Raw genomic sequence first — 72,089 nt, 5'->3', positions numbered from 1 at the left:
CTGAACAAGTAACACATGGAGATTTCCCTCTGTTAGTTCATATTTATGATGTAATGCACTGTATGTAACAAATATGGACATTGACCAGTTGTACTTAACAAAGAAAAGACAAAAATTCATAAGTTAAAACATACTTCAAAAATTTTGCTCTGATACCACTAAAACATGTCACACCTTACCTCTCTGTAAGGCATAACATGATCCCGTAGAATACCTAATGAACTACCGACCTTCACCTACCGATAACTCATTAAGTACCCTACAAGGGATTTTAAAACAATTTTCTTAATTTTGACAGGTGGTGAGCATTTTCTAATAGGTATTTAAAACATTTAATTAAAGTTAAAACTAGTTAATATTTTTGACCCATTTTATTTTTTCGCAAATTTTATAAAAATTTTCACAGAGTTCCGTTTGTATTTTGAGAAAACAGTTCTTCAAATACCTAAAAATAAAGGCACTTTCAATAATTTTTCAACCACTGCTTCAAATTCATACTCAATCTCAATCAATTTCTCAACACATTTATCAACTTTCAAATTTCAAATCCACTATCCAATGATCATCAAAATACTAGCAATCCATTTCATTCAAATTAAATAAAATAGTTCCATTCATATTTCATTAAGGACAAAATAATTTATATACATCATTACAAAATTTACATTAAGAGAAATTCAATTAAAATTTATTACAAACTTTACACAAGCTTTATACAAGCTGCTCAAGACCGAATTTACATATCCATACATTTATGTGCAATACATACATCAAAAGAAATATTTACAGTCAGGATATAAATTATACCCGATAACTTCAAGATGATAGATCCTCACACCTCAGCAACTCAGTCTGCTGCTCCTCTAGTCTTTAAATCTGCGACAGCAATAAAAGCTGTCGCTGAGTATTAGGACTCAGTGGTACACAACACACTAAAAGAATCTTTATGCAGAATTTAAATCATATTAATTCAAAAATTGAACTGAGCATGCGAGTTAAACACAAAACATGAATTATGAGATTTTATTCCAAACAATTTCATTTCGAAGTATCAAACACATTTCATAAAACCCACAGTTAGATCATGCCATTCGAAACAAATATAATCTCAATAGCCAGAGGCTAAGGAGAAGTCACATCACAAGGCTAGCTAGCTCAAATATATGGATATCCATGCAAATCCTCTTCTACTGGCACACCTCGACACTTCTCCAGAGAAGGAATCAAAATTCGAAACTAATTACCCCCACTAGTCATGCTAGTGAGGTGTTCAAATATATGATCATGACACTGTGGTTTCAAAACTTATCTTAACAATTTGATAAATATTGCTATTTCAAATATACACAATAACTTTCACAATTTAAATTAAAACATCATAAATAATGTCACAAATAAACTTTCAACAATTCAAAGCAAAAGTAAAATACATCTTTCATTCATTTTATCAATGAATTTTAAAGCATAGTGATTTTGTACACAAACCTCAAGCGAGTCGCCTCTTGGCCTTGACTCGGTTCCTCGGGTTCTTTTCCGGTATTCTTTTCAACTGAAACGCATAATTTTACAGTGTTTCAGTACCATAACTTAGCATAAATCCAAAAATAAATTTAACTTCACTTTTACCTAGCTCTAACGTGCTAAACTCGACGTTCCTTAAATTTTTGTGTTTCGGTTTACTATTCACTACACTATTCAAGTCAAATTATTGATTTTCTAAGGCTTAATAGGTATGGGAATTCCAACTTCACCCACATACCACATTTTGGTCACTAAATTTGTTGGTTTTGGTTGTTTACTCAAATTCTAAGTCTTTTAGGCAAAATTTGATAATTTTCAGTTTTGGAGTCTAAGGTTGCACTATTCCATTGGTCACTTTTCTGTTAGAATTTGGCAAAACTTCCTTCATAGAAAATGTTGCCTATTGTCTTAAGTTTATTCTCATTTTTGAATCACTCCAATTGGAGTTTTGTAGCTCAAGTTATAGCTATTTGAACCATGGCTGCCAGATTGGATTCAACCCAGTTTTCTGGGCAAATTTTGGCTCTGGCAGTTTTAGGTCACCAAATTGGGGTGGCCAAATGACTATGTTAATGGCATAATTTGGGTTGGTGTTCTTCATGAAAGTTTTAGAAATATACCTCAACTGTCCACTGGTAAAATTTCAAGTCATTTAGACCTGCCTAGCTTGAGTTATAGCCAAATGAACAAACACTGTTCATTTGGTCAGTTTGTACAGGGCAGACTGTGATTTTCCAAGTTTGGTCAATTTGTTCACTAGGTTTTGGTTACTTTTTGAGCATGCTTCCTAAATAAAAATTGTGTCATTTAGTGTCTATTTTCATTCCCAATTGGTCTCATACCAATTGGACTTGTAAAATTTCATTTTTGATCCCTCAAAGGTAACTTGGTCATGCTGCCAGCAGCATGACCACACTCAATCCGAATTGGCTTTTGATTCAAACACTTCTAACACTTTTCATTAGGTCACAAATGACCATTTCTCACTTCACATTAGGTCAAAGAAATTATTTACAAGTTTCTCACATTTTTATCTCTAAACCCTAATGTCCAAAACCCTAATTCACACTAATTGTTGCATTTAACCAATTCAATGCTTTTAACTATAATCATTCAACTAATGGAGGTCCATAAACTCATTCAAATCCATCAAATCATGCAAATATACTCCCATACACCTGCTGGCCGAAATTCAGTTTGGTCCTCCACACATGTTTTTGTTTCATTTCTTTAGTTTCTAAGCTCATTTAAGTAACTAAACATGCATTTAAAGTAGAAAGTTAAAAGTTAGCATACTAACCTTAATAGGTGTCTTTTTCCTCTTCTTATTTCTCCTCCTTTCTTCTTTTTTTTTGTAGACAATAGCTAAATCAAAAGTCTAGGTTAAGATTTACTTAAGGACTTTAGGGGAATTTATGGTTAATTTGGGGTATATGAAGCTTAAATTTGGATCTCTAATGGAGTTTGAGAGAGAGAGCTAAGGGAGAGAGAGAGGCCGGCTTGGAAGGGAAGAAGACAATAAATTTTTTTTTTCTTTTCCTTTCTTTTTTTATGTCTTATTTAAAAGATTTTTAACTTAGACAAATTTGGTAGGAAATGAAATTTTAATTATAACATCATCCTTGATGTCACACATGATGATGTCACTACCTTTTTAACTTTTCTTTTTCTTTTTTTTTTCTTTTTTTTTCTATTAGTTCTTTAATTTAATTTTCTACTCTGAAATTTTCTTTTCTCCGATTTTATTTGACAGTTAGGTCAGGAGTCAGCTCTTGGGGTCAATTGACCAAATTGCCCCTCGTCGGTTCAACCCTGTTTGCAATTAATTCAATATTTCTTCCGGCTCTCTGACCTAATTATTTGACTGGCTTAACAGTTCTTTTTCGTGATTTTATCTTTTCTACTGTCTTCGTAAGGGTCCTAAGGACAGCGGCGTCACATTTTATGGTTCGAAATTTGAGTTTAAATCGACTTCGCAGTCATTCCCGAGAAGGTCACCCATCGCTGTGACTCTCGGCTCATTTAACTTCTTATGTTCTGTTTTTCTTATTTATACTTAACTAATTGACAATTACTAATTATATGTGTTTATGAAATATCTTTTATTCTTAAGTGTGGTTCTAATCTCCTTAATTGTCCGGACCGACACCGGTCACCGAAACAGTGAAATATACCAGGCTATGCAAATAGGGGTATTACAAGAATTTTAGTGATACTTAAATTGAAATATACAAATTTTTATGATATAAATTAAAGTTGAGGAAAGATATTAATATAATTACATAAGTTAAGAGATTATGAGCAAAATTAACCTAGTAAAGTGATATTCCTCTTTCAATAAATGTGTGTGTCACACCTTACCCCTCTGTAAGGCATAACATGATCCCGTAGAATACCTAATGAACTACCGAACTTCACCTACCGATAACTCATTAAGTACCCTACAAGGGATTTTAAAACAATTTTCTTATTTTTGATACGTGGTGAGCATTTCTAATAAGTATTTAAAATATGTAATTAAGTTGAAAGCTAGTTGGAAATTTTGGCCTAATTTATTTTTCAGCAAATTTTATAAAAATTTTGACAGAGTTCTGTCTGTATTTTGAGAAAATAGTTCTTCAAATACCTGTAAAAAGCACTTCTAAAAATTTTTCTCAACCACTACTTCAATTTCACAATCAAACTCTATCAATTTCAACAATTCCACAATCATTTCAATCAATTTCTCAAGTTCAAAATTCAATACTCCTCAAAATACTCGCAATACATTTCATACAATTTAAATAAAATAGTTCCACTCATATTTCATTTGAGATAAAACAATTTATATACATCCTTACAAACTTCACATCAAAAGAAATACAAACTAAACTTTATTATAAACTTCATACAAATTTTGTATAAGCTGCTCAAGACCTATTTACATGTCCATACATTTATATGCAATACATACATCAAAAGAAATATTTACAATTGGGGTATAAATTATACCCAAAGACTTCAAGCTGAATGATCCTCAATCTTTAGCAGCTCAGTCTGCTGCTCCTCTAGTTTCTGTATCTGCGACAGCAATAGAAGCTATCGCTGAGTACTAGGACTCAGTGGTGCACAACATACTAAAATAATCTTTATGCAAAATAAAATCACATTTATTCAAAAATTTGACTAAACATGAGCATTAAACACAAAACATGAATTATGAGATTTTAATGCAAACCACGTTCATTTCGAAGTATCAAAACACATTTCATAAAACCCACAGTTAGATCATGCCATTCGAAACTAATAGAATCTCAATAGCCAGAGGCTAAAGAGAAATCACATCACAAGGCTAGCTAGCTCAAATATATGGATATCCATTCACATCTTCTTTTACTGGCACACCTCAACACTTCTCCAGAGAAGGAATCAAAATTCAAAACTAATTACCCCCACTAGTCGTGCTAGTGAGGTGTTCAAATATATGGTCATGACACTGTGGTTTCAAAACTTATCTTAACAATTTGCTAAACATTGTCATTTCAAATATATACAATAACTTTCACAGTTTAAATCAAAACATCATAAATAATGTCACAATTAAACTTTCAACAATTCCAAAGCACAAGTAAAATACATATTTCGTTCACTTTATCAATGAATTTTAAAGCATGGAGATGTTGTGCATAAATCTCAAGCGAGTCGTCCCTTAGCCTCGACTCGGTTCCTCGGGTTCCTTCCCGATATTCTTTTCAACTGAAACACATAATTTTACAATGTTTCAGTACTAGAACTGAACACAAATCCAAAATAAATTTAGCTTCACATTTACCTAATTCTAACGTGTTAAATTCGACGTTCTCGAAATTTTTGTGTTTCGGGTTACTATTCACTACACTATTCAAGTCAAATAGTTGACTTTCTAAGGCTTAATAGGTATGGGAACTCCAACTTCACCCACATACCACATTTTGGTCATTAAATTTGTTGGTTTTGGTCATTTTCTCAAAGCTTAAATCCTTTTGGCCAAATTGTCAAATTTTCAGTTTTTGTGCTCCAAGTTGCACTGTTCCATTGGCCCTTTTACTGTTGGAATTTGGCAAAACTTCCTTCATAGAAAATGTTCCTTATTGTCTTAAGTGTATTCTCATTTTTGGATCACCCTAATTGGAGTTTTGTAGCTCAAGTTATAGCCAAAATACAATTACTGTTCACATGCACTGTTCATGCTGCAATTTAGGTTCTGGCATATTTTTGATCCAACTTCATTCAATAATTTGACAAAGTTAAGTCCATAATTTGGTCTAATTTCCTTCATACGAAATGTTCTAATATATCTTAGGTTTCAATCGGTTCAAGAATCGCCTAAATCGGAGTTTTCTAGAGAGAGTTATAGCCATTGGAACTTTACTGTTCAAATAGAAATCTGCAGTTTTGCAGGTTCAGTAACTCAACTTTGCTCAATCATTTGATTAGGTTAATGGCATAATTTGGGTTGGTATTCTTCATCAAAGTTTTAGATCTATATCTTATCCAATTACTGGTAAAATTTCAGGTCATTTTGACCTTCCTAGCTCGAGTTATGACCAAATGAACAATTACTGTTTATTTGGTCAGTTTGTTTGATGTGACTGCTCTCATTTCACTTTGGTCAATTGGTTCACTAAGTTTTGGTCAGTTTTTGGCCATGGTTCCTTAATGAAAATTGTGCCATTTTACGTCTATTTTCATTCCCAATTGATGGCATATCAATTGGACTTATAAAATTTCCGTTTTGGTCCTTCAAAGTTGGTTTGGTCATGCTGCTAGCAGCATGACCATTTAACCTACGAATTTGACTTCCATTCTAACAATTCCCACACATCTCCTTTGGTCATTATTGACCATTTTTCAGTTCACAATTGGTCAAAGATATCATTTATGCATTTCTCCAAAATTTGGTTCACAAACCCTAACATTCAAACCCTAACTCATTCATCTCATGCATTTAACTACATTTAATGGTTTTAATGCTAATCATTCAACTAAGTAAGGTTTCTAAACTCATTCAAAACCCTCAAGCCATACAAAATCATACTCCCTCCAAGCTGGACGAAATTTCAATAATAGTCCTTCCCCCATATTTTCATTTCATTTAATTAATTCTAAGCTCATTTCAACCATCACATATGCATTTAATATGGAAAAATGACAAGTTAATAAACTAACCTCAACTTAAACACCAATTCTTCAATTCCTCTCCTCCTTTCTTCTTTCTTTCTTTTTCTTAAGTTGAGATAGCAAGGTCTAGTGAGGTTTTTAGGGGAGTTATGTAAATTGGGTGGAGGAATTTAAGCTTAGATAAAAAATTTTCATGGGAGTTATAGAGGAAGATGGGGCGGCAAGATGGAAGGAAGAAGAAGTGATTTTTAACCTTTTTTTTCCGTTTATTTTCTTTATTTATTTTAGTTATGGAAGACCACAAAATTTCCAATTAATTAATTAAATTAATTAGTTTAGTTATGGCATCATGCATGAGGTCATGCATGATGTCATCACTTTTTTACTTTTTGATTTTTCCTTTTTTTTTTTTTCTATTTTTCTATTAGTTCTTAAATTTAATTCTCGATTCCGAAATTTTCTTTTCTCCAATTTTATTTGACAGTTAGGTCAGGAGTCAGCTTTCGGGGTCAATTGACCAAATTGCCCCTCGCCGGTTCATCCCAGTTTGCAAATAATTTCCTATTTCTTTCGGTTCCCTGACCTAATTATTTGACTGACTTAACAGTTCTTTTTCGTGATTTTCACTTTTCCACTGTGTCCATAAGGGTCCTAAGGAAGGCATTATGTATCTTTTCTAACTCTGGAGGTAGTGCCAACCGATATGCCAAAGGACCCACTCTTTCCAGAACCTCATATGGCCCAATGAAACGAGGACTCAGTTTCCCCTTTCTGCCGAATCTCATAATTCTCTTCCAAGGAGAAACCTTGAGGAAAACTTTCTCACCCACTGCATACTGAATATCCCTTATTTTCAAATCAATGTAGGACTTCTGACGATCTGATGCAGTCTTAAGTCGACCTCTAATCACCCTGATTTTCTCTTCAGTTTGCTGAACGATTTCGGGTCCAATCATCTTTCTTTCACCCACGTCATCCCAACACAACGGGGTTCTACATTTCCTGCCATACAAAGCTTCATATGGAGGCATCCCAATGCTTGATTGGTATAAGTAAACTCAATCAAAGGCAAGTGTGTTTCCCAACTACCCTTAAACTCAATCACACAAGCCCGTAGCATGTCCTCCAAGATCTGAATTACCCTCTCAGACTGGCCATCTTTCTGTGGGTGGAATGCAGTATTGAAGTTCAATCTAGTTCCTAGGGCTCTCTGAAGACTACCCCAGAATCTAGAAGCGAACCTAGGATCTCTGTCTGACACGATGGATACTGGCACTCCATGCAGTCTCACAATCTCATCGATGTATAACTTGGCCAATCTTTCCAAACTATAATCCATCCGGACTGGCAGAAAATGAGCAGACTTAGTTAGTCTGTCGACAATGACCCATACTGCATCATAACTCTTCTGTGTCCTCGAAAGTCCCATCACAAAATCCATCGTTATTCTTCCCCATTTCCATTCTGGTACTGGTAGTGGATGTAACAACCCAGTAGGTACTCTGCCTTCACTTGCTGACAAGTTAGGCATTTGGATACAAACTCTGCCATACCTCTTTTCATACCCATCCACCAGTAATGCTCCTTTAGCCCTCTATACATTTTTGTGCCACCAGGGTGCATGGCAAAAGGAGACTCATGTGCTTCTTTCAAAATGATCTTCCTCAATTCAACATCATTGGGAACACATATTCTGCCCTGGTGTAGCAGTAGACCGTCACCTCTGATTGAGAATTCTGGATTCTTGCCCTGTCGGACTTCTTCCATCAACTTCTGATACTTCTGATCATTCTGAGCAGCCATTCTAATCTGATCAATCAACACTGGCTGTACATGGCATGCAACTGCTGTCTGCCCATCATCATTAATCTCTAAGCTGGCATGCAATGATCTCAACTCATGTACCAAAGACAAAGGAGTAACCCGTAGACTTGCCATAGTCTTGCGACTTAAGGCATCAGCCACAACATTAGCTTTCTCTGGCTGATAGTCTATCAGACAATCGTAGTCTTTTATCAACTCTAACCATCTCCTCTGTCTCAAATTCAGCTCTTTTTGGGTGCCCAAATACTTCAAACTCTTATGATCAGTATAGATGTAACACTTTTCCCCATATAAATAGTGCCTCCAGATCTTAAGAGCAAACACAATAGCTGCAAGCTCCAAATCATGTGTTGGATAATTCCTCTCATGCGGTTTTAGCTGGCGTGATGCATAGGCAATAACATTTCGATCTTGCATCAATACACAGCCTAACCCATTGTGAGAAGCATCACTATATACTGTATATTCTTTACCCGGAGTAGGTAAAGTCAGGACTGGAGCTTCAGTCAAACATCTCTTCAATTCATTAAAACTCTGCTGGCATTTGTACGTCCACTGAAATTTCACATCTTTTCTAAGCAGCTTGGTCAATGGAGATGCCAACATGGAGAATCCCTTCACAAATCTACGGTAGTATCGGCTAAACCTAAAACTACGAATTTCTGTGACATTTCTGGGTGGCCTCCAATTAAGGACAGCTTCAATCTTATTTGGATCTACCTTGATGCCCTCTTCTGATACTACATGCCCCAAGAAGGATATTTCTTTTAGCCAAAATTCACACTTCGACAATTTGGCATATAGCTGTTTCTCTCTCAAAGTCTGCAGTACAATCCGCAGATGTCTATCATGCTCTTCTGCATTCCTCGAATAGACCAATATATCATCTATAAATACCACAACAAACTGGTCGAGGTATGGTCTGAAGATAGTGTTCATCAGATCCATAAAAGCAGCCGGAGCATTAGTTAACCCGAATGGCATAACCAAAAACTCATAATGGCCATAGCAGGTTCTGAAGGCAGTTTTAGCAATACTCTGCTCTTGTACTTTCAGCTGATAATAACCTGATCTCAGGTCAATTTTGGAGAACACAGCTGCACCCCTCAACTGATCAAACAAATCATCAATACGGGGCAATGGATATCTATTCTTTATTGTCACCTTATTCAACTGCCGATCTTCTTTACAAACAACACTGGCGCTCCCCAAGGTGACACACTAGGGCGGATAAAGCCCTTATCAAGCAACTCCTGCAACTGTACTTTTAACTCTTTTAATTCTGCAGGTGCCATTCTATATGGTGTTATAGAGATTGGGTCCACACCAGGCATAACATCAATTTCAAACTGAACCTCTCTTTCTGGAGGTAATCCTGGCAATTCATCAGGAAATACATCTGGAAAATCACATACAGTAGGGATGTCCCTTAGTGCTGGACTCCCCATTTGGGTGTCTATCACATGTGCTAAGTATGCTTCACACCCCTTTCTGATCATTCTTCTAGCTAGTGCAGCCGAAATGATGTTTGATGGCAATAAATGCCTCTCCCCATGTATTACCACATCACCGTACAAAGGGAGACCAAAAGTGACTGTCTTCAGTCTATAGTCAATCATGGCATGATGCCTGGCTAACCAATCCATGCCCAAGATGATATCATACTCTCTGAAGGGCATTTCAATCAAGTCTAATGGGAAAACATGTCCTTGGATCACCAAAGGACAGTCTCTATAAATTCTGTTGACCCGGACCTCTTGTCCTAACGGATTAGTTACTAGCACTTCAAAATCCATTTGCACACATGGAGCAGCAAGTGAACTAAATATGCTAGCACTAACATATGAATGGGTTGAACCCGGATCAAACAACACAAATACTTCTTGATCAGAGATAGAGAATGTACCAGCTACCACATCAGAAGTCTCAGCCTCTTCTCGCTGTCTCATTGTGTAGATTCTGGTTGAAGCACTTCTTTGTCCTGACTGACCAACTGTGCCCTGACTGCCTGAAGCAGTGCCTCTACGGCAGCCCTTGAACAGCTTCTAAAGCCTTTTCTATTAATTAGAAATTCAAGTTCTGCCTTTTAAGAGATTAGAGATGTAAACAGGACACTAGAAACAATTTCTAGTGTTCTTAATTCAAGAGATTGATGGCTAATCTCTTTGAATTGATGAGAGATGAAGAGAAATAGCTGGAGAGGCTCAAAGTGGCGTGACAATTGAGAGGAGAGGCTGCTGGTTTTGTTTTCTTTTCATAACCACACTTAAATAGCTAGGTTAACACATTAAACCCTAGCCACATGTCACCTTTTGATTAGCTCTAGGTTTAAGTGACCCAATCACATTGTGCCAAGTGTCAAACCTATATTTAATCTTGATTTTAATCATCTTACATGATTAAAAAACATTTGGCAAGCTTATGTGTTATGCCATGTGTCACCATCTCATGGTGCCACGTGTCACACTGTGAAATGACCAAAATGCCCCTGTGTCTTAATTTTGAGTTCTTAACCCAAAATAATTATTTTCTTCTTCTAATTAATTTATATCAAATATAAATTAATTAATTAATCTCTATTAATTAATTTCTCATCAATTAAATTCATATTTAAACACTTTAAATATAAATTTAATTTATACTACACATCCAATAATCTAAATTTGGTTTCAAGTCATGCTAGGGACTTTGCAATTTAATTGCAAACCAAATCTATTTAATTAATCAATTAAACTCTTTAATTAATTAATTAAATCATATTTAAATAGGTGATAACTTGTGTATGTGTGTGACTTACTAGGCTCATCACTAATTGGCAATGAGACATGATATCAACTCTTAATATCATCGAACTCTTTCTTACCATAAATGATTTCTCTAAATCATTTTATGAACCTCATAGACCATGGTTAACACCTAGCATAGCATGCCATGGCCACCCAATTAGTAATAAGGTTTACCTTAAATGAACCTATAATCATATGTTACCATGCACTAGAATCTCTCTGTTACAAAATCCCAACTCAAGCCGAGTCATGGTTTATGTCAAACTCCATTTGCTATGAATATTATGTTCTCTTTTAATTCCAGTTCTTGATTAAAAGATTTTTCTCATCGAAACTCTTTTACGAATAAATCTATCTGTCTGGCCAGAACTTGAAACATCAAGAACAATTAAATGAACATAGGATTTTATCTCTATTTACTTAGAGAACAGATTCCATCTTGATCAACACCTACCTCCATATATAACTAGTAGGAGCCAACATATGCCCATATACCCATACACGGTACAAGTATGAAAGCGATCAAACTCAAACTACCTATATACAAGATAAGCTGTGCTATCTCAGGTCTAAAGATTATATGCATCGATATGATTTATGACAAAACATTGACAAGAGTAAACTCCATGTGTTTGTCATAAGTGTCACTGTTCGACCTACTTATCATTTATAAGTGCCTATCAAGTTTGTTATATGGCATGAGACTCACCATTCCATCTTATTTATATCTCATATAAATAACTTGGGAACAAACATGAATACAATCTTTACGGATAAGTCATGTCCTTATTATGAAGTATCCTCGATTGTGAACCTATTTATGATACTTTGTGCTAGAAATATTGTCACTCATATTCTTAACAACTTAAGAATAATATTTCTCACAAAATATCAATGGACCTTTTCTATTACATCTAAATATATTATGTAAACGGAAAAGTGGAAATGCCTTTTATTCATAAAATTATGTACAAGATACAGACTAAATGATATGCTCTAGGGCATACTACTAACAATCTCCCACTAGCACTAGAGCCATTCATTACAATACCTTAGACCCATCTTCTCAAGATCTGGTCTAATCGAACTTGTGACAAAAGCTTAGTGAATGGATCAATTTGGATTTTTCAAATGATGTTATTTTTCTGCATGGCTATATCGCCTTGCCCAACTATATCTCACGATAATGTAGTAGTGCCTTTCTATGTGTTTGGATTTTGGGTGAGACCTTAGTTCCTTAGCTCAGTATGATCGCTCCATTATTGTCACGGTGTAGTGGAACTGGCGACTCAATGGAAGGAACTCTGTAAGTTACATCACGAACTTCTTCATCCAAGCGACTTCTTTTGCGGATTCGATGCGAATATACTCGACCTCGATGAGTGGAATCTGCGATCGTGCTCTGTTTGGAACTCTTCCAACCGATCGCACCTCCATTACAAATGAACACATATCCAGAGGTAGACTTTCTATCATCGATATCGATTGGAAATTAGAATCGGTATAACCATCCAATTGCAAGTCTCCACCTCCATAAATCAAGAATAAATCCTTAGTTCTTCTCAAGTACTTAAGGATATTCTTGACAGCTATCCAGTGTTCCAAACCTGGATTGGATTGATACCTGCTAGTCAAACTAACAGCATATGCGATATCCGGCCTAGTACACAACATCGCATACATTAAACTTCCAATAGCCGAAGCATATGGAATCTGCCATCTTATCTCTTTCTTGGTGTCTTTGGAGACATCTCTTTAAAAGATGAATACCATGTCTCACTTGGTAACAATCCTCTCTTGCAAACAAGCATGTTAAACCTCTTTAACACCTTTTCCAAGTATAGACTTTGGGATAAACCAATTATTCTTTTCGCTCTATCTCTATAGATGCGAATCCCAAGAATATAGGTTGCCTCCCCTAAGTCTTTCATGGAGAATGTATTTGACAACCATACCATTTATAGTCGTCAACATACGTATCATTACCCATCAACAAGATGTCATCCACATATAAGACAAGGAAAGTGATAGCACTTTGTCACTAACCTTCTTATATACACATGGCTCATCCTCATTTTTATAAAACCAAAAGATTTAATGGCTTCATCAAAGCGGATGTTCCAACTCCTCGAAGCTTGTTTCAACCCATAAATGGATCGCTTTAGCGTGCATACCTTGGAACCATCTTGGGATTCAAATCCCTTAGGTTGTTCCATGATAATGTTTTCTTCAATGTATCCATTGAGAAAAGTCATTCGACATCCATCCGCCAAATCTCATAATCATAGTATGCACTATTGCTAATAAAATCCTAATTGATTTAAGCATGGCAACAAAGTGAGAAAGTCTCCTCATAGTCTATTCCTTGCCTTTGGCGAAACCCTTTCGCTACTAGCCTTGCCTTATAGGTCTCTACCTTTCCATCGTAACCAATTTTCTTCTTGAAAACCCATTTGTTCCCTATAGGTACAATACCTTGGGTGGGTCAACAAGATCCCAAACTTGATTCTTATACATGGAATCAATCTCGGATTTCATAGCATCAATCCATTTTGAAGAGTCTATATCGATATAGCTTCTTCATAGGTAAGTGGATCATCTCCATGATCTACTTCTTCATGAGTAGACAACTCTTGTTCTTCTTCATGAAGAAAACCATATCTCACCGGTGGGTGAGATACCACGGTTGTTCTACGAGGAACATTTGTAGATGTTTCATTAATGGGTATAGGTTGACTAGATGGATCTATATCCATCGATGCATTGGTTGGTCAGAATTCTCCAATTCTAACTCTATTTGCCTTCTTTTGCCTCCTTCTTGAACAAACTTTTGTTCAAGAAATGTGGCATCTCGAATTATAACAAGCTTTTGTGATGTTGGCAAATAAAATAATATCCAAAACTATATTTTGGATATCCAACAATTCGACCTCTTTCAGTTCTGGTCTCCAATTTATCAGTGTTGACTTTTGATGTAAGCTCGACAACCCCAAATCTTAACATGCTTAAGACTTGGTTTTCTTCCATGCCATATCTCATAAGGTGTGGAAGAAAGCGATTTTGATGGAATCCTATTCGAATATATAAAGCTGATTCTAATGCAAATCCCCAAAAAGAGATTGGCATATCAGTATAGCTCATCATACTACGTACCATATCCAATAAGGTACGATTTCTCCTTTCAGATACACCATTCAGCTGTGGCGTTCCTGGAGGAGTCAGCTGAGAAACAATGCCATGCTCTCTCAAGTATTCATCAAATTCAGTACTCAAATATTCACCTCCACGATCTGATCGAAGAGCTTTAATATTCTTTCCTGTTTGATTTTCTACTTCAGATTTAAATTCCTTAAACTTTTCAAAGGATTCATGTTTGTATTTCATTAAATACAAATACCCAAACCTTGATTTATCATCAGTAAAGGTAATAAAATAATGAAAACCCCTTCTAGCCATTTCTTTAAACGGACCACATACATCACTATGTATTAGTTCCAAAATATTTTCAGCTCTTAGCCCTTGTCCAACAAAGGGTAATCTAGTCATTTTTGCCTTGAAGGCAAGATTCACAAGTTGGAGTAGGCTCAGAGCCCAATGAGGATAAAATCCCCATTTTCTCCAATTTTGTAATCCTATCTTCTGCAACATGACATAACCTTAAGTGCCAAATATATTTTGAACTTGAGTTGGTTTTCACCATGGCATTGCATTCATTCAGATTGCTATACTCTGGCCAGTGGAAACACTTTCTTACTGGCAATGGAAACACTTTCCTATTTGCAATGGAAACACTTTCCTGTTGGCAGTGGAAACACTTTCCTTTGCCTTTATCAGCTTTAGTCTTCCTTTTCTGTTTAGCTATTTTCTTGGAAGGACCAGGAATCTGAGGTTTCTTTTTCTTATTGCCCTTCTTCTTGTTGGACTTTCCAGCAGAAGAAGATGCAACCAAAGCTACCTCTTTTCCTTTATTGCCTGGCATATTCTTTTGGGCAATAACCAGCATGTTGAGTAATTCAGCTAAGGTGCATTCCTGTTTAGTCATATGGAAATTTGTCACAAAATTCCCAAAAGACTCAGGAAGGGACTGAAGGATCAAATCCGTCTGTAGTTGGAAATCCATGTTGAAGTCAAGATGTTCCAACTGCTCAATCAGCCGAATCATCTTGTGGACATGATCCCCAACATTTTGTCCCTCAAACATCCTCATACGGAATAGCTGTCTAGATATCTCATACCTAGCATTCCTGCTGTGCTCACCATACAACTCTTGTAGGTGAAGGAGGATCTCACTTGCACTCTGCAAGTTTTCATGTCGTCACGTAACTCATTACTCATGGAAGCAAACATGTAACACTTAGCTCTCATATCATGCTCCTTCCACTTGTCCAAAGTTTCATGTTCCTCTTAAGTGGCCTCTGGAGGTAAGGGACCAGGAACATTTGAATCTAGAACATATCCTATATGTTCAAGGTTCAAGACAAGTTTCAAATTTCTTAGCCAATCGCATGATTAGGTCTGTCAACCTATTGCGAACAAGTATGCTTGCAAGGATATTGGATGGTGGTGGTTGTTCTGTGCTCATTATTATCAGAAAATTAATTGCAGAAATAACCAGATTAATTAGTAAATGTATCATGTAATTAACCAAATATGATTATGGTCTTTTAATCAAATTGGTCCTCCCACTAACTTAGCGAATCCTACACTTCCAAAGTAGAAAACGAAAATCCTAGTTGGATGGATTTCTAGTGGGTGATTGAATTCTTATAATTCTATTGATCATCCTCAGGTACATCCATTATTGGAATTACAATAAACTATAAGTGAGCAACTCCTTGCCCATCACATCTCATGTGAGGTTAAATCCTTTACCTAGCCCCTAATGCTCAAAATATCATGTACATCCATTATTGACTTATCTTGCATTAGTTAAGTTGATCCCATTGAGCCAGTAATTATGCAAATAATTTTAATGTCCTCAGGTACATCCAATATTGGCCACCAAACCATTTACATATTTACAACATCTCATGCTTAATAATTATTCTTAAGAAAATCTCTTAAATTAATTGCATCTCATGCAACTATTTAAAATTTCTTAAAATAATTGCCCCATTGGAGGGCTTATGTTATAATTACTTTAATTATAGCATTTCCAACTTAATCATTTGTTTGGAAGATTTTATAGCCATCCTAATTCCTATTAAGGTCTCACTTTGCACATTATCCATTTAGCATGCATATATCATATAATTGCATACATTCCCATACATCTCATGCATTCATGGATAAGCAGTAAATATGGTATGATCATGGACTTTCTAAGGGATTCAATTCTGAGCCACCAAGAATTGAATCAGGGCATTCCTAGGTGCATTTCATTCATTCATTTTACAAGAGTTGCTGAAGGAGTAAATAATCAACACTTGATATTGAATTCCTCCCACTGGTCCCACCAATGCTCTTGACCTCCTTGAACTTCTTGCAATCCTATATTACATAGTAATCCTTGGCATACCAAGGCGAATTTACAAGAACTTAAATAAATGAAATTACAACCCAAAAATTATTACAAACTTAATAATACATGCCCAAAAAAAAATTAAAATAAATTAATTAATTTACAATCCCAAAGAAACATAAAAGAAATAAATCCAATCACATTGGTCTTTTATAGTCCATGATCATCCATCATGCATATCACTATTTAACAATTAAATAAAACATACATACTTAAATTAAATTGAATATCTCATATTCAACTTAAAATCCAGATTTGAATATGATTCAAATAAATTTAAAAATTCAGATTTGAATCTCATTCAAACAAATTTAAAAATTCAGATTTGAATCACATTCAAACAACTTTAAAAATTCAGATTTGAATCACATTCAAACAATTTTAAAAATCAGATTTGAATCACATTCAAATATTTTTTAAAAATCAGATCTGAATTTTATTGAATCAATTTTAAAAATCAGATTTAAATATGATTCAAACAACTTTAAAAATTCAGATTTGAATCACATTCAAACAACTTTTAAAATTCAGATTTGAATCACATTCAAACAATTTTTAAAATTCTGATTTGAATCATAATTTAATTGTGTGATTAAAACAACTAATTAAACACTTTAATTAGTCAAAGAATAGGCCTTAGATCATACAACAATTGCAGAATTAAAAGCCAAACCTTGAACCACCCATGGAACCATTGTTGCCGCCACCAATGGTGGCTTCACCATGCGTGCCGCCACACCTCATGATCCAACCAGCAATGAATCTCTTGATCTCATGATCAAACACACAATTAAATTATATAATCAACAATCTAAATGGCAAATATAGTGGCTCTGATACCAATTGAAGGCAGGCGTGAAAAACACAAGATTATACCATTGAATTCAAAAATTTTCACCTAGGGTCACATGCACCATGCAAGATTTATTTTTATCTATTTGATTTCAATGATAAACAACATATTAAAACTCTTTTAATATGTTTTTGGATCTGTATTTTCCATTTAAGATTTTAAAATTAATCAGATTAATTTTAGAACCCTAGATTAAATCAAGAACGATTACACTAACCTCTTGATGTGCTGCAGCGTGTCTGCGCCTTTGAGATTCGTCTTCAGGACACCAAATGTTGTCCCTCTAGCTTGTCCACGCCAAGAACACCTATGGCAGCCCTTGAACAGCTTCTAAAGCCTTTTCTATTAATTAGAAATTCAAGTTCTGCCTTTTAAGAGATTAGAGATGTAAACAGGACACTAGAAACAATTTCTAGTGTTCTTAATTCAAGAGATTGATGGCTAATCTCTTTGAATTGATGAGAGATGAAGAGAAATAGCTGGAGAGGCTCAAAGTGGCGTGACAATTGAGAGGAGAGGCTGCTGGTTATGTTTTCTTTTCATAACCACACTTAAATAGCTAGGTTAACACATTAAACCCTAGCCACATGTCACCTTTTGATTAGCTCTAGGTTTAAGTGACCCAATCACATTGTGCCAAGTGTCAAACCTATATTTAATCTTGATTTTAATCATCTTACATGATTAAAAAACATTTGGCAAGCTTATGTGTTATGCCATGTGTCACCATCTCATGGTGCCACGTGTCACACTGTGAAATGACCAAAATGCCCCTGTGTCTTAATTTTGAGTTCTTAACCCAAAATAATTATTTTCTTCTTCTAATTAATTTATATCAAATATAAATTAATTAATTAATCTCTATTAATTAATTTCTCATCAATTAAATTCATATTTAAACACTTTAAATATAAATTTAATTTATACTACACATCCAATAATCTAAATTTGGTTTCAAGTCATGCTAGGGACTTTGCAATTTAATTGCAAACCAAATCTATTTAATTAATCAATTAAACTCTTTAATTAATTAATTAAATCATATTTAAATAGGTGATAACTTGTGTATGTGTGTGACTTACTAGGCTCATCACTAATTGGCAATGAGACATGATATCAACTCTTAATATCATCAGAACTCTTTCTTACCATAAATGATTTCTCTAAATCATTTTATGAACCTCATAGACCATGGTTAACACCTAGCATAGCATGCCATGGCCACCTAATTAGTAATAAGGTTTACCTTAAATGAACCTATAATCATATGTTACCATGCACTAGAATCTCTACATTACAAAATCCCAACTCAAGCTGGAGTCATGGTTTATGTCAAACTCCATTTGCTATGAATATTATGTTCTCTTTTAATTCCAGTTCTTGATTAAAAGATTTTTCTCATCAGAAACTCTTTTCTGAATAAATCTATCTGTCCTGGCCAGGAACTTGAAACATCAAGAACAATTAAATGAACATAGGATTTTATCTCTATTTACTTAGAGGAACAGATTCCATCTTGATCAACACCTACCTCCATATATAACTAGTAGGAGCCAACAGATGCCCATATACCCATACACAGTACAAGTATGAAAGCAGTATCAAACTCAAACTACCTATATACAAGATAACTGTGCTATCTCAGGTCTAAAGATTATATGCACTGATATGATTTATGACAAAACATTGACAAGAGTAAACTCCATGTGTTTGTCATAAGTGTCACTGGTTCGGCCTACTTATCATTTATAAGTGCCTATCATGTTTGTTATATGGCATGAGACTCACCATTCCATCTTATTTATATCTCATATAAATAACTTGGGAACAAACATGAATACAATCTTTCTGGATAAGTCATGTCCTTATTATGAAGTATCCTCGATTGTGAACCTATTTATGATACTTTGTACTAGAAATATTGTCACTCATATTCTTAACAACTTAAGAATAATATTTCTAACAAAATATCAATGGACCTTTTCTATTACACATAAATATATTATGTAAACGGAAAAATGGAAATGCCTTTTATTAATAAAATTATGTACAAGATACATACTAAATGATATGCTCTAGGGCATACTACTAACAATTTTGACCTTCCTAGCTCGAGTTATGACCAAATGAACAATTATTGTTCATTTGGTCAATTTGTGCAGTGGCAGCCTGCTCTCATTTCACTTTGGTCAATTGGTTCACTAAGTTTTGGTCAGTTTTTGGCCATGGTTCCTTAATGAAAATTGTGCCATTTTACGTCTATTTTCATCCCCAATTGATGGCATATCAATTGGACTTGTAAAAGTTCCGTTTTGGTCCTTCAAAGTTGGTTTGGTCATGCTTTAACCTACGAATTTGACTTCCATTCTAACAATTCCCACACATCTCTTTTGGTCATTATTGACCATTTTTCAGTTCACAATTGGTCAAAGATATCATTTATGCATTTCTCCAAAATTTGGTTCACAAACCCTAACATTCAAACCCTAACTCATTCATCTCATGCATTTAACTATATTTAATGGTTTTAATGTTAATCATTCAGCTAAGTAAGGTTTCTAAACTCATTCAAAACCCTCAAGCCATACAAAATCATACTCCCTCAAAGCTGGACGAAATTTCAATAATAGTCCTTCCCCCATATTTTCATTTTATTTAATTAATTCTAAGCTCATTTCAACCATCACATATGCATTTAATATGGAAAAATGATAAGTTAATAAACTAACCTCAACTTAAACACCAATTCTTCAATTCCTCTCCTACTTTCTTCTTTCTTTCTTGTTCTTAAGTTAAGATTGCAAGGTCTAGTGAGGTTTTTAGGGGAGTTATGTAAATTGAGTGGAGGAATTTAAGCTTAGATAAAAAAATTTTCATGGGAGTTATGGAGGAAGATGGGGCAGCAAGATGGAAGGAAGAAGAAGTGATTTTTACTTTTTTTTTCTTTTATTTTCTTTATTTATTTTAGTTATGGAAGACCACAAAATTTTCAATTAATTAATTAAATTAATTAGTTTAGTTATGGCATCATGCATGAGGTCATGCATGATGTCATCACCTTTTTACTTTTTGATTTTGCCTTTTTTTTTCTATTTTTCTATTAGTTCTTTAATTTAATTCTCGATTCTGAAATTTTATTTTCTCCAATTTTATTTGACAGTTAGGTCAGGAGTCAGCTCTCGCGGTCAATTGACCAAATTGCCCCTCGCCGGTTCAACCCGGTTTGCAAATAATTCCCTATTTCTTTCGGTTCCCTGACCTAATTATTTGACTGACTTCACAGTTCTTTTTCGTGATTTTCTCTTTTCCACTGTGTCCATAAGGGTCCTAAGGACCGCAGCGTCACTTTTTACGGTTCGAAATTTGAGTTTAAAACGACTTCGCAGTCGTTCCCGAGGAGGTCACCCATCGCTGTGACTCTCGGCTCGTTTAACTTCTTATGTTTTGTTTTTCTTGTTTATACTTAACTAATTGAACATTACTAATTATTTGTATTTATGGCTTCTCTAATTGTCTGAAGTGTGGTTCTAATCCCCTTAATTATCCGGACCGACACCGGTCACCGGAACAGTGAAATCTACCAGGCTATGCAAACGGGGTGTTACAGTGTGACACCCCTCACCCGTCTATAGTGTAGTCGAGCAAGGCATGTTACACTCAGTGTCGGAGCTCCCTAACTTATCTTACTTTATTCTTTTAATAATTTGCTCTGTAACACCCCTATGTTCGGTAGTGCGTTCTACTATTCCAGTGACCAGTGTTGTCCGGACAGCTAGGATGCCTAGAACTATAATTCGATATGAGTGAGGAGACATAAAATAATGAAATACAAGAAAAGAAAATACAATAAAAACAAAGGAAAAATAATAGCAAAGAAATGTAACCAAGTTAAGCGAGCCGAGAACCCTAGCGATGGGTGACCGCACCGGGAAGTCGCGGCGTGGACCGTTGACTAGCCCTGGACCGTAGGGAACCCTGGAAAATATTTTTAGGACTTAAATAGACACCTATTGAAGTATAAATACCATTAGAAATATCAAAGAAAAATTAATTAATTAGTACAAAGAAAAGTGAGAAATCGAAAAACGGACAAAACTCGGTGTTACCGAAAAATCGGGAATGCAACCCAAACAGGGGCATTGTGGTCATTTGACACCTCAAGTTGCCTTTTGACATAAATGTCCATTAAAAATAAATAGTATTTAAATTTGGGGACCCCATGAAAAAGGAAATTAAATGGGTAATGAAATTTAGGGAAATGTGGGGATTAAGTGCAATTATGTAAACTTTAAACTATAATAAGGTTAATAAAAGATTAGTAGAGCACTATGGACACCTTAAAAAAGTATTAAGGAACAGATTAGTGGAGCACTAACCATTTTATCTTCTTCTTCCACAAATTCTTCAAAGTTGCCGAATCTAACTTTTCTCCCAAACCACCATTGTTGTCCCATTTGTGAGCTTCATGCATCCATGATCCAAGCTTCAAGTGGTTAGGGTTTCTTCACTAAAAGTAACCACCACACCATGGGCAGTAGATAGGCAGCAAGAAAGGAAAGTTTTTGTGGAGTTTTGAAGAATTTCCAAAGTGGTAAGTTTGTGTTTTTTATTATTGTTTAATTAAAGTTTGTAAGGATGTTATGGGTGTTTGATTTATGGAGAGATTTTTGAGGTTTGATGTTGAATGGAGAAGTGTACTTTTGACAGCCATGGAAACTCCTTGAGGACAGTTTATTCTTGCTTGTAAATGGTAGATTAAAGGGTTGATTAAATGTTTATGTGTGTAGGAATTAATTTGGGTGATGTATACTTAGTATATGTGAATGTGTACTTGAATTTGGAAGCTTGGAAATTAATGGACTGTAATGTATGAATCAGCAGCTTGGTTTGGTGCACCATAAAGATGTTATTTCATGTTTGGATTATGGAATATTAATGTTGAATTGTGTTGGTTGTTATGGTAGTTTGGGTATGTGTGTGATGGTGTGAAGTTGGACATGTAAAAGTGTTATGGTTAGGTGATTGAATTGTTGTAAATGAGTTTGACAAATTCTGCACTTTATGGTGTATGTTGAATGTAATTGTAAGCTGCCAAAATGACCTATAATATGTTGTGAACTATGTTTAGGTTATGGTACAAACCAGAATTGGCTTGAATGTTGAGTTTGGTAAGTGTTAAAAGTGGTCTTTGATGTGTATGAAGGAAATGTAATAAGGCAATTTGCATTTTGGGCTTAGAACCTTAAGTGTATGGCTCCAATTGGTATGAAACCAATTGGAGGTGAAACTAGGCACAAAATGTGCCAACTTTCATGAAGGAAGCTTGCCAAAATTCTACTTGGAAGGTAGCTTGAAAAATGACCAAATCCGGATTAAGTGCAATAAAGGCCTAAAAATTTACCAATTGAGCAGCAGTTAGTGTTTAGGCCATAACTCACTCAAAACAGGTCCAATTGACCTGAAATTTTAACCATGAATAGTTAAGACCCATATTTACAAGTCTTATGAAGACACCAAAGCTCAGAAATGACCATAAGCAAGTCAAACAGCTTGCACAAGTTCGGGTCCAAAAACTGGCCGAACCAAAATTGACCTAAAGTGACCTAAAGTGATCAATTTTGATGCAAATTGACCAGCAATAGTAAAATGACCATAACTTGGTCTACATAACTCAGAATGATTTGAAATTTTGCTCCGCGTGCAATAAGACATAGATCTACAAGTTTGTAGTTTTGACCGAAACTCGAAAACCGAGGGAACTAGGTCGTCTGGCTAGGTCAAACTAGTATCCCAGAATCCAGCAAATTGCAGGAAAATGCAGTATACACGGAACTGAAATTGGTAACATGTACCAACCCTAAAAGACTATCGAATGTGACATGTTAGTAACATTAAAAACCTAATTTACCTAGAATGGATCGAGGGTAAATATATTAGGTTGATTAAGCAAATAATAGCATTCAGTGAATTACTTATCAAGCATTATCGTTAGAGACAGTTTAATTTAGTACTGAAACACTTCAAATTGTGTTTCTCAGTTAGCAAAGACTCAGGAAAGGGGAAGGAAACACTGAGTCAGAGCCAAGAGACAGTTATCAGAGGTTTGTGCACAACTAGTTTTTAACTAATTTTGTTTGAATATTTCATATGATTAAATGACATATTTTTCTTATGTATTATGTTTAACAAGCATTGGATTTAATTCAATGATTATTGAAAATTGTTATAGTATGTATGAATTTAGCTTTGTGAAATGGTATTTCCACAAGTATTAAGCATTGTTAGGGATTGAATAAATTATGTTTTGGAAAATTGCGATAGAACATGTTTTGAATTGTGATAGTAATTTTCATGGAAAAATGCAAATTTATTATTTGAATTGTGATGAGCATAAAAATTATTGGATATTGGAATTGACTTTAAATCGAATTGTATTGTGATTTATGCTCGCTAAAAGGATTGTGATATTGTTTTATATCTTACTATAGATGCTTGACTAGGTTATTACCCGTCTCTCTCATTTGTTGAGAAGACAATGGAGTTAGTTGTGTTTTGATTACCATGGTACGTGCACAGGCTTAGATTTTCCTCTGATTTGAGGTTAGATCTAAGTTTTTTATTGTTATGGCCCTTGTGGAAGATTCATTATTGTGATGGTACTGTGCACGATGATTCGACCTCCCCGACCATAGGGAGTTAGAATCACATCGAATATGGCCCTTTCGGATTAGTCTTGCATAGTTAGTGAGATAAGAATAATTTTTGAGATACAACGTGGTTTTGAGACGCAGAATGTTTTTGAATGGTAAAGAATTGTGATTTCAATTATGATTTTTGTATAATTGATTTTGTTGGAATTACCTAAATGGTTAGTTATGATTTGATAAATTGAATTTCGTGATCAAAGTCATTTTATACAAATGATTCACATTATTGGCAATGAATATTTTGAGTTTTAGAATTTGATGAGTATTCAGATTTCCAAATTATTTACTGTAAATTTTGTCAATGTATATTGTACTATTTTTTAAATTATAGTTGTGCACCACTGAGTTCACCACTCAGCGATAGCTTTGTATGCTGTCGCAGGTAAGAAGAGCATAGAGCAGTGAGTAAGTTTCTTTAAAGACACTTTCAGATCAGCTCCAGGTATATTATAGGTATACCCATGTACATAGGTTTTGATGTATGCATGTAATAATATGTATGTAAATTATTTGAGCAGTTATATAAAAACTCTTATAAAATATTTTGGTATGCAATTAAATGTAAATTATTGTAAATGTAAGTTTGGGATTTCATTTATCTGAATAGTTTTGTAATATTAATTTTGAATCTTGTAATCAATGAAATATTTCTTTTATGAGGAGATTGATTTGATTATTGAGATTTGAATTATGAGTGCAAATGAAGTTATTGAAGTTGTATTTGAGAAAACATATTGGGAGCATTTTCTTTTGCAGGATTGAAGAACTGTTTTCTCAAAATACAGCCGGCACTTTGTCGAAATTTTGAAAAAATTTTATAACACCAGATTTTAATCGATGATTTAAATTTCACAAAAATTGTTTTAAAATCCCTTGTAGTATATCTAATGGGTTATCAGTAGGCGAAGTACGGTAATTCATTAGGTGTACTACGGGATCATGTTACATCTTACAGGGGAGTAGGGTGTGACATGCTCTCATTATATTTTTATATCAATTATTTTTCTAAGGAGAAACTAGCGGAGTTTCCCCTGTTTCTATTACCATTTGGCGTATTTCACTATTTACCTGCTTAAAAATCTCAACAATATTTTACAATGTAAATATCATTCATACTCATCATAGTCATCTCACATTCAATTCTTGCAATTCACATACTCATTTGTACAAATCCATTCATGCTCATTTCATATATCAAAATTCTCAAATTTCCATTAATTACATAATTTACAAATTAATTACATAAATTCAAATTTTACGTAATATACAAATAAATTACAATTTCATAATTTATATTTGAACATAATAACTCATTATAATACACACAATACATAATATGACTTTTTGTGACCCTTATCTACATGCATTACTGAGGAGGTGACAACCTTATACACTTTTGACACTTTTGTAGATCTAGACTCCAAAAATCCCAGTCAATTGTCCACTAGATTTTAACTTTAGTACCTGCGCGAAGGAAACAATTCATCGCGCAAAGCATTACTGCTTAGTGGTGCAATAATATAACAAGAAAATAATATATACAAATAAGAAAGACTGAAGTATAATTCTAAAGTATAATCCTTGGGTATCAATTAAATTTGGTATGATGTTTCTAATATCAACTATCTTATATTCTATTTTGTTCCTTTTTGGAAGTGCTGAGTTTATACAGTAATAATATTCGATATACAAATTTATTCTAGGAGTATTGTATTTTCGGTTCCTACAATTCTGAAAATTTCATTTGTACTACTTGATTCAGTTATGTTTCTATTGCTAATCTTTTTTCTCATTTCATTCAACACTTTCTAATGTTCTTAATTACTAATATTCTTAAATGATTTCAATAATTTACACTGCTCAGGTAACCTATGATAGGCTAACTAAACTGAATAACGGGTTATTAGCACTGGACACCGCGGTGGCTCGGGCCGTCATACCATGGGACACGGAACGTCAACCATGTATGCAGTCAGTATGGCTAAAAAGCCATGATAATATATCAGTATGGCTAAAAGCCATGATAACATATAATCGTGCATAAAAGCCATGGGTGCGGGCATAAAGCCATGAATATAGGCATAAAGCCTTTCATAGTACTGCTAAAACAATACCCAATTGGCATACCAATCTATCCAATCTGACACACATGTCTAGGTGATACATGGACACATAAGTACCATTAAGTGTTAATATGTATTAGTATATCATTAATTCGTTATAAGTTTTAATTACAATTTATGTCACTTAATGCTATTTCCAGTGGGAACATAAATTTTTTGAATCACAATTATACATAATTTATGCATTTCTCATAATTTATACATTCATTTTATCCTTCATTTTGATCACAATTCACAACAATAGTTCTCATGTACCATTGTACTCAAAATATTCTTCCTTTCTTTCCTAATGAGAACTCAAGTCCTATTCACACATTTATGTGATTCATTTATTCATTTCAAAATTTATATGAGTTATCATTTGTAATTCAAAAGATATCTTTATTTGCTAGGTATTTATAATTCCCCTTATTTTCTCTCATGTACCATTTAATATTAATGGGTCTATTATTTCATTATATATATTCCATTATATATATTTGTTGTAACATTCTAAACTTTATTTCTTAGAGGAAATACAATATCTAGACTCATTTTCATCTAATGTATATATTCATGAATATCATTTTTATAATTCACAATTTATCAATTATATCATCTATTTTTCCTTTATAATTCTTTATCTAATTTATTACATCATTTCACATGTTCCTAGGTTCAACATTTTCATTTATATTGATTTCCAAACCATATTTCAAAAAATATTAACAATGTCTTCTAAGTTCTATTTGTGATGAAAATACAATTCCCATCTACCTATTCTCATAATTTAGGTATATATTAAATCCTTTAAGTGGGGTATTATTTACCCCATTAGCAACTTAAGTTTTTAGTAGTTACTATTCACTTAACCATTTCCCTTCAAAGGTTGACTTTTTAATTCATAATATGTACACAAATATTTGATACATATTTATTCCACATTTTGGGTTCTAAGTTTGTTAGCATTGATTGCCAATTGCAAATCAAAGCCTTCTAGAAGTATTTTCAAAAATTCAGTTTTTGTGTCATATATTTACTGTTCTATTGGTCTAAGCTATAGTGAGAATTTGACAAACTTTTCTTCATCAAAGTTGTTTCTTTATGTGTCTTCTTTAATTTTTTTTTTTGAATCACTCCATTTGGAGTTTTGTAGCTCAAGTTATGGTCAATTTACCATAACTGGTAGGATTGGTCCTTACCCAGATTTTCTGGGCAAATTTGATTCTGCTAGATTTGGTGTCCTAACTTGGACTAGAAATTTGAATTAGTTAGGTTCAGAATTTGAGTTTGTGTCCTTCATGAAAGTTGTTCTAAATTGTTTAAGCTTTCTATTGATATAAAATTCAGGTCATTTGAATATTTCTACACTAAGTTATGGCCAAATGAACAAATACTGTTTATTTGGTCAATTTTCCAGGGCAGTATGTGTATTATCCAGATTAGGTTAATTTTTAGGGCAACTTAGGTTGGTTTTCTGGGTATGGTTTCTTCATAAAAAATGTGGCTTAAGGTCTTAAATTTCATCTCCAATTAGCCTCACACCAATTGGAGCTGTCTAGCTCTACTTATGTTTATTTAAACACACTGGACTCATAGGTCCATAATAACCTGCACATGAACAACATTCCCAATACCACCTTCCCACACTATTACCATCCACAATTCATATTCCATGCACTTCAATTAATCCATAATTGGTCTCAACATCAACAATTTATCAATATATTATTAAATTTCTAATTTTTATTATCAACCCTAGCTCCAATTCAAGATTTACACAACACATATCACATTAGGCATGCTAATCAATTTCTAATTGATGTCTACATATCAAACACCATTTCTAAACCATTCAAATCCATCAAAACCCTCAATTACAGAGATACATATGCATACTATCATATTTACATCAAACTAAACTACCAGGGTATAGACAATTACCCATACAAAAATTCTTCAATTGTGTTCCTCTCTAACTGTAGTAGCTCGCTCTGCTACTATGTCCTTTTCTCTATCTGTGACAGCAAGTTAAAGCTATCGCTGAGTATATAAATACTCAGTGGTGCACAATAAAGCATAAAATGCAAAATATAAAACATTTATGAAAAAATCCTCATTCAAAAATCTCATAATCGTATTTCACAATTTTTTTCTCAAATCAAATTTATAACAAATCAAAATTTTCAAAGCTTAATATAGAGCACAACTTGATCAAACAATTTAATAAACATAGTGTTGCCAAACAATAACACAACTTAGGCCATGACACAAAATTTCCGAACATGTCGTGTATACATCACGATAAGGCATACTCACCTCACTAATCGAAATCAATGAGAGAGGTGGCTAGCTAGCTAATGAGTACTCATCCAAACTCGCCCCTCAGACTGGAAAGCCAGAGAGGGAGGAAAGTGATCAAATATCAAACTCACCCCACAAGTGGAGGAGGAATATATTAGTATTGCCATGCCAAGTGTGAATTAAAAACGATTTAAATCAAGTTATTCAAATATTTTATACAATTCACAAATCATATTTCATTCTAAACTTTTCATTTACAAAGTAGGCAACACACTATTTTTCAAATAAGATTTTCAAAGCCATAACTAAATTCAAAACTCTATTGTTCAAATATTTCATACAAATCAATAATTATTTTTCCTTCCAAATTTCCATTGTAGAATAAGCAACACAACATTCTCGAAATTCATAATGAACAAACACATTCACAATGTATAACAAATCAATTTCCATTATAAAAACTATAATTTAAAATTTTTGTGCACAAACCTGACGTGAGTCGCCTCTAGGCCTTGACTCAGTCCCTTATACCTTTCGGGTCTTTTTCAGCTGAAACACAACATTTATAGTATTTCAGTATCTTATTTCACAATAAATCCAATAATTAATTCATAAATACTTAATTCTAGCCCAAATATGCTTAAACTAATATTCTTGAAAATTTTCATTTTGGAGTTACTATTCATGATACTATTCAAGTCAATTTGTTGACTTTCTAAGACTTAATAGGTATGGGAACTTCAACTTCACCCACATACCACATTTTGGTCACTAAATTTGTTGGTTTTGGTTATTTACTCAAATTCTAAGTCTTTTAGGCAAATTTGATAATTTTCAGTTTTGGTGTCTAAGGTTGCACTGTTCCATTGGTCATCTTGCTGTTGGAATTTGGCAAAATTTTCTTCATAGAAAATGTTCCCTATTGTCTTAACTAAATTCAACTTTTTGAATCACTCCAATTGGAGTTTTGTAGCTCAAGTTATAGCCATTTGAACTATGGCTTCCGGATTGGACTTAACCCAGAATTATGGGCAAATTTTGGTTCTGGCAGTTTTAGGTTACCAATTTTGGGTGGCCAAATGACATGGTTAATGGAAAAATTTGGGTTTGTGTTCTTCATGAAAGTTTTAGGTCTATATCTCATCTATCCACTGGTAAAATTTCAGGTCATTTAGACCTGTCTAGCTCAAGTTATGGCTAAATGAACAAACACTGTTCATTTGGTTAGTTTGTACAGGGCAGACTGAGATTTTCCAAGTTTGGTCAATTTGTTCACTAGGTTTTGGTCACTTTTTGGGAATGGTTTCTGAATGAAAATTGTGTCATTTAGTGTCTATTTTCATTCCCAATTGGTCTCATACTAATTGGACTTGTAAATTTTCATTTTTGGTCCTTCAAAGGTAACTTGGTCATGCTGCCAGCAGCATGACCACACTCAATCCGAATTTGGCCTTAACTCCAACCATTCCAACACACTGCATTTGGTCACCATTGACTATTTCTCACTTGAAATTAGATCCAAGACATCTTTTACCAATTTTTCACATTTTTTATCTCTAAAACCTAAGTGTCCAAAACCCTAACTCACTAAATTGTTGCATTTAATCACATTTAAGCATTTCAATCTTACTACCACTTTCATACAAGCTTGCCTAACATATTAAATTTAATCAAAACTCCAACATATGTATAGTAACCCTAGCTAGCAGAAATTTTAGTTTGGTTCTTCAACAATTAGTTTCATTTCATTTCTTTAGTTTCTAAGTTACTTTAAGCTACAACACAACTAATAAATCTTAAGTTTTCAAATTAGGGTGCTTACCTCAACTTTGATATTCAATCTTCAATTTTTCTCCTCTTTTCTTCTTTCTTTCTTGCTAAATTTCTTTCTCAAGGGAAGGAAATAAGGTTTTATGGAGTGATTGGGGAAGAACTTAGGGTTTAATGGGGGATTTAAAAGCTTGAAACAAGCTTTAATGGAGTTTCATTCATGGTGATATGAGGGAGAGGAGAGTAAGGCGGCAACACATGAGGAAAAAAGACTTTTGTTTATTTTTTTTTCTTTTCTTTTCTTTTATGTCTTAGGAAGACCATAATTCAATTTAATTAAATTTATTAATTATAATCTTTATGGCATCGTGCATGATGTCATGCATGATGTCATCTCCCTACACCTTTTTCATTTTCTCTTTTTTTTTTCTATTAGTTCTTTAATTTAATTCCCGACTCCAAACTTTTCTTTTCTCCAATTTTATTTGATAGTTAGGTCAGGAGTCGGCTCTCGGGGTCAATTGACCAAATTGCCCCTCGCCGGTTCAACTAGGTTTGAAAATAATTCAATATTTCTTCCAGATCCCTGACCTAATTATTTGACTAGCGTAACAATTCTTTTTTGTGATTTTCTCTTATCCACTGTGTTCGTAATGGTCCTAAGAACCACAGCGTCACATCTTACGATTCAAAATTTGAGTTTAAATCGACTTCGCAGTCGTTCCCGAGAAGGTCACCCATTACTGTGACTTTCGGCTCGTTTAACTTCTTATGTTTTGTTTTTCTTATTTATGCTTAACTAATTGACAATTACTAATTATTTGTCTTTATGGCTTATCTAATTGTCTTAAGTGTGGTTTCAATCCCCTTAATTGTCGGGGCTGACTCCGGTCACCAGAACAGTGAAATATACCAGGCTATGCAAATAGGGGTGTTACATGGATCATTTCAATGATCTACTTCTTCATGAGTAAATAACTCTTGTTCATCTTCATGAAGAAAACCATATCTCACTGGTGGGTGAGATATCCTGGTTGATCTACGAGGAATTACTGTAGATGTTTCATTAATAGGTGTAGGTTGACTAGATGGATTTATATCCATTTTATCTGTTGGTTGATCAGAATTCTCCAATTCTAACTTTATTTGCCTTCCTTTGCCACCTTCTTGAATAAACTATTGTTCAAGAAATAATGACATCTCTACTTACCACAACCTTTTGTGATATAGGCAAATAAAAATAATATCTAAAACTTTCTTTTGGATATCCAACAAATTGACATTTTTCTGATCTGGTTTTCAATTTATCACTGTTCAGCTTTTTAATGTAAGCTGGGCAACCCCAAATCTTAATATACTTAAGACTCGGTTTTCTTCCATGCCATATCTCATAAGGTGTGGAAGAAACTGATTTTGATGGAATCCTATTCAGAATATGCAAAGCTGATTCTAATGCAAATTCCCAAAAGGAGATTGACATATCAGTATAGCTCATCATACTGTATACCATATCTAATAAGGTACGATTTCTCCTTTTAGATACACCATTCAATTGTGGCATTCCTGGAGGAGTCAGTTGGGAGACAATGCCGTGTTCTTTTAAGTATTCATCAAATTCAGTACTTAAGTATTTACCTCCACGATCTGATCGAAGAGTCTTAATACTTTTTCCTGCTTGATTTTCTACTTCACATTTAAATTCTTTAAACTTTTTAAAGGATTCATGTTTGTATTTCATCAAATACAAATACCCAAACCTTGATTTATCATCAGTAAAGGTAATAAAGTAATAAAAACTGTCTCTAGCCATTTCCTTAAATGGGCCATATACATCACTATGTATCAATTCCAAAATATTTTCCGTTCTTAGCCCTTGTCCAACAAAAGGTGATCCAGTCATTTTGCCTTGAAGGCAGGATTTAGAAGTTGGAGTGGTTTAGAACCCAATGAGGATAAAATCCCTATTTTCTCCAGCTTTGTAATCCTATCTTTTGCAACATGACCTAATCTTAAGTGCCAAATATATTTTGAACTTGAGTTGATTTTCATCATGGCATTACATTCATTTAGATTGCTTGCATTAGATTTGTATTTAACATTATTATCTAAATAATAAAGTCCATCATGCATATAGCCCGAGCCAGAATATTTATTTTCAAAATAAATATTTCAAACATCATTTGTGAATTGAAATTCATAAATATTTCTAGTCAAACTAGATATAGAAATGATGTTCTTAAAAGCATCAGGTACATGCAAAACATTATTTAAATACAAAACATGTCCACACATGTATAAAGATTTAGATCCTATGGCTAAAGTTTTAACAGTTGAGCTATTGCCAATCCGGAGTCTAATATCTCGTGACGGCAAGCTGCTACTACTTGCTAGTTCCTGCATATTATAAGTAATGTGAGAACTAACACCAATATCTAAAACCCAAGCTGTAGATGAACTATGAGTATCATCAGAATCTAAATAACAAGACACAGACATATCTTTTAAAGGTCTATCCTTCTTGTCCTTCAGAGAAGCAAGATACTTTGGGCAGTTCCTTTTCCAGTGCCCATCCTTCTGGCAGTGGAAACACTTTCCCTTGCCTTTGTCAGCTTTGGTCTTACCCTTCTATTTGGTTATCTTCTTGGAAGGTCCAGGAATTTGAGGTTTCTTATTCTTATTGTCCTTCTTCTTTTTGGACTTTCCAACATAAGAAGAAGATGCAATCAAAGCCACCTCTTTTCCTTTATTGCCTGGCATATTCTTTTGGGCAATAACCAGCATGTTAAGCAACCCAGCCAGAGTGCATTCTCGCTTAGTTATATGGAAATTTGTCACAAAATTGCCAAATGACTCAGGCAGAGATTGAAGGATCAAATCCGTCTGCAGTTGGAAATCCATGTGAAAGTCAAGATGTTCCAGTGCTCAATAAGCTGAATCATCTTATGGACATAATCTCCTACATTTTTTCCCTCAGACATCCTCATGCGGAATAACTATCTAGATATCTCATACCTAGCGTTCCTGCTGTGCTCACCATACAACTCTTGTAGGTGAAGGAGGATCTCACTTGCATTCTGCATATTTTCATGCTGCTTCTGTAACTCATTACTCATAAAAGCAAGCATGTAACATTTGGCTCTCATATCATGCTCCTTTCACTTGTCCAAAGTGTCATGTTTCTCTTGAGCGACCTCTGAAGGTAAGGGACCAGGAACCTTTGAGTCCAGAACATATCCAATACGTTCTAGGTTCAGGACAAGTTTTAAATTTCTTAGCCAATCAGAAAGATTAGGTCCCGTCAACCTATTGTGATCAAGTATGCTCTCAAGGATATTAGATGGTGGTGGTTGTTGTGTGCTCATTATTATCAAAAAATTAACTACAAAAAATAACTAGATTAATTAGTAAATGTATCAAGTAATTAACTAAAATGATTATAGTCTTTTAATTAAATTGGTCCTCCCACTAACTTGGCGAATCCTACACTTCCAAAGCAGAAAACGGATAGTTGGATGGATTTCTAGTAGGTGATTGAATTCCTATTGTCTTATTAATCCTCCTCAGGCACATCCATTATTAGAATTACAATAAACTATAATTGAGCAACTCCTTGCCCATCACATCTCATATGAGGTTCAATCATTTATCTAGCCCCTAATGCTCAAAATCTCAGGCACATCCATTATTGATTTATCTTGCATTAGTTAAGTTAATACCATTGAGCCAGTAAACATGCAAATAATTTTAATGTCCTCAGGCACATCCATTATTAGCCATCAACTATTTACATATTTACAACATCTCATGCTTAACAATTATTCTTAAGAAAATCTCTTAAATTAAATGTATCACATGCAAGTATTTAAAATTTCTTAAAATAATTGCCTCATGGAGGGCCATGATATAATTGCTTTAATTATACCATTTTCAACTTAATCATTTATTTGGAAGATTTAGTGGTCGGCTTAATTACTATTATGGCCTCACTTTGCACATTATCCATTTAGCATGCATATATCATATATTTGCATACATTCCCATACATCTTATGCATACATGGATAAACAAATAATATGGTATGATCATGGACTTTCTAAGGGATTCAATTCTGAGCCACTAAGAATTGAATCAGGACATTCCTAGGTGTATTTCATTCATTCATTTTATAAGAGTTGCTGAAGGAGTACATAATCAACCCTTGATCTTGATTTCCTCCCACTAGTCCCACCAATGCTATTGACCTCCTTGATCTTCTTGCAATCTAATGACGTTTTAATCCTTGGCATACCAAGGTGAATTTACAAGAATATGGACTTTAAAGTCCTCAAATAAATGAAATTACAACGCAAATTATTACAACATTTATAATACATGCTACTAAAATAAAATTAATTATTTTACAACCCAAAGAAAATAAAAGAAATAAATCTAATCACATTGGTCTTTTATTGTCCATGATCATCCATGCATATTAAAATTTAACAATTAAATAAAATATACATACTAAAAAATTAAATTGAATATCACATATTCAACCAAAAAATTCATATTTGAATCTCATATAAACAAATATAAATTTAGAAACCCTTTTCCAAATTTAATACCTTGAAAAAAATTTTCAATAATAATTGTGTGATTAAAATTTCTAATTAAATAATTTAATTAGGTATGGGCCTAATTATGAGCCTTAAGATATACAACAATTGCATAAAGAAGCCCAAAACCATGCACACACATCAAACACACCCTTAGGGTGTTCTTCACTTTCATGCCACCTCCATTGATTACCCAAACAGCTTTGAATCAATCCAAATTTAATCCAATCATACAATTGAATCTCATATTCAATCCTAATGGCAAATATAGTGGCTCTGATACCAATTGAAGGAGCGGAAGCATGGAAATTGGTACATTGGAGCATTAAATTTCAAAAATTTTCTTCTAGAGTTTCATGCATCATGCCACATCTTTTATGTGCCTAATTAATTTCAATGCTCAATTGCATATTAAAACACTTTTAATATGTATTAGGATATTCATTTTCCATTTAAGATTATGAATTAACAAATTAATTCAATTAAACCCTAGTTTAAAAGAGGAATTCGGACACTAACCTCTTTGATACACTATGGATGCAATTGGCACCTTTAGGAAGCTCCTAGGACCCTAAGTGTTGTCCCTCTAGCTTGTCCACACCAAGATCACCAATTGCAATCTCCAATTTTGCTTCTCAAGCCTTTGTCAACTAATTATAATTTTGGGTTTTGCTTTTAGAGAGGTTATATGTGTGTATAGGACACTAGAAATAATTTCTAGCAATTTTAATTCAAAGGGAATGGATGATTTCTCTTTGAATTGTTGAAGAAAGCAAGAAGAGGGCGAGAGAGAGTGGCTACTGCACCTTTTTAAGAATGAAGAATAACCAATTAATTCTTCTTTCTTTCCCTTTTATAATTATGTTAAAAATCACTTACACCCTTTGCCACATGTCACCACCATATTGCATCTTATTTTTAATTGACTTAATCTCATTAAGCCAAGTGTCAAAGCTAGACTTAATCTTGACTTTGATCATCTTGCATAATAGTAAGACAAATGGCAAACTTATATGGTGCCATGTGTCAACATCTCATGGTGCCACATGTCACCATGTGAAATGACCAAATTACCCTTTTGTTTTAATTTTGAGTTGTCAACCCAAAATTATTATTTCTCCTCTTCTAATCAATTTATATCAAATATAAATTAATTAATTAACCTCCATTAATTAATTTCTCACAATTAAATTCATATTTAAACACTTGAAATATAAATTTAACTTATATTATACATCTAATAATCTAGATTTGGTTTCAAGCCATGCTAGTTGCAAATCAAACCTATTAAATTAATCAATTAAACTTTTTAATTAATCAATTAAATCACATTTTGCTTGGTGATTAACTTGTGTATGTGTGTGACTCACTAGGCTCATCACTAATTGGCAATGAGATATGATATTTACTCTTAATATCATCAGAACTCTTTCTTACCATGAATGATTTCCCTAAATCATTTTAGACATCTCATAGACCATGTTTGATGCCTAGCATAGCGTGCTATGGCCACCCAATCAGTAACAAGGAATATCTTAAATGAACCCATAATCATATGTTACTATGCACTAGAATCTCTCTGTTACAAAATCCCAATTCGAGCTGGAGTCATGGTTAATGTCAAACACCATTTACTATGAACCTTATGTTCTCTTTTAATTCCACTTCTTGATTAATTAGATTTTCTTGTCAGAAACTCTTTTCTGACTAAATCTGTCTGTCCTGGCCAGGAACTTGAAACATCAAGAACAATTAAATGAACATAGGATTTTATTCCTATTTACTTAGGGTAACAGATTCCATCTTGATCAACACCTATCTCCATATATAACTAATAGGAGCCAACACATGCCCATATACCCATACACAGTACAAGTATGAAAGCAGTATCAAACTCAAATCACCTATATACAAGATAACTGTGTTATCTCAGGTCTAAAGATTATACGCACTGATATGATATATGACAATACATTGACAAGAGTAAACTCCATGTGTTTGTCATAAGCATCACTGATTCTGCCTATTTATCATGTATAAGTGTCTATCATGTTTGTTATGTGGCATGAGACTCACCACTCCATCTTATTTATATCTCATATAAATACCTTGGGAATAAACATGATTACAATCTTTCTGGATAAGTCATGTCCTGTGTGAAGTATCCTCGATTGTGAACCAAATTTATGATACTTTGTGCTAGAAATACTGTCACTCATATTTTTAACAACTTAAGAATAGAATTTCTAACAAAATATCAATGGACATTTTCTATTACACATAAATATGTTATGTAAACGGAAAAGTGAAATTGCCTTTTATTAACAAAATATGTATAAGATACATACAAAATGATATGCTCTAGGACATACTACTAATACCGGTTCGGCCTGCGAATTCAGGTCGTGACATGTGTGGTGTGATTATGGATATGGGCAGGACGGATAGTCATGGTTGAAGCTTGACTTACTGGGACTCGATCCTTTTTGTGGATAAATCGGGTGAGTACGACTTTGAGTTGATCTTGCTGACCCTCGCATTTGGATTATTAAGAGAAAGTCCGGCTCAAATTGATCTCATTGGCAGAGATTGGAATTAAGAGAGCTGTATAGGTGATTAACTCCCATATATATATATATATATATATATATATATATATATATATATATATATATATATGATTGATGTGACACACTATTATGAGTGGTCCAAATTATCTTTTGTGTGAATGTTGTTTGACTCATTTAGCAATATGTGTGCATATTGCATTTCATACATAGAAATACATTAGGCTTAGATAGTTATATAAATTGTATTTAAAATTAATATCTTATTCTGTAAGTGGAACGCTCACTCCTGGTCAACTATTTTTTCCCAGGTGACAGGAGAGATTTTTGAAATTAACCTGCTTTCTTTCTCGTAGGTTTACAAGCAGAAGTTTTGTTATGATTTTATTTCCTTATTTTCTAATTTAAAACTCTGCATGTGCTAGTAGTGTGCTAATCTGGTCAGGACTATAATGATTTATTTATTTGAATTCGTAAACATATTTTATGGATATATTGGAATATATGAGATAGATGATCACTATGGATGAGAGAGCTGAGCTCCCATTTGATTATTTAATTGCTTGAGGATTATGAGGATGAGCTGAGCTCCCCAAACCGAGATATTTTGTGCTTACAGGTCGCGCAAGCTAAAAACTCCTCATTGGATAGTCCAATTTATGGCCGAACTCTGTCCATTTATTTTTTTAACATTGGACTATAGTTATTGATGAAGGAGCGAAAACATGAAAAACATAAGTTTAGATCATTGAATTCAAAAATTTTTGATCTAGGGTCACATGCATCATACAAGATTCATTTTTATCTATTTGATTTCAATGATAAATAGCATATTAAAACTCTTTTAATATGATTTTGGATCTATATTTGCCATTTAAGATTTTAGAATTAATAGATTAATTCATTAGAACCCTAGATTAGATCAAGAACAAGTGCACTAACCTTTTTGATGCACTGCAGTGTGTTTGGTACCGTTGGGATGCGCCTAGGACACCAGATATTGTCCCTCTAGCATGTCCACACCAAGATCACCAATGGCAGCCCCTTGAATAGCTTCTAAAGCTTTTCCAATCAATTAGAAAATCAGGTTTTGCCTTTTGAGAGATGACAGATGTAAACAGGACACTGGAAACGATTTCTAGTATTTTCAATTGAAGAGATTGTTGGCAAATCTCTTTGAATTATTGAGAGATGAAGAAGAAGAGAGAAAAATGTAACCAAGGGTGGCGGCACCAAAGAGAATACAATAGCTTGTATTTTTTGTTCTTTCATCCTTACACTTATATAGCTAGGTCACCACTTAAAACCCTTGCCACATGTCACCTTCTGATTGGCTCTAGGTTTAATTGACCCAATCACATTGTGCCAAGTGCTAAACCTATATTTAATCTTGACTTTGATCATCTTACATGATCAAAGACATATGGTAAGCTTATGTGTAGTGCCATGTGTCACCATCTCATGGTGCCACATGTCATCTTGTGAAATGACCAAAATACCCTTGTGTCTTAATTTTGAGTTCTCAACCCAAAATAATTATTTCTCTTCTTCTAATCAATGTATATCAAATATAAACTAATTAATTAATCTTTATTAATTAATTTCTCATTAATTAAATTCATATTTAAACACTTTAAATATAAATTTAACTTATACTATAAATCCAATAACCTAGATTTGGTTCAAGTTGTGCTAGGGACTTTGCAATCTAATTGCAAACTAAACCTATTTAATTAATCAATTAAACTCTTTAATTAATTAATTAAATCATATTTAATTTGATTACTTGTGTATGTGTGTGACTTACTAGGGTCATCACTAATTGGTAATGAGACATGATATCATCTCTTAATATCATTAGAACTCTTTCTTACTATAAATGATTTCTCTAAATCATTTTATGCAGCTCATAGACTATGGTTAATACCTAGCATAGTATTCCATAGCCACCCAATCAGTAATAAGGTTTACCTTAAATGAATCTATAATCATATATTACCATCCACTAGAATCTCTCTGTTACAAAATCCCAATTCGAGTTGGAGTCATGGTTTATGTCAAACCCCATTTGCTGTGAATATTATGTTCTCTTTTAATTCCAGTTCTTGATTAAAAGATTTTCTCATCAGAAACTCTTTTCTCATTAAATCTATCTGTTCTGGTCAGGAACTTGAAATATCAAGAACAATTGAATGAACATAGGATTTTATCCCTATTTACTTAGGGTAACAGATTCCATCTTGATCAACACCTACCTCCATGTATAACTAGTAGGAGCCAATACATGCCCATATACCCATACACAGTACAAGTATGAAAGCAATATCAAACTCAAACCATCTATATATAAGATAACTGTGCTATCTTAGGTCTAAAGATTATATGCACTAATATGACTTATGATAATACATTGACAAGAGTAAACTCTGTGTGCTTGTCATAAATGTCACTGGTTCGACCTACTTATTATGTACAAGTGCCTATCATGTTTGTTATATGGCATGAGACTCACCATTCCATCTTATTTATATCTCATATAAATAACTTGGGAACAAACATGATTACAATCTTTCTAGATAAATCATGTCCTTAATGTGAAGTATCCTCGATTGTGAACCCATTTATGATACTTTATGCTAGAAATACTGTCACTCATATTCTTAACAACTTAAGAATAGAATTTCTAACAAAATATCAATGGACCTTTTCTATTACACATAAATATATTATGTAAAAGGAAAAGTGAAAATACCTTTTATTAATAAAAACATGTACAAGATACATACTAAATGATATGCTCTAGGGCATACTACTAACAATCTCCCACTAGCACTAAAGCCATTCATTACAATATCTTAGACCCATCTTCTCAAGATGTCGGTCTAGCTGAGTTTGTGACATAAGCTTAGTGAATGGATTAGCTGGATTTTTAGCTGATGCTATTTTTTGCATGGCTACATCACCTCGCCCAATTATTTCTCTGATAATGTGGTAGCGCCTTTCTATGTGTTTGGATTTTTAGTGAGATCGGGGTTCCTTAGCCTGTATGACTGCTCCATTGTTGTCACAATGAAGTGGAACTACTGACTCAATGGAAGGAACTACTGCAAGTTCTGTTACGAACTTCTTTATCCAAACAACTTCCTTTACAGCATTTGATGCAGCAATAAACTCAGCCTCGGTAGTGGAATCTGCAGTCGTACTCTGTTTGCAACTCTTTCAACTGACTGCACCTCCATTACAATGAACAATACCCAGGGGTAGACTTTCTATCATCGATATCTAATTGGAAATCAGAATCAGTATAACCATCCAATTGCAAGTCTCCACCTCCATATATCAAGAATAAATCATTAGTTCTTCTCAAGTAGTTAAGGATATTCTTGACAGCTATCCAGTATTCCAAACCTGGATTGGATTGATACCTGCCAGTAAAACTAACAGCATATGCAATATCCGGCCTAGTACACAACATTGCATACATCAAACTTCCAATAGCCGAAGCATATGGAATCCTGGCCATTTTATCTCTTTCTTCAGGTGTCTTTGGAGACATCTCTTTAGAAAGGTGGATACCATGTCTCACTGGTAACAATCCTCTCTTGGAATCAAACATGTTAAACCTCTTTAACACCTTTTCCAAGTATAGACTTTGGGATAAACCAATTATTCTTTTCGCTCTATCTCTATAGATGCGAATCCAAGAATATAGGTTGCCTCCCCTAAGTCTTTCATGGAAAATGTATTTGACAATAATACCTTTATAGTTATCAACATACCTGTGTCATTACCCATCAAAAAAATATCATCCACATATAAGACAAGAAAAGTGATAGTACTATCACTAACCTTCTTATATATACATGGCTCATCCTCCATTTTTATAAAACCAAATGACTTAATGGCTTCATCAAAATGGATGTTCCAACTCCTCGAAGCTTGTTTTAACCCATAAATGGATCGCTTTGGTTTGCATACCTTGGAACCATCTTGGGATTCAAAACCCCTAGGTTGTTCCATGAAAATGTTTTCTTCAATGTATCCATTAAGAAAAGCTGTTTTGACATCCATCTACCAAATCTCATAATCATAGTATACAGCTATTGCTAATAGAATCCTAATTGATTTAAGCATGGCAACAGGCGAGAAAGTCTCCTCATAGTCGATTCCTTGCAATTGGCGAAACCCTTTCGCTACTAATCTTGCCTTATAGGTCTCTACCTTTCCATCAGAACCAATTTTCTTCTTGAAAACCCATTTGTTTCCTATAGGTACAATACCTTCAGGCGAGTTAACAAGATCCCAAACTTGATTCTTATACATGGAATCAATCTCGGATTTCATAGCACTAATCCATTTTGAAGAGTCTATACCTGATATAGCTTCTTTATAGGTAAGTAGATCATCTCCATGATCTACTTCTTCATGAAGGAAACCATATCTCACTAGTGGGTGAGATACCCTGGTTGTTCTACGAGGAATAGCTGTAGATGTTTCATCAATAAGTGTAGGTTGATTAGATGGATCTATATCCATCTGATCTGTTGGTTAGTCAGAATTTTCCAATTCTAACTCTGTTTGCCTTTTTTTGCCTCCTTTTTGAAGCCTCCTTCTTGAACAAACTGTTGTTCAAGAAATGTGGCATCTCTATTTAACACAACCTTTTATGATGTAGGCAAATAAAAATAATATCCAAAACTATCTTTTGGATATCCAACAAATCGAACATTTTCTGATCTGGTTTCCAATTTATCAGTGTTCAGCTTTTTGATATAAGCTGGACAACCCCAAATCTTAACATGCTTAAGACTTGGTTTTCTTCCATGCCATATCTCATAAGGTGTGGAAGATACTGATTTTGATGGAATCCTATTTAGAATATACAAAGCTGATTCTAATGCAAATCCCCAAAAGGAGATTGGCATATCAGTATAGTTCATCATACTACGTACCATATCGAATAGGGTACGATTTCTCCTTTCAGATACACTATTTAGCTGTGGTGTTCCTGGATGAGTCAACTGGGAAACAATGCCATGCTCTTTCAAGTATTCATCAAATTCAGTACTCAAGTATTCACCTCCACAATCTGATCGAAGAGCTTTAATACTTTTTCCTGTTTGATTTTCTACTTCAGATTTAAATTTTTTAAACTTTTCAAAGGATTCGTGTTTGTATGAACATCAAATACAAATACCCAAACCTTGATTTATCATCATTAAAGGTAATAAAATAATGAAAACCGCCTCTAGCCATTTCTTTAAATGGACCACATACATCACTATGTATTTGCTCCAAAATATTTTCAGCTCTTAGCTGTTGTCCTATAAAGGGTGATCTAGTCATTTTGCCCTGAAGACAGGATTCACAGGTTGAAATAGGTTCAAAACCCAATGAGGATAGAATCCCCATTTTCTACAGTTTTGCAATCATTTCTTCTACAACATGACATAACCTTAAGTGTCAAATATATTTTGAACTTGAGATGATTTTAACCATGGCATTGCATTCATTTAGATCACTTGCATTCATTTTGTGTTTGTCATTATTATCCAAATAATAAAAACAGTCATTCATATAACCCGAACCAACATATTTATTTTCAAAATAAATATTGCAAACATTATCTGTGAACTGAAATTCATAGCCATTTCTGGTCAAACTAGATATAGAAATGATGTTCTTAAAAGCATCAGGTTAATATAAAATATTATCCAAACACAAAACATGTCCAGACATGTAAAAAGATTTAGATCCTATGGCTAAAGCTTCAACAATTGAGCCATCGCCAATCTGGAGTCTAACATCTCGAGAATGCAAGCTGCTATTATTTGTTAGCTCCTGCATGTCATAAGAAATGTGAGAACTGGCACCAGTATCTAAAACCTAAGCTGTAGATGAACTATGAGTATCATCAGAATCTAAATAACAAGATATAGACATACCTTCCGAAGGTGCATCCTTCTTGTCCTTCAGAGAAGCAATATACTCCGCAGTTCTTTTTCTAGTGCCCATCCTTTTGGCAATGGAAACACTTTCCTTTGCCTCCATCAGCTTTAGTCTTCCGTTTCTATTTAGCTATTTTCTTGAAAGGACCAGGAATCTGAGATTTCTTTTTCTTATTGCCCTTCTTCTTGTTGGACTTTCCAGCAGAAGAAGATGCAATCAAAGCTACCTCTTTTCCTTTATTGCCCGGTATATTCTTTTGGGCAATAACCAGCATGTTGAGTAAACCAGCCAAGGTGCATTCCTGTTTAGTCATATGAAAAATTGTCACAAAATTACCAAATGACTCAGGAAGGGACTGAAGGATCAAATCCATCTGCAGTTGAAAATCCATGTTAAAGTCAAGATGTTCCAGCTGCTCAATCAGCCGAATCATCTTGTAGACATGATCTCCAACATTCTGTCCCTCAGACATCCTCATGCAGAATAGTTATCTATATATCTCATACCTAGCATTCCTACTGTGCTCACCATACAACTCTTGTAGGTGAAGGAGGATCTCACTCGCACTCTACATGTTCTCATGTTGCTTCTGTAACTCATTACTCATGGAAGCAAGCATGTAACACTTAGCTCTCATATCATGCTCCTTCCACTTGTCCAAAGTTTCATGTTCCTCTTGAGTGGCCTCTAGAGGTAAGGGACCAGGAACATTTGAGTCTAGAACATATCCTATATGTTCAAGGTTCAGGACAAGTTTCAAATTTCTTAGCCAATTAAATAAATTAGGTCCTATCAACCTATTGCGATCAATTATGCTTGCAAGGATATTGAATGGTGGTGGCTGTTCTGTGCTTATTATTATCAGAAAATTAACTACAGAAAATAACCAAATTAATTAGTAAATGTATCATGTAATTAACCAAAATGATTATGGTCCTTTAATCAAATTGGTCCTCCCACTAACTTAGCGAATCCTACACTTTCAAAGTAAAAAACGGAAATCCTAGTTTGATGGATTTCTAATGGGTGATTGAATTCTTATAATCCTATTGATCATCCTCAGGCACATCCATTATTGCAATTACAATAAATTATAAGTGAGCAACTCCTTGCCCATCACATCTCATGTGAGGTTCAATCCTTTACCTAACCCCTAATGCTCAAAATCTCGGGCACATCCATTATTGACGTATCTTGCATTAGTTAAGTTGATCCCATTGAGCCAGTAAACATGCAAATAATTTTAATGTCCTCAGGCACATCCATTATTGACCACCAAACCATTTACATATTTACAACATCTCATGCTTAACAATTATTCTTAAGAAAATCTCTTAAATTAATTGCATCATATGCAACTATTTAAAATTTCTTAAAATAATTGCCCCAATGGAGGGCCCATGTTATAATTACTTTAATTATAGCATATCCAACTTAATCATTTATTTGAAAGATTTTGTGGTCGTCCTAATTACGATTATGGTCTCACTTTGCACATTATCCATTTAGCATGCATATATCATATACTTGCATATATTCCCATACATCTCATGCATTCATGGATAAACAGTAAATATGGTATGATCATGGACTTTCTAAGGGATTCAATTCTGAGACACCAAGAATTAAATCAGGGCATTCCTAGGTGCATTTCATTCATTCATATTACAAGAGTTGTTGAAGGAGTACATAATCAACACTTGATCTTGAATTCCTCCCACTGGTCTCACCAATGCTCTTGACCTCCTTAATCTTCTTGCAATTCAATTACATAGTAATCATTGACATACCAAGGTGAATTTACAAGAGACAAATAAATGAAATTACAACAAAAAAAAAATATTGCAACCTTTATAATACATGCCCAAAATAAATTAAAATAAATTAATTAATTTACAATCCAAAGAAACATAAAAGAAATAAATCCAATCACATTGGTCTTTTATAGTTCATGATCATCTATCATGCATATCACTATTTAACAATTAAATAAAAAATACATACTTAAAATAAATTGAATATCTCATATTTAACTTAAAATTCCATATTTGAATATGATTCAAACAAATTTAAAAATTCAGTTTTGAATCACATTCAAACAACTTTTAAAATTCAGATTTGAATCATATTCAAACAACTTTAAAAATTCAGATTTGTATCACATTCAAACAACTTTAAAAATTCATATTTGAATCACATTCAAACAACTTTTAAAATTCAGATCTGAATCACAATTTAATTGTGTGATTAAAACACCTAATTAAACATTTTAATTAGTCATAGGATGAACCTTAGATCATACAACAATTGTAGATTCAAAAACCAAACCTTGCGCACACCATTGGAGACCATAAAGTGTGCGCACCATTGGTGTTCATCACCATGCCGCCACTTTTCCTTTGCAACCAGCAATGGATCTATCATCTCATGATCAAACCACATAATTAAATCATATAATCAATAATCTAGACGGCAAAAATATAGTGGCTCTAATACCAAGTGAAGGAGCAAAAGCATGAAAAACATAAGTTTAGACCATTGAATTCAAAAATTTTTCATCAAAGGTCACATGCATCATGCAAGATTCATTTTTATTTATTCGATTTCAATGATAAACAGCATATTAAAACTCTTTTAATATGATTTTGGATCTATATTTGCCATTTAAGATTTTAGAATTAATAGATTAATTCATTAGAATCCTAGATTAGATCAAGAACAAGTGCACCAACCTTTTTGATACACTGCAGTGTGTTTGGTACCTTTGGGATGCGCTTAGGACACCAGATGTTGTCTCTCTAGCTTGTCCACACCAAGATCACCAATGGCAGCCCCTTAAACAGCTTTTAAAGCTTTTCCAATCAATTAAAAAATCAAGTTTTACCTTTTGAGAGATTACAGATGTAAACAGGACACTAGAAACAATTTCTAGTATTTTTAATTCAAGAGATTGTTGGCAAATCTCTTTGAATTGTTGAGAGATGAAGAAGAAGAGAGAAAAATGTAACCAAGGGTGGCGGCACCAAAGAGAATACAGTAGCTTGTATTTTTTGTTCTTTCATCCTTACACTTATATAGCTAGGTCACCACTTAAAACCCTTGCCACATGTCACCTTCTGATTGGCTCTAGGTTTAATTGACCCAATCACATTGTGCTAAGTGTTAAACCTATATTTAATCTTGACTTTGATTATCTTACATGATTCAAAAACATATGGCAAGCTTATGTGTAGTGCCATGTGTCACCATCTCATAGTGCCACATGTCACCCTGTGAAATGACCAAAATACCCCTGTATCTTAATTTTGAGTTCTCAATCCAAAATAATTATTTCTCTTTTTCTAATCAATTTATATCAAATATAAATTAATTAATTAATCTTTATTAATTAAATTCATATTTAAACACTTTCAATATAAATTTAACTTATACTATACATCCAATAACCTAGATTTGATTTCAAGCTATGCTAGGGACTTTGCAATCTAATTGTAAACCAAACCTATTTAATTAATCAATTAAACTCTTTAATTAATTAATTAACTCATATTTAATTTGGTGATTACTTGTGTATGTCTGTGACTTACTAGGCTCATCACTAATTGGCAATGAGACATGATATCAACTCTTAATATCATTAGAACTCTTTCTTACCATACATGATTTCTCTAAATTATTTTATGCAGCTCATAAACTATGGTTAACACCTAGCATAGCATGCCATAGCCACCCAATCAGTAATAAGGTTTACCTTAAATGAACCTATAATCAAATGTTACTATGCATTAGAATCTCTCTGTTACAAAATCCCAATTCGAGCTGGAGTCATGGTTTATGTCAAATCCTATTTGCTATGAATATTATGTTCTCTTTTAATTCCAGTTCTTGATTAAAAGATTTTTTCATTAGAAACTCTTTTCTCATTAAATCTATCTATCTTGGCCAGAAACTTGAAACATCAAGAACAATTAAATGAACATAGGATTTTATCCCTATTTACTTAGGGTAACAGATTTTATCTTGATCAACACCTACCTCCATGTATAACTAGTAGGAGCCAACATATGCCCATATACCCATACACAGTACAAGTATGAAAGTAGTATCAAACTCAAACCACCTATATACAAGATAACTGTGCTATCTCAGGTCTAAAGATTATATGCACTAATATGATTTATGACAATACATTGACAAGAGTAAACTCCATGTGCTTGTCATAAATGTCACTGGTTCGACCTACTTATCATGTATAAATGCCTATCATGTTTGTTATATGGCATGAGACTCACCATTCCATCTTATTTACATATCATATAAATAACTTGGGAACAAATATGATTACAATCTTTCTGGATAAGTCATGTCCTTATTGTGAACCCATTTATGATACTTTATGCTAGAAATACTGTCACTCATATTCTTAACAACTTAAGAATATAATTTCTAACAAAATACCAATGGACCTTTTCTATTACACATAAATATATTATGTAAACGGAAAAGTGAAAATGCCTTTTATTAATAAAAAATGTACAAGATACATACTAAATGATATGCTCTAGGGCATACTGCTAACAATTGATGTCCCAAAATATATGCAAGAGGGGGGTGAATTGGACTAAAATAATTTTTTGGTTCTTGCTCAAAATCTTTGAAAGATTGTAGCTTAGTTCAACCTAGTTTTTTACTGTGAAATATGTGTGTGATACTGCTCAAATAATTAGTTGATACAAAGTTAACTTAAAAATATTCAGTATACTAATCTGATAGAATATATTAGCACTCAATAAAAATACTAGTAATTTAAATAAAATCACAGCATAGCAAATAGAGCAGTAGACAGAATATATCAGTTGACAACAGATATAGCAGTAAGCAAATTACATCAGATCTCAGCAGATTCAATAGTAAATAAATTATCTTAGTTTGTAGCAGAGTTAACAGTAAACTATATCAATTCTCAACTCAACAAAAATAATTCAACCAGAAAATAAAAGTGCATAAATTTAAAGAGTAAGGGTTGAGAGAATTGAATACTAAATTTTTATAGTAGTTCAGCCTAACTAGCCTACATCCACTCTTTCAAAGATCCCACTTTGAGTCTTTACTTCACTATTCTTCTCTTTTAAAGGCAAGAGACAAAAAGCCCTTTACAAATCTTCACACCAAAGCTTTTACAAGTAGCTTCATACTTCTACCAAGTGTTATCCCAAACACTTTTCACAATCAAGCTTCAATAGGTGCTTGAATGACCTCTCATAAATGCTAAGAAGGTATTTAAAACTCAATCTCACTCAATACAATAGAATCTATAAAAAAGAGATGAGTAGGTATGCCAATGATGAGCAATAAAAACAATTTGAGCACTTTGAATGAAAGCTTTAATGACTTTAAGAGAATAGGAATAGTAGAGAAACTTTCATTAAGTGCAAAATGGCCAAGGATAAATGTATTTATAGCCTTAGATTGTTTTTGACCATTTGAGAACTCATTTGAAAGATACAATTTCAAATTTTAAGAAAATAATTGTTATTTTGTCATTTCTGCGATGTTGTGTAGAGTTGAGTCAGTTAGCAAACTAGTTAGCATACTAGGAACTGTAGCAAATCAGTTAGCATACCAAGAAAGCTTTTCTGCATAACTTTGAAAACTTTAAAACTTTAGACCAAATTATAATAAAATACTTTTAGGCCATTGATAATTAAAAACAATATCTGAAAACTTATGATAAAAATTTGAGGAAATACAAATGATTTCATTGGCTCTACTACTCAATTCTTTTCATAAATATTTCTAAATTTCTTAAACTATTCTCAAACTATATGCACCTTCAATTTTGATCTTCAATGTAGCTTGGAAGGTAACCTTTTCTTTCTTTATATTCTTTATCTTTGATTCGTCTTATGTTATCTTAGAATGTCATCAACTCCGTGAATCTTTTTCTTTATCCTTAGAAAAGCACAACACTTAAAACAAGATTAGTTTAATTCTAGTTGAGTTTTGTTATCATCAAAATTCATGCTCCTTTGAGCTCATGGGGTTAACAGTTATTGATCTTATGGTTGGGCTAGGAATAATCAAACTTATTATGGGTTTTTGAGGCCTTATGCTAACCCAAGTCCTAGTATCGATCTAGCCTAGAATTTGGGTCTTGACAGTAGCTCAGAGAGAGAGAAAGCAGGTTTGAGTGAGAGGGGAGGGAGAGAGGGAGAGACACACACATGCACACAGAGTGAGAGAGATTTCTAAGGGAAAGGAGCCCCTTTCATTCTTACCCAACCCTATATATATGGAAAAGTGATAAAATCATAGTTTTTGGCATATTATGGGAAATATTCGTTAGGGGTATATTACTAAATAAAGGGGTATATTTTATATATGATTATTTTATAGTGTATCAGTATGATTACGCGTAGGAGAAAGTATGTGAAGGTAGTGAGTCTGAAGGAGCGGAAGCATGCAAATGGTTAGATTAGAACATTGAATTTAAAAATTTTCTTCTAGGGTCTCATGCATCATGTAAAATTCATTATGTACCTAATTGATTTTAATGTTCAATTGCATATTAAAACACTTTTAATATGTATTAGGATCTATATTTTTCATTTAAGACTTTTGAATTAACAAATTAATTCATTAGAACCCTAGATTAATACAAGAATATGTGCACTAACCTTTTGATGCACTGTAGATGTGATTGCTACCTTTGGGAAGCACTTAGAACCCCAAATGTTGTCCCTCTAGTTTTTCCACACCAAGATCACCAATGCAGCCCCTTGAATAGGTTCTCAAGCCTTGCCAACCAATTAGAAATTAGGGATTTGCCTTTAGAGAGGTTGTAGATGTATATAGGACACTAGAAACAATTTCTAGTAATTTTAATTCAAGAGAATATGGACCATTCTCTTTGAATTGATGAGAGAAGAAGAAGAAGAAGAGAGGAGAGGAGCTTCATGGGTGGCAGCACCTTTGAGAAAAAATCAGAATGTTATTTTGTTCTTTCATTCTTTCCCTTTTATAATTAGGTTATCACTTAAAACCCTTGCCACATGTCATCACCTGATTGCACCTTAATTTTAATTGACCTAATCACATTAAGCCAAGTGTCAAAGCTAGATTTAATTTTGACTTTGATCATCTTACATGATTAGAAGACAAATGCCAAGCTTATATGGTGCCATGTGTCACTATCTCATGATGCCACATGTCACCCTGTGAAATGACCAAATTACCCTTGTGTTTTAATTTTGAGTTCTCAACCTAAAATAATTATTTCTCCTCTTCTAATCAATTTATATCAAATATAAATTAATTAATTAATTAATCTCTATTAATTAATTTCTCATAATTAAATTCATGTTTAAACACTTTAAATATAAATTTAACTTATACTATACATCCAATAACCTAGATTTGGTTTCAAGTCATGCTGGGACTTTGCAATCTTATTGCAAACCAAACCTATTTAATTAATCAATTAAACTCTTTAATTAATCAATTAAATCACATTTAACTTGGTGATTACTTGTGTATGTGTGTGACTCACCAAGGTCATCACTAATTGGCAATGAGATATGATATCAACTCTTAATATCATCAAAACTTTTTCTTACCATAAATGATTTCTCTAAATCATTTTAAGCATCTCATAGACCATGGTTGACACCTAGCATAACATGCCATGGCCACTCAATCAGTAACAAAGAATACCTTTAAATGGACCTATAATAATATGTTACCATGCACTAGAATCTCTCTGTTACAAAATCCCAATTCAAGCTGGAGTCATGATTTATGTCAAACCCCATTTGCTATGAATATTATGTTCTCTTTTAATTCCAGTTCTTGATTAATTAGATTTTCTTGTCAGAAACTCTTTTTTGACTAAATATGTCTGTCCTGGCCAGGAACTTGAAACATCAAGAACAATTAAATGAACATAGGACTTTGTGCCTATTTACTTAGGGTAACAGATTCCATCTTGATCAACACCTACCTCCATATATAACTAGTAGGAGCCAACACATGCCCATATACCCATACACAGTACAAGTATGAAAGCAATATCAAACTCAAACCACCTATATACAAGATAACTATGTTATCTCAGGTCTAAAGATTATATGCACTGATATGATATATGACAATGCATTGACAAGAGTAAACTCCATGTGCTTATCATATGCATCACTGGTTCAGCCTACTAATCATGTATAAGTGCCTGTCATGTTTATTATATGACATGAGACTCACCATTCCATCTTATTTACATCTCATATAAATAACTTGGGAAAAAATATGATTATAATCTTTCTAGATAAGTCATATCCTTATTGTGAAGTATCCTCGATTATGAACCAATTTATGATACTTTATGCTAGAAATACTGTCACTCATATTCTTAACAACTTAAGAATAAAATTTCTAACAAAATATCAATGAACATTTTCTATTATACATAAATACATTATGTAAACGAAAAAGTGAAATTGCCTTTTATTAATAAAATATGTATAAGATACATACTAAATGATATGCTTTAGGGCATACTACTAACAATCTCCCACTAGCACTAGAGCCATTCATTACAATATCTTAGACCCATCTTCTCAAGATGTCGGTCTAACTGAGCTTGTTACATTAGCTTAGTGAATGGATCAGCTGCATTTTCAGCTGATGCTATTTTCTGCATGGCTATATTGCCTTGCCCAACTATCTCTCTGATAATACTGTAGTGCCTTTCTATGTGTTTGGATTTCTGGTGAGATCAGGGTTCCTTATCCAAACAGCCTCTTTTGCAGCATCTAATGTAGCAATATACTCAGCCTCTGTAGTGAAATCAGTAGTCGTACTCTATTTGAAACTCTTCCAACTGACTGTACCTCCATTATAATTTTCTGAACATAAACCCAGAGGTAGACTTTATATCATCGATATCTGATTAGAAATCAGAATTAGTAGAACCATCCAATTGCAAGTCACCACCTCCATAAATCAAGAATAAATCCTTAGTTCTTCTCATGTACTTAAGGATATTCTTAATAACTATCCAGTGTTCCAAACCTGGATTGGATTGAAACCTGCTAGTCAAACTAACAGCATATGCGATATCCGGCCTAGTACACAATATTGCATACATCAAACTTTCAATAGCCGAAGCATATGGACTCCTGCCATTTTATCCCTTTCTTCAGGTGTCATTGGAGACAACTCTTTAGAAAGGTAGATACCATGTCTCACTGGTAACAATTCTCTCTTGGAATCAAGCATGTTAAACCTCTTTAACACCTTTTCTAAGTATAGACTTTGGGATAAATCAATTATTCTTTTCGCTCTATCTCTATAGATGCAAATCCCAAGAATATGGGTTACCTCCCCTAAGTTTTTCATGGAGAATGTATTTGATAATTATACCTTTACAGTTGTCAACATACCTGCGTCATTACCCATCAACAAAATGTCATCCACATATAAGACAAGGAAAGTGATAGCACTATCACTAACCTTCTTATATACACATAACTCATCCTCATTTTTTATAAAATCAAATGACTTAATGGCTTCATCAAAACGGATGTTCCAACTCCTCGAAGCTTGTTTCAACCTATAAACGGATCGCTTTAGCTTGCATACTTTGGAACCATCTTGGGATTCAAAAACCCCTAAGTTGTTCCATGAAAATGTTTTCTTCAATGTATCTATTGTGAAAAGCTGTTTTGACATCCATCTGTCAAATCTCATAATCATAGTATGCAGCCATAACTAATAGAATTCTAATTGATTTAAACATGACAACAGGCGAGAAAGTCTCCTCATAGTCGATTCCTTGCCTTTGGCGAAACCCTTTCGCTACTAGCCTTGCTTTATAGGTTTCTACATTTCCATCAGAACCAATTTTCTTCTTGAAAACCCATTAATTCCCTATAGGTACAATAACTTCAGGTGGGTCAACAAGATCCCAAACTTGATTCTTATATATGGAATCAATTTGAGATTTCATAGCATCAATCCATTTTGAAGAGTTTATATCTAATATAGCTTCTTTATAGGTAAGTGGATCATCTTCATGATCTACTTCTTCATGAGTAAACAACTCTTGTTCATCTTCATTTAGCAAACCATATCTCACTGGTGGGTGAGATATCCTGGTTGATCTGCGAGGAATAACTATAGATGTTTCATCAATATGTGTAGGTTGACTAGATGGATCTATATCCATCTGATCTATTGATTGGTCAAAATTATCTAATTCTAACTCTATTTGCCTTTCTTTGCCTCCTTCTTGAATAAACTGTTTTTCAAGAAATGTGGCATCTTTACTTACCACAACATTTTGTGATGTAGGCAAATAAAAATAATATCCATAACTCTCTTTTGGATATCCAACAAATTGACCTTTTTCTGATATGGTTTCCAATTTATCAATGTTCAGCTTTTTGATATAAGCTAGACAACCCCAAATCTTAACATGCTTAAGACTTGGTTTTCTTCCATGCCATATCTCATAAGGTGTGGAAGAAACTGATTTTGATGGAATCCTATTCAGAATATACAAAGCTGATTCTAATGCAAATCCCCAAAAGGATATTGGCATATTAGTATAGCTCATCATACTACGTACCATATATAATAGGGTACGATTTCTCCTTTCAGATACACCATTCAGCTGTGGCGTTTCTGGAGGAGTCAGCTGGGAAACAATGCCATGCTCTTTCAAGTATTTATTAAATTCAGTATTCAAGTATTCACCTCCACGATCTGATTGAAGAGCTTTAATACTTTTTCCTGTTTGATTTTCTACTTCAGATTTAAATTCTTTAAACTTTTCAAAGGATTCATGTTTGTATTTCATCAAATACAAATACCCAAACTTTGATTTATCATCAGTAAAGGTAATAAAGTAATGAAAATCACCTCTAGCCATTTCTTTAAATGGACCACATATATCACTATGTATTAGCTCCAAAATATTTTCAGCTCTTAGTCCTTATCCAACAAAGGGTGATCTAGTCATTTTGCCCTGAAGGCAAGATTCACAAGTTGGAATAGGCTCAGAACCCAATAAGGATAAAATCCCCATTTTCTCCAGTTTTGCAATCCTATCTTCTGCAACATGACCTAATCTTAAGTGCTAAATATATTTTGAACTTGAGTCGATTTTCACCATGGCATTGCATTCTTTTAGATTGCATTCATTTTGTGTTAATCATTATTATCCAAATAATAAAGACGATCATGCATATAACCTAAGCCAACATATTTATTTCCAAAATAAATATTGCAAACATCATCTGTGAACTGAAATTCATAGCCATTTCTAGTCAAACTAGATATAGAAATGATGTTCTTAAAAGCATCAGGTACATATAAAATATTATTCAAACACAAAACATGTCTAGACATGTAAAAAGATTTAGATCCTATGGCTAAAGCTTCAACAGTTGAGCTATCACCAATCCGGAGTCTAACATCTCGAAAACGTAAGCTGCTACTATTTGCTAGTTCCTGCATATCATAAAAAATGTGAGAACTGGCACAAGTATCTAAAACCCAAGCTATAGATGAACTATGAGCATCATTAGCATCTAAATAACAATATATAGACATACCTTCTGAAGGTGTATCCTTCTTGTCCTTCAGAGAAGTAAGATACTCTTGGCAGTTTCTTTTTCAGTGCCCATCCTTCTAGCAGTGGAAACACTTTCCTTTGCCTCCATCAGCTTTGGTCTTCCCTTTCTGTTTAGCTATCTTCTTGGAAGGACAAGGAATTTGAGGTTTCTTTTTCTTATTGCCATTCTTCTTGTTGGACTTTCCAACAGAAGAAGATGCAATCAAAGCTACCCCTTTTCCTTTATTGCCTAGCGTACTCTTTTGGGCAATAACCAGCATGTTAAGTAAATCAGCCAAGATATATTCCTGCTTAGTCATATGGAAATTTGTCACAAAATTCCCAAATGACTCAGGAAGGGACTAAAGGATCAAATCCGTCTGTAGTTGGAAATCCATGTGAAATTGAAGATGTTTCAGCTGCTCAATTAGCTGAATCATCTTGTGGACATGATCCCCAATATTCTGTCCCTTAGACATTCTCATGCGGAATAACTATCTAGATATCTCATACTTAGCATTCCTGCTGTGCTCACCATACAAATCTTACAGGTGAAGGAGGATCTCACTTGCATATTGCATATTTTCATGTTGCTTCTGTAAGTCATTACTCATAGAAGCAAGCATGTAACACTTGGCTCTCATATCATGCTCTTTCCACTTGTCCAAAGTTTCATGTTCCTCTTGAGTGGCCTTTGGAGGTAAGAGACCAGGAACCTTTGAGTCTAGAACATATCCAATACGTTCTAAGTTCAGGACAAGTTTTAAATTTCTTAGCCAATCTGAAAGATTAGGTCCTGTCAACCTATTGTGATCAAGTATACTCGCAAGGATATTGGATGGTGGTGGTTGTTGTGTGCTCATTATTATCAGAAAATTATCTGCAGAAAATAACCAGATTAATTAGTAAATGTATTATGTAATTAACCAAAATGATTATGGTCTTTTAATCAAATTGGTCCTCCCACTAACTTAGCGAATCCTACACTTCCAAAATAGGAAACCAAAATCCTAGTTGGATGGATTTCTAGTAGGTGATTGAATTCTTATAGTCTTATTAATCATCCTCAGGCACATCCATTATTGGAATTACAATAAACTGTAAGTGAGCAACTCCTTGCCTATCACATCTCATGTGAGGTTCAATCCTTTACCTAGCCCCTAATGATCAAAATCTCAGGCACATCCATTATTGACTTATTTTGCATTAGTTAAGTTGATCCTATTGAGCCAGTAAACATGCAAATAATTTTAATGTCCTCAGGCATATCCATTATTGGCCACCAAACTATTTACATATTTACAACATCTCATGCTTAACAATTATTCTTAAGAAAATCTCTTAAATTAATTGCACCATATGCAAGTATTTAAAATTTCTTAAAATAATTGCCTCAATGGAGGGCCCATGATATAATTACCTTTAATTATACCATTTCCAACTTAATCATTTGTTTTGAAGATTTTGTGGTTGGCCTAATTACTATTATGGTCTCACTTTGCACATTATCCAATTAGCATGCATATATCATATACTTGTATACATTTTCATACATCTCATGCATACATGGATAAACAATAAATATCGTATGATCATGGACTTTCTAAGGGATTCAATTCTAAACCACTAAGAATTGAATCAGGGCATTCCTAGGTTTTTTTCATTCATTCATATTACAAGAGTTGCTGAAGGAGTACATAATTAACACTTAATCTTGAATTCCTCCCATTGGTCCCACTAATGCTTTTGACCTCCTTGATCTTCTTGCAATCCATTACATTGTAATCTTTGGCATACTAAGGCGAATTTACAAGAACATAGACTTCAAAGTCCTCAAATAAATGAAATTACAACCCAAAAATATTACAACCTTTATAATACATGCCATCAAAATAAAATTAATTATTTACAACCCAAAGGAAAAATAAAAGAAATAAATCCAATCATATTGGTATTTTATTGTTCATGATCATCCATCACACATATCACCATTTAACAATTAAATAAAATATACATACTAAGATTAAATTGAATATCTCATATTCAACTAGAAAATCCAGATTTGAATCTCATTCAAACAAATTTAAAAATTCAGATTTAAATCACATTCAAACAAATTTAAAAATTCATATTTGAATCATATTCAAACAAATTTAAAAATTCATATTTGAATCACATTCAAACAAATTTAATTTTGTGATTATAATTCCTAATTAAACAATTTAATTAGTCATAGGCATAATTATGGGCATCAAACCATACAACAATTACACAATTGAAGTCCAATACAATGCGCACCATGATGGTGCTCAAACCATGCGCACCAAGGTGCACAACCAAGCATGCTGCCACACTCTTTGAAGCAACCAGCAATGAATCAATCAACTTTTGATTAAATCACACAATTAAATCTCATCTTAAACAATCTAAATGGCAAATATAGTGGCTCTGATACCAATTGAAGGAGCGGAAGCATGTAAATGGTTAGATTAGAACATTGATTTTGAAAATTTTCTTTTAGGGTCTCATGCTTCATGCAAAATTCATTACGTACCTAATTGATTTCAATGTTCAATTGCATATTAAAATACTTTTAATATGTATTAGGATCTACATTTGCCATTTAAGATTTTTGAATTAATAAATTAATTCATTAGAACCTTAGATTAATATAAGAATATGTACACTAACCTTTTGATGCACTGTAGATGTGATTGGTACCTTTGGGAAGCACCTAGGATCCCAAATGTTGTCCCTCTAGTTTGTCCACACCAAGATCACCATGGCAGCCCCTTGAACAGCTTCTCAAGCCTTGCCAACCAATTAAAAATTAGAGATTTGCCTTTAGAGAGGTTGTAGATGTATATAGGATACTAGAAACAATTTCTAGCAATTTTAATTCAAGAGAATATAGACCATTCTCTTTGAATTAATGAGAGAAGAAGAAGAAGAGAGGAGAGGAGCTTCATGGGTGGCGGCACCTTTGAGAAAAAATCAGAATGTTATTTTATTTTTTCATTCTTTCCCTTTTATAATTAGGTCATCACTTAAAACTCTTGCCACATGTCATCACCTGATTGCACCTTAATTTTAATTGACCTAATCACATTAAGCCAAGTGTCAAAGCTAGATTTAATTTTGACTTTGATCATCTTACATGATTGGAAGACAAATGGCAAGCTTATATGATGCCATGTGTCATCATCTCATGGTGCTAGATGTCACCCTGTGAAATGACCAAATTACCCTTGTGTTTTAATTTTGAGTTCTCAACCCAAAATAATTATTTCTCCTCTTCTAATCAATTTATATCAAATATAAATTAATTAATTAATCTCTATTAATTAATTTCTCATAATTAAATTCATATTTAAACACTTTAAATATAAATTTAACTTATACTATACATCTAATAATCTAGATTTGATTTCAATTCATACTAGAGACTTTGCAATCTTATTGCAAACCAAACCTATTTAATTAATCAATTAAACTCTTTAATTAATCAATTAAACCACATTTAACTTGGTGATTACTTGTGTATGTGTGTGACTCACTAGGCTCATCACTAATTGGCAATGAGATATGATATCAACTCTTAATATCATCAGACTTTTTCTTACCATAAATGATTTCTCTAAATTATATTAGGCATCTCATAGATCATGGTTGATACCTAGCATAGCATGCCATAGCCACCCAATCAGTAACAAGGAATACCTTTAAATGAACTTATAATCATATGTTACCATGCACTAGAATCTCTCTGTTACAAAATCCCAATTCGAGCTGGAGTCATGGTTTATGTCAAATCTCATTTGCTATGAATATTATATTCTCTTTTAATTCTAGTTCTTAATTAATTAGATTTTCTTATCAGAAACTTTTTTCTGACAAATATGTCTGTCCTGGCTAGGAACTTGAAACTTCAAGAATAATTAAATGAATATAGGACTTTGTCCCTATTTACTTAGGATAACAAATTCCATCTTGATCAACACCTACCTCCATATATAACTAGTAGGAGCCAACACATGCCCATATACCCATACACAGTACAAGTATGAAAGCAGTATCAAACTCAAACCACCTATATACAAGATAACTATGTTATCTCAGGTCTAAAGATTATATGCACTGATATGATATATGACAATACATTGACAAGAATAAACTCCATGTGCTTGTAATATGCGTCACTGATTCGGCCTACTTATCATGTATAAGTGCCTATCATGTTTGTTATATGGCATGAGACTCACCATTTCATCTTATTTATATCTCATATAAATAACTTGAGAACAAACATGATTACAATCTTTCTGGATAAGTCATGTCCTTATTGTGAAGTATCCTCGATTGTGAACTAATTTATGATACTTTGTGCTAGAGATACTGTAACTCATATTCTTGAAAACTTAAGAATAGAATTTTTAATAAAATATCAATAGACCTTTTCTATTACACATAAATACATCATGTAAACGGAAAAGTAAAATTGCCTTTTATTAATAAAATATGTACAAGATACATACTAAACGATATGCTCTAGGGCATACTACTAACAGAGTCCAAATTCACATGTTGGACAAGTGGGAGAACTCAAGTTCTCTTTTTGAACAGAATAAACTTCTATAGCCGGAAGCATGACTTTCGATAACCGAAAGTCCCGTCGACAATGGGGGTATTTATAGCCCACCTAGTTTTATTTTTTCAAAAAAAGTCAAATATCCTCTCCCTCTCTGCACTATTGTTACATGCAATGGTATGAATGAGTCTTTGTTAGGGAAATTTTGTGTTTGAAGTCTTGGAATCCTTGGGACACTTTAAGATCAAGGGTGAATTGAAGATTTCATTCATCAATTCTCTTCTTTCTCAAGCTCAGGGGAAAAGAGGTAATTTTTCTTTTCTTTTTGATCTTTTAGAGGGATTTAAGCATATTTATGAATGTTAGGTTGTATAGCTTTTCTTTGCATGTGAGGTTTAAGAAGTTTTAATCTTGGTATGGTTAAGTAAGAGTTAACGCATGTTGGGGGGGGGGGGGGGGTTTGACCTTTTTGTTGCAATTGTATGGTTTTTTGCAAGTTTGGTCAAAGTTTCAAATCTTAAAGGCCTAAATTAGTTAGTTCTTACATAGTCTAAAGTAATATAGGTTTTTGAGTTAAATTTGGCATGTGATCTTTAATGTTTTCTTGAGTTAAGTTAGGAGAAAACTTAATCCTTAATCTTTACTGGTCGCATGTGAGCTCAATGAGATATTTTCAAGTTGTTGTATGCTCTAGAAATGTGCATTAAGGTTTGATAAAGTTTTAGAAGCCTTGAGGTTGAGTTTGGTGTATTTGTGGGATGAAGTTCTACAGCATTCAACTAAGGAATTTTGGAAATTCTCCAGTTTGACTGCTGAAAATCAATGTTTTGGCAGCGGGAGTAGCTTCTGTACCTTAAGTAAGTTTAGGGTCCAAGAATTTAGCAACCGCAGTGGCTACTGCACGAAAAGGGTAGTCGAAGTTCAAGATTAGGGTAGTCGAAGTTCAAGATTAGGGTAGTCAAAGTCCAAGACTTTGATAGCTAAAGTCCAAGACTTCGGCAGCCGAAGTGGGTTCTACCAGACTTATTTTCTCTTTTTTTTTTCTAAGGTTCAAAAACTTGATTTAAGGGTCCAAAATGATCTAGAATAGATTGTTTAATGTATATGCAGAGTTTTAGAGTTTTGAATAACTCATTAGGTTTTGATGTTTAAAGGATCAGACTTGAGAGATTCGAAAAGCTAAGGATCCAAGGCTAGCTACCATTCGAGTGAGGTATTTGATAGGTTACAAGAGATGAGCAACACTAACCTTAATGATTGTAAATGTATTTAAATAAACTCATGATCATCTACATGCATCATTTCACTATTTATTAGATGTATGTATCTGAAACACAAATGTATTTTATTTCTGCATATTTATTGTTGATGGATGATGGATATTCGATGGCTCACTGGTTTCTCCCATGTTATGGATATGTTTTATGATATGGATCATACATGATATGATATGGTAAGACCAGGTGAGGCCTAATAAGCCCCTGGCTCACTACTTATTAAGCGGAAGTCCTGAGGAGCCTCTGTGTGAGCCGGGCATATTGAATCTGTTACGTATTTAAGCAGAAGTCCTGAGGCCTCTATATGAGCTGGACATATTGAATTTGGAGAATCATTGGTGACAATTTTATCTTATGTGAAATGTTTATGATTTGAAAACTCATTTGGATGATACAATGCATATGTATGAAATGAGCAAGATAATTCATATATGTTTGGTTAGTTTACTCACTAAGCTTTTAGAAGCTTACCTCTTTCCCCTAACCCCAGATGCAGGAATAGATATGTTTTTGGGAAGCTAGCAACAAAAGGAGCCCTAGACTTGTTATGTATATTTGATATTGTTAGACTGGACATGTAAAATGTTAATGGATAGATATTGTTCTTGGTTGTCAAAGTAATGTATTAAGATTTGTTTAGTAAAGCATGTATGAGCGTTGCCTAAATTGTAAGCATACTCTTGTTCTCTATATATAACTGTAAGAATCACACTTTGGTGTTCTTTACTGAATAATGTGAAAATATTCAAATTCTGAGCCATTTTAAAAGAGACATAAAAAGTTTGATGTGAATGTCAAAGCGTGGTTGCTATGAGTTTGCTTAAAATTTGGTCGTTATGAAAAATATTTTTATATTTATCAAGTTTTTAGACTTATTATGAGATCTGATAGGTTTAAACTGACCTGATTCCTAACGCCGATTATGATATCTAATTTAGATAATTACATAATTAATAAAAAATTTAAAATATTACATTAATTTGTATATTAAAATTAATATATATATATATATATATATATATATATATATATATATATATTAAAATTATTAATGACCAATGTGCATTATATTAATTATATTTTGCATTATCTAACTTGATAGGTATTATATCCAAATCCATACACTTTCAATCCATTTATAAATAAATGAATTTTATATTTATAAATAATACTATAAATGTATTTTATAATTTTTATAAAAATCTCGGGAGACAAATCGCAAAGGCACAAAATGGGAACCTATGCCGAAAGATAAAAAGTCAACTATATCATGCTGGAAGCGACCCACCTCTTTTTTATAATCAGACGGCTAAAGAAGATGCTTTGACTTGATCTGCCTCAACCACAACGTCCCCCTTGAGACCACATCCACATTCATCGGGTCTCACCAGACGTCTTTCTTTCTTCTTCGGAATAGACGTCAATTGCCCTTTCGTTCCCTCACCTTCACATTGTATAACATTACTTATATGGGACTATCATTGTTGTTTTCTTCTACGTGACATAATATATATTTTACTGAAAATATACAAAATTATTACAAAAAATAAAAGAAAATATATTTAAATATTTCTTCTAATTTTAATTTTTTTCTAATGTAAAAAATAAAAATAAAAATAAAAATGACAACGAAACGAAAAAATGACGGGTCACTTCCTCTCACCTCATAAATAGAAAAGTATAAATTTTAAATATAATTCTAATAATATAAACATATATTTTTTAAAAAATTATTTATATATTTAAATATATAAATATATATATATAAATAAATTATTTTTTTTAAAATACTAATATTTTTTTTTATAAAAAATAATAATAAAAAAGTGCGATTGTGGTTGGATCTTATTCGTGCGTACAGGTTTGACGGCAAATGCTAGAGTGACGGGTCAGTGAGCTACGTTTTGGTCGATAGGGTACTGTAACCGATGCCATCATTTTGACCAGACCGTAAGGGAAGGGACGACCCTTCCCTTTACCCTTTATCAACACCCCATTCCTCTTCGTTTTCTTTTCACCGACTTTAATTTCTTCTTTTTCTGCTCTTTTGTTTTGTTTCTCTCTTTCTTTCATGGTCTTGTTTCAGTAGTCATGGCTGTAGACCTCATGATGGCTTTTAGGAACGATGGTTTTGTTACTAAATTGGAAGAGAACGCAGTCCAAGAGGCTGCTTCAGGTCTCGAGAGTGTCAACAAGCTCATCAGATTGCTCTCGCAGCAAAATCAAGAAAAGCTTCAATCTTCATCATCACCTTCTTCGACCTCAAGATCTTCAATGGATATAGACATGGATTGCAAGGCAGCTGCAGATGTTGCCGTTTCTAAATTCAAGAAAGTTATTTCTCTTCTGGGTCGAACCAGGACCGGCCATGCTCGCTTTAGAAGAGCTCCTGTGGCTACTCCTCTGAGCCACAGCCAAATTAGCCAAGAAAATCAAGTTCTTGACAGTAAGGTTTATTATGCTACGCCGATCCAGCAGATTCCTCCTCCTCCTCCGGTTCCTAATCATTATTACCATGATTTTTCTTCTATGGCGGTGATGCCAAAGAATAATGGGGTGATTAGTGATAAGAAAGAATCGTCTACCACCATCAATTTTTCTTATCCCTCAGCTGGGAACTCCTTTGCGTCTTCCTTGACGGGTGATGCGACAGATAGTAAACAGCTATCGTCTTCATCAGCGTTTCAGATTCAGATTACCAATATGTCTCAGGTTTCATCAGCTGGAAAGCCTCCCCTTTCTTCATCTTCCTTGAAGAGGAAGTGTAGCTCTGAAAATCTGGGTTCTGGCAAGTGCAGTGGATCGTCTGGTCGGTGCCATTGCTCTAAGAAGAGGTACCTCTCTCTTTCAAATAATTTTTTATTACTACTTTTTTTTTTAAATATATATATATATATATATATATATATATATATATATATATATATATATATATATATATATATGTATGTTAACCTGGATCTTGGTTTTGATTTATTGTAGCAGAAAGTTGAGACTGAGGAGAGTGGTGAGGGTTCCAGCAATTAGCCTGAAGATGGCTGATATTCCACCAGATGATTACTCCTGGAGAAAATATGGACAAAAACCCATTAAAGGGTCTCCACATCCTAGGTATATATACCTACATACATGCTTCTCAAGAATTAGTCTGGTCATAGATTTCTCTTATTTTTATCTACTGTTGCTTAGCTTAGTTTCTGTATATTAATTATGATGCATTAATTGCTATTTCAAAATAATAATTAACCAATTAGGACTACTGATCCCTTGATTAATATGCTGTTCTTGATATATGTTTGTGTTAAACAGAGGCTACTACAAGTGCAGTAGCGTCAGAGGTTGCCCAGCACGTAAGCATGTGGAGAGAGCTTTAGACGATCCATCAATGCTCGTTGTCACCTACGAAGGAGAGCACAGTCACACTCTCTCCATTGCAGAGACAACCAATCTCATCTTAGAATCCTCATAGATTTAATCACCGTCATCATCATCCCATCATCAACAAGAACAAAACTGTAACAAAAAACAGTTCTAAACTAGTGGGATTTAGTTTTATTTCAACGTCAAGTGTAGGAAGGGCAAATAGTTAGTAACAGTAGCTAAGAGCTATGGATAATGGAATTGAGAGAAATTCTCAAAAGCTTTAATCTCAAAAGGAGATTAATGGGGTTTGGTTCATTTCATTTCTCTCTGTAAAATATTTCAAATTCCTCATCTTCTTTATTTATTTATTTATTTATTGTTTTGCTGCATCTTTTTCAATTGAGAAACTATGAACCCAATTGGCCATTTTGTTAAGAAAAGAAAAAGGAAGGAAAGATGGTGGGATTTGGTATTAGATTTGGATCTTAAAGTAAAGGAGAAATCAAAAGCAAAGTGGAAATTCAATTCTTTATGGAATTTTTAAAACTTGATTGCTTGCTTGCTTTTGTTCGGTTTGTTGTATTTGGATGCCTAATTCTTACTTTTCTTGCATCATCCTTTGATTAAAATAGTAGAAGAAAAGGACTGGGTCAAACTATGGCGGACAAGCATGTTAAGTTTGAGAAATTGTTCAGTGTTTTCAATACATATAAATGATCGTTCACATGGTACCATGCTAATTAATTGATAAGACTTAAATTTGTCAAATTACATCGATGCATGAAAATTAGCTGATAATAGTAATAATAGGAATAATAATAATGGATGATTGGTGCAAGAATAATAATGTGGAAGCGTAGACAAAAGTGTGAGTTAAATGAATGCGAAAGAACAATGGGCAAAAGTCAAAATGGGTGGGTGGGAGAATTGATTAAGCAAAATGGTCATACAAGGGACCCTACAATGTTTGAAATAATTAGAAATGTTGGTTGTGATTGCTTTCGCTTTGCTCAACGTCAACGTTGATATACAAAAAACAAAAAAAAGGACCCTCTTCAAGCTGAATTCGGCCATCATTATCAATTCTATCATACACACACACACTTAATAGTTTAGTTGATGGGTTTGATAGAACAATAATAATAATAATAATGGTTCCAATTAAAATACCTGTGGTTGAAATGTCGATTTCATGCCAAAGTACAAAAAAGAAACAGGGGATTTGATTTGCTTTCGCGTGCTCTGCTGTTGCTTGCTTGGCTTGCGCCCCGTTGCTTAGGCCAAAGCCAAAGACCATCGCCTGGATCTTTGGTGTTCTTTTCTTCCGTTCTTATTTGCGTTTGCATCTTCACGTGTCGATCCATTAAGAATAAACAGAGAATCTTATGTCCACACACCAGCATCACTCGAGAACAAGTCAACCTTGCGGCCTGCAGGCGTATAGACAACGTTTCTGCCATGGTTTTGAAATCCTGATTATCCGATTTATCAAATCAAAAAATTTCAAAAATTAGATCTATAATTGGTTTGAATAACTTTTAATTAATCATTCCCTTTGATTATCGATCATACAAATCAACTGAATTTTTTTTTATTTTTTTATAAAAAATATGTTATTTTATATTTCTGATAGTTAATTTGAGAAAAATTAATAAGATATGGGATAAATTGTATTGGGGTTCGAGTATAATTTAATTTAAATTAAAAAATTAAATTGATTTAATTTAAAATTAAAGATTTAAAATTTATTTTTTATAAATTGATTTGATTTAAATTTTTTATTTAAATATTTTAATATATTTAGTTAAATTTAATTTTTTAAGAAAAAATTGATAAAATTAAATTGAATTGAATAATTTTTTTATTGAATGTTAATAAATCTCAAATTAAAATTAAATAATAAATATAATTAAAATTAATTATGAAAAGATTCTAAAATATATATAAAAAATAAAACCTAAATTGATAAATTAAATTAATTAAATTAAATTTTTTATTCTAATTCTATTCTATTTGATTTAATTTATTAAAAATTTAATTTAATTTATTATAAATTTCTGTTGATTTGATTTTTCAATTATTCAGATGAACCTAATGCGTTGCGGCTCCCTCTCCATTCCCATAGTCAGTCCAAGATCTACTTTATCGGCTTCTTAGTAAAATGTTAATAAAGAGATAATTGTTATTTTATAATTTTTAATATTTATTAATATTATTTAAATATTTAAAAAAATATATATTAATTTTTTATTTTATTAATATTTATATCTTCTTATACAATTAAATATTAATTTTAATAATTTAAATTAATAATTACTTTTAAAAAAATTAAAATTTATTAAAATAATATTTAATGAAATGAAAAATTAACTTACTTATTTTTAAATATTTAAATAATATTAATAAAAATTAAAAATTATAAAAATAACAATTACTCTTATTATCTTTTTAACCTTTTATCAAAGACGAGATTTTTTAAAAGTTACAATTTAGTTTATGAGGTTTTAATTATATCCATATTAGTTTTTATATTTTTAAAATAGCTTTTTCAATCTTAAAATTTGAATAAACTAATATGTTCATATTATTAGAGCTACAATTCAATTATCATTAACTTTAATAAAAATATCAAAATATTCTTTAACTATATTTTCTTTCTAAGGTAATTTAATCCTTTAAATTTAGAAAAATTTGAAAATTAATTTTTATAAATTATATAATTATTAAAAATAAAAAATTAATTACTTTAAAATTCTTAAAAATTTTAGTTAATTACAAAACTATCTATATAATTTAAAAAATATCTCTAAATATTATAATTATTTACAAATAACCTTTATATTTTTATAATGAATAAACATATAAGAATTAATTTGTAAATGGTTATAATTATTAAACTAAGAATTAATTACTTTAAAATCTTTATATCATTTTATTAATAACATATTCATCCTTACATTTTAACAATATAATATAAAACATAAATATAATTTAATAGTTAATTTTATAAAATTTTACCCTATTAATTAATAGTTAATTTTGTAAAATTCACTATTAATTATGATAAAAATCTTAACATGTAATTTCCAATAAGTTTAATTTTTAAAATTGAAACAATTACAATTTTTAATTTTGCCACATCAAAGGCTATTTTTTTAATAAATCAAAATCTCAAGAACTATTTTTTTTATATTGGAATTTATAAATGAAGGACATTTTGATTTTTTTTTTTTTGAATTAACGATAATTTAAAAGGAAAATTAGACTAATAGACTAATATATAAATTTTTAAAATATTAAAGATTAAATAAATATATTTAAAAAATACAAAAATTAATATATAATTTCACTAAATCTTAGTGATTAATTTATATGTTTTGTTAAATCTTAAAAAGTAAATTATTTTAGATATAAAATATAATATAGAGTATTTTAATTATTTTTATTAAAACTAATGACGAACTAATTGTAATTCTAACAGTATTAACTAAACTGTATATTTATTAAAATATCAAAAACTCATATAAGTTTTGCAAAACTTCAAAGAACAAATTTTAATTTTTTTTTTCAAATAATGAGAGAAATTTTAAGATTTATAAATCATGAATTTATATTTAAAAGAACGTGTAATTTTTTTAAACAAGATTTTTTAAAAATGTTTAAAAATCTTTTATCTTTCAACTCATTAAATTAATAAATTAAATAGATGTTCTCTTACATTTTAAAACATTTTTCCTTTTTCTTAAATAATAAAAAATTATAAAAATTAAAAAATATGAAAAACCCGACTTTAAAAATTAAAATTCCTTTCCTTCAAAATCGTATTTTACTCATTCCTCCCTCTCCCTCCTCATGGTCTCATTTCTAACCCAATGTCGTACTCCTCCAGTCCTAGACGCCTTCTCTGTTTTACTCAACGACAACAGCAATCAGAGGACGATACCTCTCTGTCTTTGCAGATACGGCGTCGTTTTGCTGCTTGCACCCCCAGGCCAGTACCTAAGGGGAAAGCCTGGAGTGGAGCGGGCATGGTCCCACTGGACGAAGTTGCGCCGACATAAGTTGATTGTTGCTCTAGTGGCGGACAAGTCGGAACTGCCGTTTCGAATGCTTCGTAGAAAATACGGGGTTGAGGCTGCTTATATTCAGATGTTGCATTCCAGGATTTTCTCTGAGAACGACAAGAATATAAACCAGGAATCACCACTTGTCAGGTAAACTCAGTTTTATATACTTGAGTTGGATCTGTTCTTCCCATTACTACAATTTTGAGATGCATTTCTGAGAACAATTGCAGGAGGATCGCCCATTATTTATCCTGTTTTGTGCCAATGATCCAGACTTGATGGAAACTGCACCGAGGGTGGAACCTTATTGTGATTACTTTAACATTAATCTGGGGTAATATTCTTAACAAATCATCTCTAAGAAAATACTTTTTCAATGTCATTACAATAACTTTTATAGCATGTGCTGTAACCTTATTTTATTACAAGTTTTAGGTTTAGTTCCTGTTTCTCTGATTCTTAGAGTAGGGATCTATCCTTGATAAGAGTATAAAGTTCACTAGTCTCTAGCATGTTTTGAATCATAGGAAATAGTTGCTGAAATGGCGTAATTACATTAATTAGTGGTGACAGTGACAGTGTTGATTTTGTTCACACTGGATATAGTTTGGAGTGAGTAGTTAATGGCAGTCGATGATAATAATGGCATTGATGCTGGTAGAAATAGTAATCGTTAGGATGACAGCTGTGGCTGTAGGGGTGGAGTGCATATAATAGTCACGGTGGTTGTAAAGACGGCAATGATGGTGGTTAGAAATTGGAACTAAATATCTTAGATATTATGCAATTCAAATTTCCTGCCGCTAGCTTTCTCAGCCAAAAAGAATGAGGTGATCACACTTGAATTGATGAAAGGTAACATAAATTCCAATTTCCAAGCTTGTATGCATGGTTCTAGCAATGGACTGAAACCTTATGCATAAAATGTAATTGGCTCTAATGGCATCTACGCAGGTGTCCACAGTGAATTGCAAAAAGGGGAACTATGGAGCTTTCTTAATGGATAATCTTCCACTCGTCAAATGTTTAGTTGAGAAGTTGTCTCACAACCTTCATGTTCATGTTCTTGCAAAATCTCCGTGATCCCAAAACTAGAGGATACTATTAATTATGCTAGAATGTTGAAGGAAGTTGGTTGTTCCCTTTTAGCTGTCCATTGTAAACTAGAGATGAGAAAGATGGAAAGAAATTCGGGCTGAATGGAAGGCCATCAAGGCTGTAAAGAGTTGTGTCAAAAAATGTTCAGATTTGTTTGGAAGAGAATGGTGTTGATGGGTGCTTTTCAGCTGAGTCTCTTGTTGAGAATCCAGCTCTTTTTGCTGGATTTCAGACAGCTAAATGGTTAACCGGTGATAAAGAAAGCAGCAGAGATGGAAAACTGGACCAGGCAGATGTGTTAGTGGAGTATTTGAAGCTTTGTATACCCTGTACAATGGAGAATGATCTGCTCTCAATGCACAATCTAGACTGACCTTCGAATTTTTATATAATTTAGTAGATCAACTCAGAGAGCTAGGTGTGAGGATTCCACTGTATCTGAAGGATGTGGAAGTCGATATTCAGGAGGCAGAAGTTTCTGCAAATGGTTTGGCCAATTGAATTTTGCAATGCTTAGCACCTTATTCACACCCATGGCAAACCTATGTAGCATGGAAATGGAAACGCGGACACGGGGAAATGCGGAAACGGACACCGAGAAACGGCATTTTAAAAAACATAGGAAACGGAAACGTGGGGGAAACGTGTAAATATAAAAAATATAAGGGTATATTTATAAATAAATATATATATATATATATATCATGAAAGATGTTCAATAATAAATAAAGTTCAAATTAACATTTAAATTCAACTATAAAAATACATATTTAGAAGTTTCATACTTATAAGAAATAAATATTAATTACAACACATTCAAATGTTAAAAAAGAAAAGATAATGAAATTTATGACATTTTCTAAACTTCACTGTCTTTCTCATTCTCCTTCTCCATGCTTGTAGTTGCATTTTTATCAAACAAAACAGACTCTAACTCTGGTTCATCCAATGAAAGGTTGGTAAATTCAAGAACTCTCACATCTTCCATACTCCCAAATTGATCACCACCAACATCCCACAATTTTGTCTTCTTATCATAATATTGGGAGGAGTTTCTCGACAGAAGACGAAGATTATTATGGATAAAAACCAAGTCCTCTGCACGTTTTGGAGTTAATTTATTCCTTCTGCATGAATGAATGAAGGAATAAATACTCCAATTTCTTTCACAACAAGAGGAGGAAGCAGGTTGTCCAAGCACTTTAAAAGCCAACCTTTGAAGTAAAGGTGCATTAGAACCAAAACATGCCCACCATTTTTTAAGATCTGTAACGTACATACTTCCAATAGAATCAGGATCATCAAAAGGTCCACTTTTCAAAGAAAAATTTGCAAATTTATCATTCGCTCTAATTCGCTCATCTTCATTAGAAAAAAAATCCTCCTAAAGCATTTAATTCTCTCAGTTGATACTTCTCCATCCATACGAGGAGGCACTCTACCTTCTCCCTCTTGAAGCCATTTTTCACTATAAAATCTTCAAAAATAAGAAAATAAATTCAGAAAATAATAAAAAAAAATTATAACAAGAAGATGAGTATGTAAGTTAGAAATTTACCTTGGATTTAATGAATGGGCTAAATAATGAAGGGGAGTGTTGCTCTTTGCCCAACGATCAACAAGAATTCGATGAACCACATAATAAAAAGCAGAAAACCCATCTGCTTGCTTTCCTTCATGATCAAAAATAACTTGCTTCACCTTTTCAATCATAGAATCCCACAACTCATAAACCAAATGAAAGCATGATTTGTCTGTGTCACAAACTCTGATCATGTCATAAATGGGCCTAATAAAAGCAATGATGTAATCAATCTTTTCCCACCAATCCTCATCTACCACTTTATCACGAACAAATCTAGCTTTGCCTTGGTCATCTTCTCGGTATTGTACCCATTAATCACTCATAACCATTGCTTTTAAAGCACGCCTAATAAGTTTAAATCTTTTAAGCATCACAACAATAGAAGCAAAACGAGTGTCAGTAACTAAAAGCAATTTCAAAGGGCTAAACCGATTATAAATTGCAAGCCTCATGGAATGATTCATTATAAAATTCTTGATTTGCAAAGCATCTCCATGGATTTCAGTGATCCAGTGACACACATCATAAATTTCTTGATTAGTTTCCAACTTTTTTGCTGCACATATATTCTTCAAAGCAAGATTAAGAGTGTGCACAACACAAAGAGTCCAATAAATATGTGGAAACATTCCCTCAATGATTTCTCCAGCACCTTTACAATTTGAAGCATTATCAGTAATGACTTGTACCACTTTGTGATGACCCACCTCATCAATTACTTCTTTTAGCAAATTAGCAATAAATTGCTTATCTTTCACTTCACCAGAACAATCTACAGATTTGATAAACATGGGGCCAGACTCAGAAACAATCATAAAATTAATTAAAGGCCTCCTCTGGGGATCACTCCATCCATCACTCA

General features: G+C 33.1%; 1 protein-coding gene and 1 pseudogene across 2 annotated transcripts; both read left to right on the top strand.

Annotated features, from left to right (window-relative positions):
* Positions 1–63,086: 63,086 nt before the first annotated feature.
* Positions 63,087–64,866, top strand: LOC110659777 (probable WRKY transcription factor 15). Of its 2 annotated transcripts, none has more exons than XM_058150194.1 (3): positions 63,087–63,948; positions 64,100–64,225; positions 64,424–64,866. In XM_058150194.1, the coding sequence occupies exons 1-3, from the start codon at positions 63,206–63,208 to the stop codon at positions 64,581–64,583; spliced, it is 1,029 nt and encodes a 342-aa protein (XP_058006177.1). In that variant the 5' UTR covers positions 63,087–63,205; the 3' UTR covers positions 64,584–64,866. The 2 variants fall into 2 exon arrangements, with proteins under 2 accessions (XP_058006177.1, XP_058006176.1); XM_058150193.1 differs by having other exon boundaries at positions 64,097–64,225.
* A 3,459-nt stretch (positions 64,867–68,325) lies between these two features.
* LOC110659770 (uncharacterized) lies at positions 68,326–70,304 on the top strand (annotated as a pseudogene).
* Positions 70,305–72,089: the final 1,785 nt, after the last annotated feature.

The sequence above is a fragment of the Hevea brasiliensis genome, chromosome 7 (assembly GCF_030052815.1).
Source record: "Hevea brasiliensis isolate MT/VB/25A 57/8 chromosome 7, ASM3005281v1, whole genome shotgun sequence".
Taxonomy (NCBI): Eukaryota; Viridiplantae; Streptophyta; class Magnoliopsida; order Malpighiales; family Euphorbiaceae; genus Hevea; species Hevea brasiliensis.
This window is presented reverse-complemented; position numbering and strand designations above follow the sequence as displayed.

Excerpts from the sequence above, each read along its gene's own strand:
- LOC110659777 (XM_058150193.1), top strand. The coding sequence starts at position 63,206 with ATGGCTGTAGACCTCATGATGGCTTTTAGGAACGATGGTTTTGTTACT. Across the intron at positions 63,949-64,096 it reads TGCCATTGCTCTAAGAAGAG|CAGAAAGTTGAGACTGAGGA; the intron begins GTACCTCTCTCT and ends GATTTATTGTAG. Across the intron at positions 64,226-64,423 it reads AAAGGGTCTCCACATCCTAG|AGGCTACTACAAGTGCAGTA; the intron begins GTATATATACCT and ends TGTGTTAAACAG.